At 37.9% G+C, this 53,040-nt stretch overlaps 5 protein-coding genes across 12 annotated transcripts; 4 read left to right on the top strand and 1 right to left on the bottom strand.

The window, feature by feature from the left end:
* Window positions 1-1,938: 1,938 nt before the first annotated feature.
* Window positions 1,939-9,108, top strand: LOC121752517 (histone-lysine N-methyltransferase ATX4-like). 4 transcript variants are annotated; one of them, XM_042147637.1, is made up of 23 exons: window positions 1,939-3,163; window positions 3,297-3,352; window positions 3,466-3,679; window positions 3,909-4,028; window positions 4,128-4,196; window positions 4,282-4,350; window positions 4,432-4,517; window positions 4,623-4,715; window positions 4,814-4,949; window positions 5,155-5,251; window positions 5,357-5,456; window positions 5,561-5,685; window positions 6,244-6,389; window positions 6,605-6,709; window positions 6,828-6,892; window positions 7,002-7,206; window positions 7,322-7,408; window positions 7,496-7,552; window positions 7,635-7,724; window positions 8,066-8,152; window positions 8,270-8,344; window positions 8,444-8,544; window positions 8,642-9,108. In XM_042147637.1, the coding sequence occupies exons 1-23, from the start codon at window positions 2,372-2,374 to the stop codon at window positions 8,730-8,732; spliced, it is 3,066 nt and encodes a 1,021-aa protein (XP_042003571.1). In that variant the 5' UTR covers window positions 1,939-2,371; the 3' UTR covers window positions 8,733-9,108. The 4 variants fall into 4 exon arrangements, with proteins under 4 accessions (XP_042003571.1, XP_042003568.1, XP_042003569.1 ...); XM_042147634.1 differs by having other exon boundaries at window positions 1,942-3,163; window positions 5,146-5,251; XM_042147635.1 differs by having other exon boundaries at window positions 1,943-3,163; window positions 3,912-4,028; window positions 5,146-5,251.
* A 1,608-nt stretch (window positions 9,109-10,716) lies between these two features.
* LOC121751383 (probable plastid-lipid-associated protein 14, chloroplastic) lies at window positions 10,717-15,378 on the top strand. Of its 3 annotated transcripts, none has more exons than XM_042146117.1 (14): window positions 10,717-10,862; window positions 11,158-11,503; window positions 11,577-11,620; window positions 11,716-11,794; window positions 11,868-11,984; window positions 12,212-12,394; window positions 12,469-12,555; window positions 12,747-12,856; window positions 12,946-13,033; window positions 13,124-13,204; window positions 13,284-13,360; window positions 13,547-13,682; window positions 14,242-14,304; window positions 14,628-15,378. In XM_042146117.1, exons 2-14 carry the CDS (start codon window positions 11,189-11,191, stop codon window positions 15,270-15,272), a joined length of 2,025 nt encoding a protein of 674 aa, XP_042002051.1. In that variant the 5' UTR covers window positions 10,717-10,862; window positions 11,158-11,188; the 3' UTR covers window positions 15,273-15,378. The 3 variants fall into 3 exon arrangements, with proteins under 3 accessions (XP_042002051.1, XP_042002054.1, XP_042002052.1); XM_042146118.1 differs by lacking the exon at window positions 10,717-10,862 and adding an exon at window positions 10,913-11,023; XM_042146120.1 differs by lacking the exon at window positions 14,242-14,304.
* A 143-nt stretch (window positions 15,379-15,521) lies between these two features.
* On the bottom strand, window positions 15,522-20,624 carry LOC121751384 (splicing factor SF3a60 homolog). Its single transcript, XM_042146121.1, has 12 exons — window positions 20,365-20,624; window positions 20,140-20,259; window positions 19,957-20,061; window positions 19,551-19,693; window positions 19,173-19,269; window positions 18,774-18,938; window positions 18,065-18,136; window positions 17,667-17,825; window positions 17,443-17,520; window positions 16,902-17,030; window positions 16,172-16,318; window positions 15,522-15,962 (listed from the first exon to the last, which is right to left on the bottom strand). Exons 1-12 carry the CDS (start codon window positions 20,536-20,538, stop codon window positions 15,816-15,818), a joined length of 1,536 nt encoding a protein of 511 aa, XP_042002055.1. The 5' UTR covers window positions 20,539-20,624; the 3' UTR covers window positions 15,522-15,815.
* Window positions 20,625-21,112: 488 nt separating this feature from the next.
* LOC121751110 (vesicle transport protein SFT2B-like) lies at window positions 21,113-24,395 on the top strand. Its single transcript, XM_042145825.1, has 6 exons — window positions 21,113-21,239; window positions 21,351-21,404; window positions 21,571-21,644; window positions 22,162-22,279; window positions 22,923-22,981; window positions 24,018-24,395. The coding sequence occupies exons 1-6, from the start codon at window positions 21,153-21,155 to the stop codon at window positions 24,094-24,096; spliced, it is 471 nt and encodes a 156-aa protein (XP_042001759.1). The 5' UTR covers window positions 21,113-21,152; the 3' UTR covers window positions 24,097-24,395.
* A 12,963-nt stretch (window positions 24,396-37,358) lies between these two features.
* Window positions 37,359-39,967, top strand: LOC121750667. 3 transcript variants are annotated; one of them, XM_042145249.1, is made up of 5 exons: window positions 37,359-37,434; window positions 37,553-37,601; window positions 37,748-38,541; window positions 38,815-39,770; window positions 39,862-39,967. In XM_042145249.1, exons 4-5 carry the CDS (start codon window positions 38,818-38,820, stop codon window positions 39,932-39,934), a joined length of 1,026 nt encoding a protein of 341 aa, XP_042001183.1. In that variant the 5' UTR covers window positions 37,359-37,434; window positions 37,553-37,601; window positions 37,748-38,541; window positions 38,815-38,817; the 3' UTR covers window positions 39,935-39,967. The 3 variants fall into 3 exon arrangements, with proteins under 3 accessions (XP_042001183.1, XP_042001181.1, XP_042001182.1); XM_042145247.1 differs by lacking the exon at window positions 37,748-38,541; XM_042145248.1 differs by lacking the exon at window positions 37,748-38,541 and having other exon boundaries at window positions 38,812-39,770.
* Window positions 39,968-53,040: the final 13,073 nt, after the last annotated feature.

Below are 53,040 nucleotides of genomic sequence, written 5' to 3'. Positions count from 1 at the left end.
TATATAACTAATATACTATATCTTAATGAGATTTAACTATCGTCTTTAACCCGTGACCAAATAGATCGACCCAGAAGAAAAAGGTCAACGGATCTTTCTTTTTATTTCCTGTTTTAGCAAAATTTCAGCTCTGCTAACAATTTAACTACCACCATTGCTAACTCCTTCACTCCCCCTTTCTAAAGTCGTAACCTTAAAATCATCGAAGAAGAAACCAAATTTGATTCAAAACAAATTTTCAGTGAATTTAATATTCAACAGTAATTGCAAGAATGAAAATAATTTAATCGCGCTATTAGAGCACCCGCAACGCGGGCCGCGGGCATTCCGCGTTTCGTTCCTTCGGAACGAAACCGTAGCGGAACGCGTTGCGGCGCTGCGTTTTGTCGCGGTTCCGTTCCCATGCCGTCCCGGGTGCCGTCGGCACGAGACGCGCCACGGTCCGTGCCGCCACGCGCTTCGGCGACGTGGCTCGCCCTGAGTCGTGCGTGACGCCCACTCGCCGGCCCGCGAGTGGGCGTCGTCACGCTGACGCAATAAATTCATTTTTTTAAAAAAATAAATTTTTAAAAAAATATTTTTATTTATAAAAATTATTTTTTATATTTAAAAACAATTTTTACAAATAAATGAATACTAGAAATTCGTATTAGCCCATATATATTAGATGGGCTTGTGAATTTATGAAACTCATTCTTGGTTATCTCTATTTTATAGAGACATCTTTGAATGTTTTATGTTCCACTTTCGATGTGGGACAAACTCATTCTTGGTTATCTCTATTTTATAGAGACATCCTTGAATGTTTTATGTTCCACTTTCGATGTGGGACAAACTCATTCTTGGTTGTCTCTATAAAATTGTATTTTAAATTATATCATTTTTTATTTTTTTAGGATTTTAATTATGTCTTTTTCTATTTTTTTGAATTTTAAGTTGTAATGTTATTTTAATTTTAATGAAGTGTGTTTGTTTTAATTGAATTGGGTTGGAAATAAAAATAAAAAATGAAATTGAATGAATAGTAATTTAAGGAACGGTTAAGGAACGGATAAGAAATGGAGGGTTGCAGGTTTCGTTCCTTAGTTAAAGAATGGAGTAAAAAAGTACAGTGGGGCCTGCAAATAGTAGTTTAAGGAACGGAACGGTGGGGGAACAGCGTTGTGGATGGCCTTAAATGCCTTGTGTTGTAACGGCGGCCACCCACAAGCTCGGCGGCAGCCCAATAATAAGGTTACATCTCTCGTCAAATTAATTTTCGATTTCAGATGTACAATACCAAAATCCCAAAAAATAGTACCAATCGAAGAAATGTTCAACGATGGCAAAACTACCAAATGGAACTCATCAGTTATTGCTCTCTAAAATTACTATTAACTCGAACCCCGACCATAAAAATAAAACACAATTCCTTCTTCTAGTACACATGCATTCTTCGCTTTCACAATTACAACAAACACTACAACACACGCACAATGGCGGATGCTGCGGATCGGTGGTTGGGACCTAGCGCATCACCGATTATTGAGCTGAAAAACTTCATTAAATTCGATTTTTAAAATTAACGGTGACCCAACCATGGAAGGTAGGACGGAGGCTTTCTTCGACCCTTTCCTTTATTGGAAAAACTCAACCAACTTTGGATTTGGTGGTTTTCAAATAATCTCTTTAGCCCCGTTGGCGGCAGACCAATTGAATCTACTCGATCAACTTTGTGTACTCTACAAAAAAAATATTTTAAAAGAAAACTTATTTCTTTCTCCAATACACTACTTGTTTTGTTTCTCTTCTTCACCATGTCATTGCAGAGAACCAGAAAATTTAATAAAAACATACGTAAAATAAACTAAAATCGAGACAACCTTCTATTATACGAGGTTGTCACCATCACAATCACAACGCGGAATCTTCACTTCACAATTCACATACCAACACTTCTTCCTTTCTCTAACTAGACGTACAATTGTTGTATCTATACACTCCAATCTAAATAGAATTCCAAATTCTGCCGCTCCACCAAAATTTATCTTCAATCGATTACAATGCAAAAATAAAAATAATAAAACGTGCTGAATTACACATCCGTGTATATATATGCGTATAAAATTAGCGCACCTATATCGCTTTCTCTCTCATCGAATTGCAGTTAGAGAGAGAAAAGGTCTCGCTTGCTTCAGACAGAGATCCCTATTCCGATACTGCTCCCTCAACGCCGGGAATTTGCTGCTTTCCTCGAGTTTCCGTCCAATTGAGGCGGGAAATTTATCCGGTTCGACTTCCGGCCGAGCTTCCTTACGCCGGTGGGAGTTTGAAGTCGCAATTAGGGTTTTCAACTGAGTGAATTTGCGTGAATTGGGAGTTTTAGAGGAGGATGATAGTGAAGAAGAGCTTGAAAACGGTAATGCCGAATATGAAACGGTGCCGAGTCGGTGACTCGGGCGGTGATGACGACGAGTTATCGGTCAATCGGAAGAAACGCAAAACTTCCAATGATTACTTTCCTCTGCTTCTCCTTGGAGAGGCCGCCGCCGGTATAATTCCGTTCAATGGTTATGGAGTTCAAAAAATTGCCGCGGAGGCCCCAGTTGGAGGCGGCGGCGCGGCTTCGGAATCGAGGTCTGAGCAGCCATCAAAGTCGAAGGAGGTATCGCGGCCGCCGCTGGTGAGAACCTCGCGAGGGAGGGTCCAGGTATTGCCTTCACGATTCAATGATTCGATTCTCGATAATTGGAAGAAAGAGAGTAAGAATGCTGTTAGAGAGGATACAGAATATGTTCCGGTTAAACAGAAGGACAATAAATCGAGCTCCAAACCCCTCAGGATTCGCGACGATGTGAACGTTCCTAGGAAGCAGAGTGAATGGCGCAAGTTTTCGCCTCTGTCTGTGGATGAGATTGCGGAATTGAGGAATGAAGATGGTTATGATGATGATGATGATGACTATGATGAGTGTATAGATATATCTAGCATTGATAGATTGTATAGTACCAAAGATTTTGGTGAAGGTGATATAGTTTGGGCGATACCTGGGAAGCATTGTCCTGCTTGGCCTGCAATCGTGCTCAATCATGAGTTGCAGGTGCCAACGCAAGTGTTCAACTATCGGGTTGCTGGTGCAGTTTGCGTAATGTTCTTTGGTTATTCTGGCAACGGAACACAAAGGGTAAACTGTGTGTTCGTATTTTATGTTCTTTTTTGGCTTTCCAACTGTAATACCTAACATATGTTTGCTTGTGACAAAGAACATGGTTGATGGGATTGCATGCACTTATTTTGGCACGCCTTTTTTTGAGCAGGACTATGCATGGATTAAAAGCGGGAGGATATTTCCATTCGTTGACTACGTGGACAGGTAGTTAATTTTGTTTTTTTCTTCTTCTCCCCTTTACCCCCGATTTGTTTCTCCCCTCTCAATCTGTGGTGGGTGGGTGTGGAGTTGGAAGCGATTTAAATTTGTTGCCTTAGGTTCCAGGGGCAGACTGAACTCAATGATAACAAGCCTGGTGATCTTCGTTCTGCAATAGAGGAGGCTTTTCTAGCAGAAAATGGCTTCAACGAGATGTTGATGGTTGAAATCAGTGCCGCAGCTGCAAAGTCGCATTATCCTCACTCTCTTAGGAGACGGGTGTTTGAGGCTACTGGTTTAAATCAGGATCAGCAGTGCAGCTCTGCAGAACCGGTGTGTTGATAGCATTCATCATATAATGATTTGGTTTGCTTGTTAGTGTTTCCATGCATCCTGTACTACTTTTATTTTTTGTGGAAATTGGACGTTAGGCCCAGCTTCGATCATTCCTTAAATATTGTTCAATTTCATTTTGTGTTTCAATTTGGTCATTATATTTGTAGAAAATACTAAAATTGCCTGCTTTAAAATCACAAAGTTAAGAAGATTTCATCTTTCCTAGCAGGATGCCCATTTAAAGAAAGAATCAGAATGTTGTGAAGCATGTGGAACGAGCATTGCTCCTTACTTGTCAAAGAAAATATTTCCTGGTACCAATCGTCTGTGTACTTCTTGTACCAGGGTTTGTTGCTCGCTATACTCGGCTGTATTCTTAAGTCATCTTCCAGTATCATCTACAGGTCTTTTTAGTTAACTGATGATTGCTTCTTTCGTGTTTCAGTTGAAAAAAATGAAACACTATTGTGGCATATGCAAAAAGATTCGGAACCAATCAGATAATGGAACATGGGTAATATTATGTTTAAGCTTTGGTAGCTTCTCTGTATTGTGGTTGCTATTTTCTCCTAATCATCGTTTCTCATAAAAAAAATCAGGTGCGATGTAATGGTTGTAAAGTCTGGGTCCATGCAGAGTGTGACAAATTTTCGAAAAGAAATTTCAAGGTATCCTTCCATGGGCTGCATTCACAATTTCAAGGATCTAAAATTTATTGATGTTAAACAACTCATTTTCTCTGATTCCAGGATCTGGCAGCAAGTGATTATTACTGCCCTGAATGCAAAGCTAGGTTCAATTTTGAGCTATCTGATTCCGAAACTTTGCAGTCTAAGTAAGTTATGCTTGCTCTGTTTTTTCTACTGTATTAGTTTTGTATTGTCTGCAGTTCAAAATCCTTTTGTCGCCCCAATTCTGAGAATAATGATCTCTGGTGCAGAAACAAGAAAAAGAATGGCAATTTTGCATTGCCTGACAAGGTTGCTGTCGTTTGCTGTGGTGTTGAGGGAATTTACTATCCAAGTCTCCATTTGTAAGTTTTAGTTATGTTTCCACTTTCGTCTACTCTGGATACTTTACACATCCTATGATTTTCTGAAAGCAACAATTCCATCTTTTCACCCTTTGCAGAGTTGTTTGCAAGTGTGGGTGTTGTGGAATGGAGAAGCAGGCACTTAGTGAATGGGAACGGCACACGGGATCGAAAACAAAGAACTGGAAATCAAGTGTCAGGGTGAAAGGCTCCTTGCTACCTCTTGAGCAATGGGTGTGTTCTCAAAGCTAGTCTGTCTTTCAAATTCTGTCTATTTTCCTGGAGCATGTTTAAAAGGGTTGTAGCTGTATGTATAAGCTATCCAGTTTAGGGGATTGCTGATTGAAGATTTGCATATTTAATTGTTATTGAAATTGCCATGACATACTGTGTCAAACACATCCATTTTTAAGGTCATTTCCTTTAATAGATGTTACAGATGGCCGAATGTCATGAACGTAGCCTCGTTCCTGCTAAAACTGTCAAGCGTCCTTCTATCAAAGTGCGGAAGCAGAAGTTGCTGAATTTCCTACAAGGTTTGCTCCTAAGCTCTGAGTTAATGCTCATGTTCTGTTGAAATATATCTGCTGCTCTATCCACTGATGCACGAATTATAACTTAGCTGTTTTTTGACATGATAGAGCACTATGAACCTGTTTGTGCGAAGTGGACAACAGAAAGGTGTGCAGTATGTCGTTGGGTTGAAGATTGGGACTTCAACAAAATTATTATTTGTATTAGGTATATGCCCAACTTGGCTCCATTTGTTGCTGTTAAATGTGGTATGTTCTGCGAACATACTCCTTGTGATGAATGCGAGGTTGATTTTTCATTGATACTCTCAGATGTCAAATAGCCGTTCATCAAGAATGCTATGGAGCAAGACATGTTAGTGATTTTACTTCATGGGTCTGTAGAGCCTGCGAAACACCTGATATTGAGAGGGAATGTTGCCTCTGTCCTGTGAAAGGTGTGGATCTTCTCACATGCTTTCCCTTATTTAGGAATAAAATCGTTAAATCATAAGCGCTTGCTGGTTTTTTGTCTGTTGATACCATGGTCTAACTTAAATTTGTTGGAAATAAGTATGCTTTGCTTGTTTTGGCCTTCTTTATGTGGAATTCAACTCCAGCGTAACCGCTGACTGGAAAATTTTATGCATAAGTGTTTGGTTAGTGGGAGTCATTAGTTGGTGAGTTGTTAAGATTTAGAAACAAAAGTTTATAGAATGAAAGAGGAAATCATTAGGATACATCTGATGTTCTTTTGAAAAGTTTGCCAAGCAATTGATATTCTGTCCCCTCCCCTGGAAATGTCCAGTCAGGGAACTTACTACAAACAGGAGAAATAACCAATGAAGTAAATTATATCTCAAGTACCTAGATTCATTTCCTAGTAATATATGTAACTCAATAAATATCTTGTGCATGGAAATATAATCTCCATTGTAAAGTACAAAAAAGCTTACTAACCTAGTAACCTTCAGTTTTCTACCATGATAATTTTTATAATGTATTTTCCAAAATAGGGGGTGCTTTGAAGCCTATGGACATTGCTCCTTTGTGGGTTCACATCACGTGTGCTTGGTTTCAACCTGAAGTTTCTTTTGCAAGTGATGAAAAGATGGAGCCTGCCCTTGGAATATTGAGAATTCCTTCAAGCTCTTTTGTGAAGGTAATGTTTCTACAACTCATGAACCTAATTATTCTTGGGCATCTTTCAAGTTTTCCCATGGTAATATAATATCTTCTGTTGTTCTGTTTGGTTGGTTATTTATACATTGCCCTTACCTGAAACCTGATGGTGATGTTGTTGACAGATTTGTTAATATACTTCACCAAGTCTTATACTATTTCCTTACTAAATGAGGATGTTTATATATGTTGCAGATCTGTGTGGTTTGCAAACAAATCCACGGTTCTTGTACGCAATGTTGCAAGTGTTCCACCTATTACCATGCAATGTGCGCGTCAAGAGCAGGGTATCGCATGGAGGTAGAAGCGACTAATTTTTATGTCTTTTGAGTGTTTGAGCTAGTTCATGCAGTAAATTAATTGGATTCCGGGTGAATATATTTATTCAATTCTTCACTGAGTGTATTGCAAAATGCAGTTGCATTGCCTGGAGAAGAATGGAAAACAATTTACGAAAATGGTTTCATACTGTGCCTATCACAGGTATTACTATTTGTGTATTTCTTTTAATATAGTAATATCTTTGGTGGTTATTATGCTGAATCCTTCCTTGTATAGATGCATCATTGCGCTTTCCACCTTTGTTGTGTAGGGCTCCCAATCCAGATACAGTTTTGATTGTAGAAACCCCCAAGGGGACTTTCTCTACCAAAAGCTTGCTTCAAAATAAAAGACACATGGGAGCAAGGTTAATTTCAACTAGCAGATTGAAACTTGAGGAACCTTCTCCAGAAGATACTAAGGAGGTCGATCCATTTTCTGCCGCCAGATGTCGCGTCTACAAAAGAACAAAAAAGGTTCGTGCAACAATAGTTTTTCATTATGCATATTTGGCAAAAGAGATACTAATAACAATTCTATATTACTTCATGTATCCTATTTTGATCTTTCTTTCATATTCTTGCTTGCTAGCAGACAAGAAAGGAGGCCATTCCCCACCAAATTATGGGGCCTCGTCATCATCCTATGAGTGCAATACTGAATTTAAATGCAAACAGAGTAAATCTCATTAACCTGGCAATTTTATTTCTTTTATCTATTTCTTAACTGAAAGTTGTGCACTTAACTCCTTTCCATGTGAAACAGAAAATGGAGAAGCCTAGGGACTTCTCCACTTTCAGAGAACGGCTTCATCATTTACAGGTAATATAAAGTTGTTGATGTGTTTCTAGTGATGGTCTGGAGCTCGACATGTGACATCATTTATACTTGTTTATGAATCCAGAAAACGGAAAAAGATAAAGTGTGCTTTGGTCAATCAGCAATACATGGATGGGGCCTGTTTGCACGTAGGAACATCCTAGAAGGAGAAATGGTAATTCCTCTTAACTAAGTACTCTATTTATCAACAGTTAGTCAGGACTGTAGAGGAGATATAGGAAGAATACATCGTCTACTAGTCGTCTTCCAGTAGCACAGATCACGGTTATACCTTTTAACAGGGCATTTTACTTTGTGTGATAGGATGGATTGATAAAAATTATCCAAGCAAATCCACTGTTTACTTTGATGGACTGATTAATTGAGCTTTTTAGGACCATCTTATCATTCAAATACGCAAGTCATATTTTATCAATCTATCGTATCACTCAAAGCAAATCCCCCTTAGTAATTATATGAAGGATTTGGCTCTAAATTTCATCTGGTTGTGGTCAGGTTGTTGAATATCGTGGTGAGCAGGTCAGACGCAGCGTTGCGGATCTTAGAGAGGCTCGATATCGAGCACAGGGAAAAGACTGCTATGTGAGATGATATTCTTTCTAGATTTGATTGTTTTTTTGGACATAATATGTTCCCTTCCCACCCACACCCCACAGTTACACTTCCAGATGTGTACTAATTAAATTTAAATCTGCTCAGTTATTCAAAATAAGTGAAGAAGTTGTGGTAGATGCCACAGATGCAGGAAACATCGCTCGCTTAATAAATCACTCGGTAAGTTTTCTCAAAAAAGAGCTACTGTGCCAGGTTTAATAGCAAGTTTGTCCTGTTTTTGTTGCATTTATTTGATTTTTAACGATCGCATCATTCCAGTGTATGCCCAACTGCTATGCGAGGATAATGAGTGTGGGTGATGACGAAAGCAGAATCGTACTCATTGCTAAGATGAATGTGCCTGCTGGGGATGAATTAACGTATCTCTCTCGCTCTCCCTCTCCCTCTCCCTCTCTTTTTCTCTCTCATAAGACACAGCTAGAGTTTTAACTGTTACTTTTTCGCGCATCTTGGCAGATATGACTATTTATTTGATCCCGATGAACCTGAAGAATTCAAAGTTCCCTGCATGTGTAATGCTCCAAGTTGTCGAAAATTCATGAACTAGGTTACGCCGACATAGCCATTGTTTCCTCTGACGGAACTCTAACTTGTTTCCTCTTGCAGAAGACCTCACCAATCACTCTATTAATTTGTAAAGTTTGTTTTTTTTTGCTTCAAAGAAAAATATAAATTTTCCCCCTATTTTGAGATTCTTACAGTTTAGAGGGGTACAAATAATAGTCATCGCTGAATAGAGGGTAGAGCTTGTCGCTTGATGCAGTTCTGAGTAAATCACAAGTAAGAAGCATGTAGTTCAAGAAAGATATGGCATCATTTTTTGTTATTCTTTGGCACTAGTTATAATAGTGTTTCTTATTGAAAAAAATGTTTGTGATGGACATTATTATCTTTTCTATTTATATTGTATTATTAGTATTGAATTATGAGATGAAATCAGCTAAATAACCCAAGTCCAATTGAATAGGTGTAAGCGTAAACTGTAACGTAACTTGGATGAGCGAATAATTTTGCGTTTACCAATTTACAGCAGAAATAGAGCATGCACATCAGTCTCATTTGCTCAATCTCTGCGAACATGTGTACAAAACCACGCGGAAGTAAGCTAATCGTGGCTTGCCACGTGGATTATCTCAATTTATATATATTTTTAAAAATTTTGTTTATTCTTTACCATATAAAAAAATTCCCTAAAGGTCATAAACGATTGTTTTAAAATTACCTATGAATATACCACTCCACACATTCAATTATTTAAACTTCATTAATCATTTCTTCTATGTTTTCATTAAATTGCTCTTAAATGGAATTTTGCAAATATAAAAAACAATTCTAAACATATCTTCAAAGTCATGGAGTTGACCTGCATAAGCTCAACGTCGATCCGCTCAACCCACCATTAGGTCGTTCTTCTCATCTAATCGATTCTCAGACCGAGCAAAACCACTCGCTTGGAATTGGTTCGTTGCCAACTCCCCAAAGCATCGAGTCTGCCGATAAAGCGGAGGCTTCCAAAACTAAGAGCATCCACAACCGTGCTCTTGCCAGCGGCACGGTTGTGGGCCCGGGCGGTACTATTCATGCCTGCTCTCTGGCAAGAGCACAACACCCACAACTGTGCTCTTCCGCAAGGACGAGTACAATTAATTTAAAATTCAATTAAACAATAATATTTCCATAATACTAAAATTAATTAAAAAACCACAATAAATATTACAAATTACAAATAAAATAAAAAAGACATAATTAAAATCCTAAAAATTAAAAATTACATAATTAAAATACTAAAAATTAAAAATTACATAATTAAACTCCTAAAAATTAAAAATTACATAATTAAAATCCTAAAAACTGAGATTGAGAGAGTTGTTTAGTATAGTGTCATTTTTTGTGTTTGAAATGAGAGTATTTATAGATGAAAGTATGAATTTTGGGGTAAAAATAATGAAAAAAATAAATTAAAAGTGTGGAAAAAATGGATATATTTTATTAGGAAGTGAGACAATATTTTTTTAATTAATTTTGAATTTTTCAGATTTTTTCGATTTTTTTAAAAAAATAAATAAAAAAATGATAAATCAACGGGCCAATCGGAATCTGCCACGTCGACGCGCTGTGCTCTTGCCGCTGGCACGGACGTGCTCTATGCATAGAGCAGCGCCATGCCAGCGGCAAGAGCGCAATGGTGGCGGAGCGCGTCCTTGCCAGCGGCAAGGACGGACGGTGAGCTGCTGCTCACCGTTGGGAATGCTCTAAAGCTTAACATAGTGTATTCGGTCGGAAGCACATAAAGGGTTTTCTAGTGCTACGTCCCATACTGAAATTAAAATTAGTAGACGTAATGTTGAGGTCGGACATAAAAATTGATATGATATGTGAATAATATAAAGATGTAAATAGACCTAATACGACAAAAAGTTCAACCAAAATGAGAAGGTTCATCTACAGTGAGCCCCCATGCGGTTCCTACAGTGAGATATTTATTAAATGTGAAAAATAAGGCAGGCCGACGTAGACTCGCGATAGGCTCATGTCGCAACACTGCAAACGCACGCATCTCTCACATGCCTCTCTCATTCTCATTCTCTTTATTTATTTATTCTTTTTTCTTTCATTTCTCACCTCGCGCTTCTAACAATCCTTGATCGCGGCTTGATGAATTGACCGCCATAAACCGGTAAGCGATGCGGAAATTAACCATTGCTGAACCTGCCTACAATATCGGCACTATACACAATCTATATTACTTTTATTTTACGGTCTATTATGCGAGTGCGCGTATATTATTATATTAACGCATATGCAGTGGCGTGATCGGTTAATTTTGGCGGTTACATGGTGGTAGAATTTGAATTAGCTCGTTTTTTATTTAATTTTTTCTTCGGTTTGTGGAATTATGCATTGAGCTATTGAATTGATTGTGTTTTGAGCTGAGAATTTACTGATTCAGCTCAATATGTGGTTTTATGCAGTTGACGAGCGTTTGCGTTTGAATTGATTTTGATGGCGTTGTGTGCGGGAGTATGTTCGAGGTCGTCTTTCGATTTTGCTGATGTGCCATTTTTTAGAAGCGGTAATTTGTCGAAAAGACGAGTGTTTTTGCCTGTGGTTTTGAGAGATAATAAGAGTCTCCAGAAGCAGAGGTTGAAAATTGGATGCTTTGCTTCGAGAGGAAATGTGACGCCTGAATTAGAATCTGAAGAGAATGCTAGTGTGAGCAGCTCCAAGGACGATGATGGTGATTTTAGCCATGTGATAAAGTTCAAGATGTCGGATTTCAAGATTCACGATCGAGTTAGTATTGGCCTTGGAAATAGGGTATGTGAAATTCTTACTGCAAATGTATCTCTGTCTCATTCAATTGATGCTGAATTATACATTTGTGCTTCAGGGTGATGAAGTAGTTTATGAAGCCACAGTGAAGGAACCTAGCAGGTGTGTTTTCATGGTTGGAGTTCGTTCTAGATAATTATTGGTGGAATGCTGTGAAGGTTTAAAAGTTCTGATGCTATTTCTTTTTGGCAATGCAGTCCCCTTTTTAACACAAGAGTGGTACTTAGGCGGCTGGTTAGTACTGGTGCTAAGCGTAGGGGAAAACGTGCAATTCAGGTATGCTCTGTGAATCTTTGATATTAATTATCTTTATCTGGTTTATAATCTTCCTCTTATAACTTTGTTCTAGGTGTTGAAGAAACTAGTCCGCCGAAGACTAATGTACCATTCTTACTCGATGCAAGTTCATGGCTATGTCTGCTCATCCACAACTGATGATAGGGATTCATTCGTTCTAGTTCATGGGGTAGGTGGCTCTTTACAATAGCTAAATTTATTCAGTCTTCTATAAATGTGTTACGTGCTAGTATTTGAATTGCATAATATAGGAAAACTGGTGTATGGCTATTACTGAATACAGAATTATTTCATTGGTGTAGCTGGTAATAGCAATTCATGTCTGAATGGAATAAATGACCAAGCCAAGGATCTTTTCCCCTACTTTTTTCTTATTTACTTTTTGTCAACGTACAGTATCACGGCAGTTTGTCTTTGAGACATTGGCTTGAACAATCAGATTGGCTGCCAACTTTGGAAGCTACTATTGCATGGGATGAGGAATCTGTCAGGAGAGTTGGTGACGTTACAGTGGGAGGGCCAGCAGTTTCTCGGCAGTTACGCCTTATTCGAATTTTAATGCGAGATCTATTGATTGGAGTATGAAATTTACCCTTGCCTTGAGTTCAAGTTATTAAAGGCTCATGGTTTTTGACATTTCAATAATGAACTAGGTGAATTATCTGCACAGCCATGGACTTGCACATACAGAGTTGAAACTTGAAAATTTGCATATCAGCCCTGTTGACGGACATATCAAAGTGAGTATAACAAATAATATGCATGAAAAGAATACTTTTATACAGATTTATGGTGTGAGTCCTTTGTTTGCTGCAGTAAATCAACATGACATTTTATCTTTTACTACTATACTATTCATGTAAAGAATATTTCTGTTTTTCTTGTTTGGGTAACCCCTGTATGTTCTTCTGATTACATCTGCTACCTTTAGGTTGGGCTTTTGGGAAATGCTGCTTATTTTCATGATTGCAGTCCAGCAGATGATAGCAAAGTCGACGGCTACACTGACAGGCGAAAAATGATGATTGCATTTGATATGAGGTATCGTATCAAGTATCTAATACGTCTGTCGTTGCTTTCATCTATCACTATCTATTTTTTAAATATGCTTTTTCAAATATATTTGCAAGATGTGTTGGATTTATCATGGCTAAAATGGTTCTGAGGGACCTCATGGATCCAAATATGTTTGCTAGGTTCAAAGCATTCCTTTCGAAAGTAATTCCTTCATCCATATCTTGTTTTTGCTTTGATTTTCTAATTTCTAACTGAAGTGCTTTATCCTTTTTCCGGATCTGGGGCTTTCAGGGAAATGATCCTTCCTGCTTGCGTGAATTTCTGATGCATACTGTCAGCAGGAATTCTTCTCTGGAAAATGATGGATTCCAAGTAAATGCAGTTTTTTTGTTTGGCACTTAATGAACCTTGACCCATAGGCAAGATGGGTGATGTAGAAAACTTATTGCAGATACTTGATAGGAACTGGGGTACTGGTTGGAATTTGTTGTCATTACTCCTTGCTACCAAACCGTCAAAGAGAATAAGGTAAGCTGGATATTTGTTACCGCGGTCTAGATATGACGTTATGAAAATATCTTCAATATTATATCAAATGAACATTTTAGATTTTGGGTGAACGTAGCTGAACTAGTCTTCTTGTTTGCTGAATATGATGAACACTGTCTTTTCTTTTCGGTTTCTCCTAATAGGTCTATTGTTGTGCTTCCGCAGTTGCTTAGATGCACTGAAACATCCTTTCTTGTGTGGACCAAGATGGCGTGTAGATCCAACAATGGACATGATTAGATGGAGCCTGGGTTCTACTGCCGTTCGAATTATTGAGGAATACATTTACGGCAGACAGCAGGTTTTCAGAAATTTCTGAATGTATTTGTGTGTGATCATATAATAACCTAAGCAATTAGATTGCTTATCATTAGTGTTTTCTAATATTATCTAGTTTTTAGAGATTCTGTTCATTACAGAGAATGTGGTCTTTCCTTTCCTCTCTGGCTGCATATTTGAACTCACAGATTTGGAACTCTCGCTATGTATTCCAGCCCTGACATGAACATCCTCTAGTATAGTGATAAACTTAAATTTGTTGGCCGTCACATAATATAGGATCAGGTGAAGTTATTCAGCTTCTAAAGAAGGCCCCGGAAAATTTAGTCCGTAGATCTTATCGCACCCTATGTTTCTTATGATGTTGAAATAGTCTGATGATCAATGGAGAATAGCTGGGAAGGAATGTGCAAATGTCTTTGTTTGGGAATCTCACTTACTACTAATGGACATGTTATCCGCTCATTTACATAAAAGAGGATTTGGGTCAATCAGTGTTTCACTACTTAAATGCATGAACCACACTGAAAATTGGTACTTCAGACAGTTTTTATTAACCTCGCATCGGTACTAACTTTCAGCGACAAAGAATTGCACATTTCATTGAGCTAGTGGAGATGTTAAACCCTCATTCAAAACCAAGGGTAAGAAGTTTCTTAGCTACTTATCCTTTTCTTACCGAAATTTCTAGTTTTCTTGTGAATCTGTTTTTTTTTGTTATCTGTTCCGATTTCCTCAAGGTAATACCAACTCACATGCCGCAACTAATTTCCGACCAAGTCCTCTAGTTATACAAGCCTATCAATATCATGCTTGAACAGTTTTCAATCTATACCCTATGCTGGTCAATCCTTTTAGCTGTGACTTGCTGATATTTTCTATTGGGTTTTGATGTTGCCAAAAATGTGGGACTTATACTCCTATTTCACAATTTACACTGTTTAATTTTTTTAATTATTGCATGCAGAATTGGTTGGATCTGTTGCCTGGAAAATGGCGTCTCCTCTACAGCACAGGCCGTCATATAGGACTCACCCTTCGACAAGCTCCAACCCGTCTTCTCATCGGTGATGTGCACTTGAATGTCTGTAAACTCGCCAAGCCACATGCAACTTTTTCCTTGGAATCAGACATATGCTTCACAGTCATGCCAGGTACTGGTAATGACTGGCCCCACGAAAAAACCGGAACAAGTGGAAGATTACAAGTGACTTCTCTCTCTAAGCTGAGGGCCGGGAAGCGATTGTACATAAAGGAGGAAATGTCCACCAAACTCCGTCCAACCACACCGGATATCAGCGACTCTGTTCTAGAAAAACTGTCGAGCAAGAAGTGGAGAAAGATTATGCCTATAAAGGAATTCCCTTCAAGTCTACCTGTTGCAAAACTTGTATCGTCTGATGTTGATATCACGATGAGTCTGGACGAACCATTGATGAGAGATATAAAAACCGCACAAGATGTGATTTGCGAGGTGAGAATGCAAGTTCCGCCTGAACTGTTTGATCCGTCGAAAATCGTATGTGGTACTTACGTAGATTCTAGGCTACTTGTCCTTCGAAGTGTGAATGGTTCTGCTGTGTTGTTCACGAGGGTGGTACAAAATTGTTGATCAAAAAGCACTAGTAATGTACAGACAGTTAGGCTGTTGTTAATAAGGCAGAAAATTTTTTCAGCCTCAGTTTGGTATTTGAAGGAAATTGTTCTGTAACGCCAAATGATAGAACTTTTTAGTGCTCTAATTAGAGTATATGATAATTATACACAATTGTAAATAAAAAGGCATTTCACCCAGATGCTCTAATATAGACTGCTTGGGAAAAATATTTCAAACCCAACGCAACAGATAGTAGATGGAAGCTTTGTGAAAACAAAATAACAAAATTTCATTAGCAAAATTATATGCTACATACATGACCTGCGTCTCTTAAGCGCTCACAGAGCCAGCTTAGGCAAGTCATTCTAATCCATGCTAAGAAAAAACAATGATACAGCAAGATGGCCTCTACACACAAGTAGTTAGGGTCGCTTCCCATCAATATAATAAAACTTTTATCCAAAAGAAGGGAAGCCAAAGAATTCTTGGACGGTTCTGCTGAGATGTAGTTGCGTGAGAACCATTGATAAGGTCCAAAAGCCACATTCGGTAGTTTGCTCATATCAAACCCTGGCGTTGGAGATCTGTATATGTCTTCTTGTTGTAAATGTTGCCCTCATGATCTTCGTATTCCTCTTCAAGATCCGGGCGCCATTTATTAAGGCCTTGCTTTTCTTGTATTCTTTCCCAAAGGTGTTTTGCTTCCTACATTATGATATATTACATCAAACCGAAACATATTCACAGAACAGGCATTGAAAAAAATGTTGAGTTCAACCTAGAATGATATTATTAAGTCATTGCTTATGTTCACAACAAAACCCTCTCCCTCCATTAGCAACATCCATCAGAAGACAATTATCAACGAGGAAACAGAAGCAGTACAAAATTACTAATATTTATGAAGTGTAGACCTCGATTGATGTTATCTCATTAAAGTTCTTGGTGTTCGGGATTCCTAGACATCGCATCCCGTGTTGGTGCCTCCATTCCTTGAAGTGGCGCTCATAGGCTCTGCGACCCCAGTAACTATGGTTCCCACATATCTCACATTTGAACTCCTGATTCACGAGTTCATGTGAGGATTATCGAATAGCATGAAATAAGCATGAAAGCAGAATTCTGGTGTAAGTATTATTATGAACATAAAAAGAAATAGTTGAATTATGAACAGCAAATTGATTAGACGTACACTTTATGATAGAATATCTTTTCTCATGGTATGACAAGTCTTCGCTATCAGAAATGTATAAAAAAGATCTATCATAAACAACGTTTCCCTCTCTCTTTTTCCTTTCTTGGGTCATGCAAGTACAAAGTACTACCTCATTAGCTCATTTTTTCAGACCCCTGCCCTCAGTTTCTCAATTCGCATTATTTGAGAGGAAATGTGTATTGCATTGCTTGAAAAGTAGTAGTAGAAATTGTACAACAAATATGCACAATATGATATATACTTCAATATTCAAAATTATTTGATAAGTATTATAGTCCATACTACTTATCAATAAACCACATGAACACCCTTACATACAAGTATTTATTAAAAATGATGACATGAAAATCAATCCATGTGCATGATAAAGTTTACTTCTAGGAGCTGTATATAATCAACACCAGACTGCAAGCATAAATTGGGCCTACCTGACCAAGCCCATGAAGCTTATACAACCAGTAGGGTATTGGCTTTCCGTCCCATCCCATGGGTAACTTCAGGGGATTGTAGATCTGCTGATCTTCATCGTCACTCTCAGACTCAGGTTGTACTTCGTCCTGATTATAGGATTTAAATAAAAGTCATATTATTATATGTGATCCGGATACTAGTGGAACCAATTTGTATAATAAAAGTTAAGAACTGCTTTATGTGTCAGCTGACTCCGAACTCCGAAGACCATTCATGCATTTACTTATTATAAGAAAATAAATGGTATGTGAATCAATCATATTAAGACAGAGAATTTTATATTTTTCTAAAATGTCAACATTCAGAATTAAAGCACCAAATGTTCATTAAAAATGTGTTCTAAAGATTAATCTTATTTAGGAATGAATAAAATCCTAATATCACTGTCCTTTGTAATTTTACCACTTATGATGTTTTCCCTGTGCACAGAGGCTTCTTTTCCTCCCCCTTCTCTCTTGCTCTTATAAGGGGCAAGTTTATAGAGTTTGAAAATAGTACCTCTTCACGTTCTTGTACGATTTCATCATAAGTCAATGCATGTTTCTTCTCAATATTTTCTTTAGTCCGTACAATCGTCTGCAAAAAGTCAACAAACAAGTATCAATCATGTGAATACTTTTTCATAGTCCAGAAAATGTAAGTGGAAGACATAGGAGAGCTTGCAAGTGACATGTACATGGGAAGGCTATGAGCAAAAGGAATGGAGACAAGCATCAGTATACCTCATGCAACAGGTCACACATTTTTTTCATCTTTGCTTCCATCAACGCAATCTCTTTCGCATCTTCACTTGGTTGTTGGGACATACCGCCACCATTTTGTTCATGTTTGCGTGAGCCTTTGATGAAATGTTTTCGGTCCAATTTGTCAAGTGGTGTATGCTGCAAACCAAAAAAAAATTGATAAAATCAGTGGCATGCACTCATTAATATATAAACAGAGGGTCGCTGTTGTTATAGATCAAAAGCATAAAACCAAAAACAAAAGCAAAAAGTAACTATAAGCAACAGCCTCAAGACAAAAAATCTACTAGTATAATCAGAAAAAGACATTTTTTAAGTCAGGAAAACATAGTGAACAACAAGATAATGCCAGTTCATAAAGATTGTTACACCCTAACCTTTATAAGAAAAAGCCTTTCTGCACGCTGCTGTAACGTACCACCTGTCTTCAGACCAAGAGCAGACAATGCCTAAAAAAGTTATCAGTCACCAACATCGTCATTAGTTGGAAATAAAATGATCATTATAATTCAATACTGGTGTAGAAAGAATTAAAAGGCACACATGCATTAGCAGATCCGGGATGGGGATTGAACCTCCCCCAACCACACCCGGAATTTGTTTACAATATTTAGATACATGCATATCTGTGTAAATGTATATACTGTCTGTCTGTATCAATATAATAGATGCATTGAAGTAGATGGTCAGTTAGAATTCAAATAAACATTAATAGTCAAGATGTGATTTTATTTATGCCACCCCCCCCCCCCCAACAAAATATCCGCAGTTCCATGTATCTGGGTTTAATCAAAGAAGCCTTATGCATAAAAACCAGATTATCGCACCCCCAATCATTTTTTAGCAGGCCAACCAGTTCATTTTATCGGCTTATGCAGAAGCCATTACTTTGATACATCTGTACTTTTTTTTACTGATACAGAGCTTTATACCAGCAACCACCTAATCTTTTCTTTTCACGTGAACAAACAGTGGAGCCCATCACAAATACACGCCAATTCATTTATTTTTCTTCAAAACAGCATAATAACAATATTGGCTAAAGAAGAATGCAACAAATCTAATGAAATGCAGTCACACTCACACCTCCTTTAACTTCTCAGGTCCTACTTCCATTAGTTGTTCAATTGTACTGTAATAATCAAGATCAATCAATGCCTCATGCTGTTTGACATTCCCATTTTCATGATTCTCACTCTGCCATCCTTGAATCAGTCCGCTAGTCCATAGCTCTTCAAATTCAGCAACAACCTGCCAGAGACAAGGTATTCAGATAATTAAAACAAAGCCAACTGAACTAACCAAAAGGTCAATCAATTATTAATCATGCATAGCCTCATGGCATCATCAAACATGGAAGGCATAACAAAGTTGGCATAGTTTATATTTTATGATTAAATCAGTTTCAAAGAAAACAGCATGGCATCTAAAGTGCAAAAGAGAACAATAGTCAAGGTATAGATAACAACGACTTTGGAAGCTAACCTTTGAAAATATTCTCCCAAGATCTTGCAAAGGTTCTGTCCGCTCAAAAAAGTATATAAGATATTCCAGAATTTTCTGCATATAATCCCGGTATTGTCTGTTCAAAACAAGGGAAAGGGGTGAACAGTGACCAAGATGGATGACAGAGAACATGGAACTTTTTCTCATTTTTTAATTGGGGGGAGGTCACAAAACAATACAAATCGAATGCTGTTTTAACAAATTTGTGTTTAATAAATCTGCAGAAGAACTGATGAAGAAGGATGCAAGGCAGTCGTGGAGGTCCAAAGACATACCAGCCAGCCGCAACTAAAAGAGTAGATGCAACATTATATTGTACATTAGTATTCATTTCCAGAAAAATTAATCAATATATACCTTGTCAACTTCAATTTGCTTGATATCTTCTCTGTATCTGAAAATACATCAAGATAAGCAGAGTACTCAATTTGCTGCCCAAACTTGGAGTTGATGTACTCATTATATAGTTCATGTAAATCAAGGTACCGTCCAAAGGCTTCCTGAAATAAAATCATGAAAAAAATATAATTCTTAAACTGCCAAGTCTGCTAGCTTACAGAATCCCAAATGAGGTTTTTAAAGAAAACATCCAATGTAAAGATGAAATATGCTCTTTCAAGAAACATAGTTTAAAACTGGGATAATCAGAGAACATTTGCATCAACCATTGCCCCTTTCAACTTCTATATACTAGTTAAATTCCAAAGTTTCTAGTTTTAAGTATATCTGTTTAGTGTATTTGCTAAAAATTAAAAGAACAAACCTCCCCAGTGAACTCAATGACCGGCTCCTCCTTGAGAAGATGTTCATACTCATCAGTAGTGTCCACATATCGCGCAGCTGGATGTCGTCTATGGTACTCCCTAATCTGAGTACAAACAATTCATACCATGAAAAATCATCCAGGAAATAGCAGAAAACACCATACAACCCTAGAATCACAAACCTCTTTTAATCTATCGTAAAATGCACTAAACACGTTAACATTTGCCGACGTCGAACTCTGTCCACCAAGCGCTGCAATCTCATCCTTCCTAGCATTGTCCTTGTCCTCATAAATCTCGACCTAGGAACAAAAATAACCGCAACAAACAAACACAAAAATATCATTTCAAAACGAATCAATCGCGAAAAATTACTGAAACATTGCATAAGCGCGTTAAGACTTTACGAGTTTGTTAGAGGTGTCCATAATTTGCTCAATCATGTTGCGAACTCGGTGGCTCTGGTAGAGCCGGTCCCTGTTGGTCGGTGGGTCGGTCTGAAGATCCTTGACGACGAGCCGTTCGAGACGCTCCACCTCCTCGTGCGAGGCACGCGTCACCTCCAGCAGCGTCGACGACATGATTTCTTCTGCGCAGAGCTACTTTGCGACGGAGGGCTTTTTCTATTCAGTGGGTTTTTGTGGTGAAGACGATGAATTTAAAATGCGAGTCCCTAAATCTCCTTTTTATTATTGCATTCAAATATGTAAAATTAAAAGTTATTTTTAGTTTTAGTACACTAATATAAATAAAAATTCAAACTTTATTTTATTCGATACAGGATGATTCAATTAATAATACGATAAGTAGTAGTAGTATCTTGGTTATTAATATGTGATATATATATATAGTGATGGAACTATAAACAATTTTATTTAATAGTATAATCAAACAATTTTGCATTATTTGAAACATTTATTTATATTTTAAAAATTTATTCACAGTATTTATCAAGTATTTAAAGCAACAAAAATATTAACCATCAAAATAAAATAGCATTCGTTGAACTGAAGTTGCAAACAAAAGAAAATGGTTTATTACAAAATGAAAATAAATTTATGGTATTTGCAAATCCATCCCCATACTCTTTGCTTATTCTAATTTTTACCCCTTAAAAACTAAGCTTGAATAAGCATCCATAAAACTAGACTTGAATAAGCTGTTGATTAAACAAAAAATTGTGAAATTCTGGACAATGTGGAGTTCTAGCCAAGATGATGAAGAACAGCAAGATTACTTTGTTGAAGGGACTGAAGGTCTCTGCTCTCTATCTCCTATGCAGGTAATACCATCAAATAACTCATGATTCGAATCGATGTATTAGTTCAATCTTTACCAAAAACCTACTTTGATTTCACTTTTGTTGTTGGTTATTTTCTTCTTAATTGAGCAGAGGATGTATGGGTTCGGTGCTTGTTTACTAGCTGGAGTTGTTTGTATGTTCTTGGTATGAAGATCCCTCTTGAATTGTTCAATCTTCTCAAAATATTACTATGGGCTGTAATATCGTCCAATTTTTAATTGAAATCCAGCTTAAATTTCTGAAAGTATCGACTTATTTCATAAGTGAGGATGATTTTAACGACCTTTACTTTGATTAATGTCCATCGCAGTCGTTGATTGTTTTTGCGAAACCCATCAAATTCGCGGTATTATTTACCTTTGGCAATGTGCTGGCAGTTGGGAGGTACATTGTGGTTGATGCATTATTTTAACGTTGTTTGTTTTGGTTTTTGGGTTTGCATTGTTCCTTTTTGAAGTTGACATGGGTGAAAAGAAGATTGCCTTTCTAGGATCATGGTAGCAAAATTTAAGATCATTCAGTTAAATTAATTTTGTTCTAGTGGACATGGTTCTATATGTTTAATTTTTTAGTATCTGCTTGAAGATTGGTCTTTTATGATCAAAGTATGTCTGCGGACGCAGTAAGGTAGGGTGGACATTCATTATAGTGGTCTCTACGTACAAGTTGGAAACATTTTAGCATGAGATGGATTGTAATGAGTATCTCCTTCTTGACAAAAGATAATGGTTTGTCTATCGCCAACTTGTTGGTGGCAGAACGAAAAACAAGAACTTTTGTATGTGAAGATCAATGGGAATAGTACAATTTTGTGATTATATATATACTAATCAGTGAAGTTTTGTGTTTTGTTTTGCTTGGATATATTCACTGAGGTTCTGATCAGGACTCTAATTGGCAGCACAGCTTTTGTCATTGGACCTAAGCAACAGCTCCGCATGATGCTTGATGATGCCCGCATATATGCAACAGCAATCTACGGCGGATGTGTGATCGTGGCTCTTATTTGTGCTCTTTTGGTAAGCCTACTGGATTAAATTGGATAATTAAAATGTAAAACTATAAAAAAAATATGCCCTGATAAAAGGAGATAATTGTTTTTTAGAAACACAATACCCTGATGATGTGCATGCATTTAGGTCGCTGATATCGGGAAGTGACTTCATTGTGCTTGTTTCCGGCAAACAGAATGTATCGATGACTTTTGGCGTTTATGAAAAGAATTAAACTAAGTCTATTGAAAATTTGATAATCTAGTATGCATATGCATAAAAAGGTATTTTCTGGCTGTATTCAGTGGAAGGAACAAGGGAAGAAGAGACTGGTTTAGCTGAACTTAACCAAACATAACCTAATGTTTTGGTAGCTGGGTAAGAAATGTACTAACAATTCATTAGCCAGTGCAAACACACTTACACCCTCCTTTTTATGCATATCAGCATAGGCAATTCTGCTAATGAGTGTAAGTTTGCTATCTGAAAATTAGTTAACTTATTCAGTTATTCCCAATCATACTAGCTAAACTCGATACTGAATAAAATGTCATATCTTTCCTATCCCATATGAATGCACCTCATAATTTCTTGTCAACTTGTTGATTAGCACAGTCATGTACTATAAGTTAGTATATCTTTATCTAGTGCTTCTTTTTCTGTATTGCAGATCCACAGTAAGATTCTTACCTTAATTGCCGTGATATGTGAAATTTGTGCTCTATTTTGGTAAGTGTTGTATTGTGCATCTATCTAGTCTTACGTTCTATCGTTTACATCCTCTTTGCTGTTTAACATACACAGATACGCTTCATCTAATTTTGCTAGCCTGGTATGTTTTTTGGAAGCCTGTTTGGTTCTACACCACGAAGTTGATATTATGTTATAACTTTAACAGATTGATATTTCATATTGTAACTTCCTTAAGCTCATTATATTTTAGTGACAATTACAAGTTTATGAATGGATTATGATTGTCATTCTTTCTAACTTCCCACACATCATTGCCCTTGAAATAGAATTTATGCTTTTTGGATATACATCATCTTTAAATTCTTTACTGTGTCAGATAAAAAACTTGTGAATTCACTATCTATCTCTGTAATTATTCGGATGAAACTTTCTCATCCCCAGCATAGAAATCTAAGACAGGAATCCTGAATTTATGCTACTGATGGTAACTGCAGATTGCCAAGTCATAGAATTTCCAATCAGAAGCCATTGGTTACATAACTTATCGAACATGTGGTGTCTTGATATTCGGGACAGTCCAAAAAGTAAAAGAAGAAAGAAGGATATACAATTAGATCCATAACTATATCTAAAACATTCTTTTAACATTTTATCCCATAAGATAAGACATTTTGCAATATCCCAATTTTGCTAGTAAAACCTTTGTCTTAAAAAATGTACCCATGCCATGAGTAAATATTTGTGCCTAAGTAAAGAATAAAAAAAAGACTTGTATGTCGTCTTTCACCAAGTAAGACTTGTAAGTTGTAACTACTTGTGTCTAAAATACCTTTCAACGTGAAATTGCTTCTGGAGAAAAAGTATCAAATAGCTAAAACCATTGTAAATGTTGCCCATGAGTAAGGATGATACTTTAATGTTTTGACATCAGGGAAGTAGTCACATAATCTGCTGAATAAAATATGCCGAGTTGAGTGAATATGCATCGACACATTATGAAGTTTGCAGAGAGCCCTCCCTTTCTGTTTTTTTGCTTGGTGTACTAATTATTTCACAATCTGGGTCATTGCAGGTACAGCTTGAGTTATATTCCATTTGCCCGTAGAATGGTATCTGATCTGACAATTCGTCTCTGTGACACCGAAATCTAGATGACTTAATGTGGCTATCTTTTTCCTTATTGCCTTCACAAAATTGAAGCATCCTCGTTTGGCTGGCTCTTGACCCTCTTGATATGGCAATATTCCATTTGTTTCTTTTTCCAGCGTATGATATAAGCTGTTTCACTCCAAGTTTGTTGTGGGAGACTAAAATTTCTTTTATGATTTTATAGATCCCCCTGGCTTCATATGGTTTGATTGAGAGCATGTCAAGTGCTACTATCTTCTTAAGGCTTGTTTCTTGGATATGGATCTTTTGGTTTGATTAACGATTTGTGTGAGCTTTTGTATGTTGGTTGAAACCACACTAACTTCTCCATTCACTATAATGCCTTCAGTTTTAGCTTGGATGTAATCAAATTCTTTATGGAGACTTCATAGAGAAACAAATAGTGGTATCCTGTGCTCGTTGCGAGACTAATGTTGTGAGTGGCTGCGGTGCTCCAATATCGAGCTACCAAACCTGTATATTGTTTGTCTGCAGATCAAGATTTTCTTGGATGATAATTTCTTTATTGACATTGTTGTTGAGTTGGGTTTTTCTATGGTGGTTGTTGTTGGTGCACTATGATAAGTTAGCATCACACACGAAAATGAATTTGATAGATTAGTACGTTATGTACTCTTGCTCCAGTCTCAATCTCAACTACGACCACCAAATAATTTATACTCTTTCCTTTTAGCTGATAAAAAAAAATGGATACTCGTTGAGTTATTAGATGCGCCAATAATTTTATTGTTTGCCTACTTAAACGAAAATTAGATGTGTTGACTTATTAAAAGTATATAAAATATTTTGACTCTCCTAAGATGCGATAAATTTAATTAAAAGTTTGATAGTTCAAGTATTATCGGGATAATATGTATAGTACCCTATTTTTAAGGGTGTTTGATTAGGTGGATTAGTAGGAGTATGATTTAGTCTTATCAGTGTTGTTCGATTAGGTGGGAATTTGGGATTTAACCCATATTTGATCTCGATGTAGTAGTATTGTGTAGAATTATCGTGTGACATTAATTAACATTGATGGGATACGAACTAAACAACTAAACAATAATTGCGAGCCCAATAGCAGTGACGGCCCATCAGCCCAAAACCCAAGAAAGAGTATCAGTTCGGCACAACCAAAGAGTTCGGTCACAGCCTATAGCTCGGTAAAAGCCGACCAATCGAGCTCAACTCTCAGATCGGCACAACCAAAGACTTCGGTCACAGCCCATAGCTCGGTAAAAGCCGACCAATCGAGCTCAACTCTCAGATCGGCAAAAGCTGATCGGCAAAGTTCAGCAGTTCGGTCTCAGCAGTTCGGTCTCAGTATTCGACCGAACAAGGAGATAGTGGACCCATGCAGGATCTCCACGACCTCCACTACACCCACGATCTATTTAGTGGTATTAAGCAGTTATCAACCCCACTACCAGGGCTGCAAACCACGATCTTAGTTCGAATGTATAAATAGAACATAGATCAGATAGACGAGGGTTAAGCTCTCCAGATCCTGAATCTTATAGCAAATCAGTATTGTAATCTGTAATCGAGAACCAAGCAATACAAATTTGCCCTCTCTTCTTCCCGTGGACGTAGATTTACCTCAGTAAATCGAACCACGTAATTTTCCGTGTTGTGATCATTTATTACTTGCATTTATTCCCATCAAAAATTCGCCACATCATCACTGGCGCCGTCTGTGGGAAACAGAGAACCAAAACTGTGATAAAGGCGAGTTTTTGATCCCCTTCCACCAAAAAATGCATACCAGATCACGTAATACCCATACTTCCGTCCGTGATGAACGTGAGGAAGCTAGTCCAGCCCGTAGGCCTGGAAAACAGCCTCGGGAGAAATCTGCCTCCAGTTCTCACGGTGAAGGAACAAACCGCTCAAAAAGTCATCGCACCGAGTCTTCCCAGCAGCTCGATTTGAATGAGGCTGTCAAGTTGTTTTTGGCTGAGAAGCAGGATGAGTTCTTAACATTCCTGCAAAAGAGCCAAAAGCCGGAGAAGAAAACGGCGGATTCTCCCTCCCCCTCCAAACATGAAAGTCACTACCGCAGTAGTGCCGTATCTTCCAGGAGAGAGAATCCTCACCACCGACATGTTCCTTTTCCTCCTTGTTACCGAAATCACAGGAGAACTCCATCTCCACCATACCGTAGAGATGTCGGATTCGCTATGTATGGAGCGCTGAAGACTCCATTTTCGGATGATATCACCAGAACTCCATTGCCACAGAATTACCGAACTCCGTCAATGACTTATGACGGGTTAGTGGATCCTCATGATTTCCTGGGACGCTATCAGTATAATATGGCGAACCAAGGTCTCAATGAGGTTCATGTGTAAGCTGTTTCCCGAGCTGCTCATCGGGAACGCAAGAAGGTGGTTTGATAGCCTCCCTCAAGGCAGCATTAGATCTTACAGAGATCTAATGGATGCTTTTCATAGGAGGTTCTTCCAGAAAGCGGAAGCCCGAATCACTTCGGCTCAGCTGCTTTCTATACGTCAAGGTCGCGATGAAAAGATTAGCGACTTCATGACAAGATTCCACAAGGAATGCCTACAAGTAGATGATCTCAATGATCTACTTGTCATTTCGGCATTCCAAAATGGAATTCTGCCCGGAGCTCTCTACAGAAAGCTCGTTGAGTGCAGTCCGCAAACAGCTCAAGAGATGTGGGACATTGCGGACCAGTTTTCTCGTGCCGATGAGGCAGACCGTCGAAAACGGTCTTTAGACAGCTCATCCAGAGGAGACAAAAAGAAGCCCGATCATAGCGATCAGGGGCTTCCTCGCCGAACTCCTTTTGAAAGAATTCAAAGGGCACCGGTACAAGGCAGATTGGGACCACGTCTCGATCTTGAGAAACCGCCCGCTCAGTTCGTACCATTGAACAAGTCGAGAGCGGAAATTTTCGAACTGCATTCTGATATGTTCGAAAAACCAAAGCGGATGACGAAATCAGCCACGCGCCGAAGTCAGGATACGTACTGCTCCTACCATCAAGACCACGGTCACGATACCGAGGAGTGCCGAAATTTGGCAGCAGGTATTGATGTTCTTGTGAAAGCAGGGACGTTAAAAAAATACCAAAGCAAGCTGCCGAAGAAGAATAAGAAACAGAGAGGTGCGAACTGCGCTCCTCAGGATCCTAAAAGGCAACAGGATCCCGAAGACGATGACGAGCCGCAGTATGACGGAGTAATCCAGACTATTGACGCTCTCCCAGCCGGGAAGACTAAGTCGTCTCTAAAAGCAGAACGCAGAGGCGTCAATCGAGAGGAGCCTATGCATAAAAGGCTGAAGAAGGAGGAAGTAATCACGTTTTCAGATGCAGATCCCGTCCCGGCCATTTCTCCTCATCAAGACGCTATTGTCATTCAAGCTGGAGTGGCAAACAAACTGATCCACAGAGTGTTTGTGGATACAGGAGCGTCGGTTAGCATTCTTTTTAAAAAATGTTTTGATAAACTGGAAGTGGATCCAGCTCGGCTCAGTCCGGCCCCACTTCCTCTGAAAAGTTTCGCCCAGGAAGACACCCGCCCTGAAGGTACTATCAGCCTTCCGATTACGGTGGGAAGAGCGCCTACTAGCTCCAGTACGATGATCGAGTTTTTTGTGGTAAAAGCTCGGTCCCCGTATAACATCATCCTGGGAAGAGACTGGCTCAACACAGTTCGGGCCATTTGCTCTACTTATCACCTCACAATCAAGATCCCCACTAAAGGAGGGATTGCAGTCATCCGAGGTGATCAAAAGAGAGCAAAAGAATGTTTGCAGATTGCGCTTAAAAGTGCCGAGCAATCAGATCGGCACCATCAAGCATAGCAATCACAGCAGCCGGAGTCAGAGGCAGGCGAAATGACCGAAGTCACACCGGAGCCGAACTCGATGACAGTTCAGTTATACGAAGATGATCCATCCAGAATGGTCAAGATCGGTTTCGCGGGAACACCTCTGCTCCGGGAAAAGACCATCCAGCTCCTCAAAGAGTACAAAGATGTCTTTGCGTGGTCTCCGTTGGACATGACCGGAGTGTCTTCCGAGGTAATCACACATCGGTTAAATATTGATCCTTCAGTCCGGCCTATAAAACAGAAGCAAAGACTCTTTGCGGCAGAAAGAAATCAAGTCATCCATGACGAAGTCCGCCAATTACTGAAAGCGGATGTATTATTCGAAGTAAAATATCCTTCTTGGGTGGCCAATCCTGTGATGATCAAGAAAAAAGGAGGAGGATGGCGGATGTGCATAGATTTTACCGATCTAAATAAGCACTGTCCTAAAGATTGCTACCCCCTTCCGAACATAGATAAAAAAGTAGAAGCTTTGATAGGCTTCGAAATTTTCTGTTTTCTTGATTTGTATAAAGGATACCACCAAGTTTTAATGGATGAGAATGATGCTTCAAAAACGGCTTTCATTACTGACTTCGGCATTTTTGCTTATAAAAAGATGCCTTTCGGTTTAAAGAATGCCGGAGCCACATATCAAAGGATGGTAGACAAGCTATTTCGGCACCTGATCGGAAAAGAGGTTGAAGTCTATGTTGACGACATAGTTGTTAAAAGTAGAAGCACTTCGGATTACGAAGACAATCTCAAATCAACTCTCGACGTGCTCAAAAAAGTCAACCTCAAACTCAATCCCCAAAAATGTACCTTTTTGGTAGATTCGGGAAAGTTTCTGGGTTGTTGGGTTTCAAAGGACGGACTCAAGGCAAATCCCCTAAAGGTTCAAGTTGTTCAGAACATGGCAATGCCGAAGTCCATACATGATGTGCAAAGGCTAACTGGATGTCTAGCCGCACTGAATAGATTCCTTTCCCAAGCCGAGAAGCAACTGCCGTTCTTCAATGTTTTGAAGAAGGCACCAAAGTTTGAGTGGGGAGCCGAACAGAAAAAGGCTTTTGACGAACTCAAAAGTTATTTAGCCGAACTCCTTATTCTCTCTGCTCCAACAGATGCCGAAGTGATATTCTTATATTTAGCGGCATCAGATCAAACCATTAGCGCGGTACTTGTACGAGAAGAAGGCCTAAAGCAGCGTCCTATCTACTTTACAAGCCGAGCATTAAGAGGTCCCGAAACAAGGTATCAACCTCTGGAAAAAATTGCTCTGGCATTAGTAAATGCAGCAAGGAGACTGCGGCCATAATTCTATGCTCACAAGGTATGCGTCTTAACCGATCTTCCACTTCGGCAAGTTTTGACTAAGCCTGAAGCATCAGGCAGAATTGCCAAGTGGGCCATAGAGTTGGGAGAACATTCAATAGAATATCTACCTCGGAAAGCCTTCAAGGGACAAGCCTTGGCAGATTTTCTGGTAGAGGCAAAGTTCGATCAAGCAATCCCTATTATTGCCGAACAGAAAAGCCCTACCAATGATGAACCAACACAGCCCCAGGAACCCGAAGTAGAGCCGCCGGACTGTTGGATTGGATTCGTAGATGGAGCTTCGAATAAGACGGGAAGTGGAGCTGGTATTCTACTTATCGCTTCCGACGGACACGAGGTAACTTATTCACTTCGGTTCTTATTCCCAACCACTAATAACGAAGCCGAATACGAAGCCCTTCTTGCCGGACTTCGGTTAGCGCAAAGTCTATTTATCAAATCTCTCAAAATCCATTGTGATTCACAAGTCATAGTGAATCACATGTTGGGTACAAGTGAAGCCCGAGATGAAAGGATGAAAAAATACTTGGACAAAGCGCAAAGCATTAGCCGAAGCTTCTCTTATTTTCGGATAATCCGCATTCCCGGAGCGGAAAATGGCCGAGCAGATACTTTAAGCAAGTTGGCCTCATATCCGAGCTCAAAAGTGGAGGAATTACCGCACAGAAGCATTGATGATGCTGAGGTACTTTCAGTAACCAGCTCGCCGAACTGGATGACGCCAATATCAAAGTATCTAGATCAAGGACAACTGCCCGAGGATAAGAGAGAAGCTCGGAAAATCACATGCCGAGCACTTCGGTATGAACTTCATGGAGGAGTCCTATATAGAAAGTCCTACCTTCAACCGTTATTGCGATGTGTAGGACCAGAAGAGACGGACTACATCCTTAGAGAAGTTCATGAAGGATCGTGCGGCAGTCACATCGGAGCTAGAGCTTTAGCTAAAAAAGTTCTGAGATGGGGATATTATTGGCCAACTTTGGTACAAGAAGCAGTACAGCTCGTTAAGAAATGTACGAAGTGCCAAATCCATGCAAATATCCCAAGGATGCCGCAGACCGATCTATGTGCTATGCAAAGCCCTTGGCCTTTTATGCAATGGGGCATAGACATAGTAGGACCACTACCACAAGCTCCTCGGCAAATGAAATTCTTGATCGTTGCCGTGGACTACTTCACAAAGTGGGTGGAGGCTGAACCATTAGCTACGATAACGAGCTCGAAGGCATTGGATTTTGTTTGGAAGAACATAGTTTGCCGATTTGGCATACCCCATATCCTCATTTCGGATAATGGGACTCAGTTCACCGACAAGACATTCAAAAATTGGTGCCAAGAGTTGAATATTCAACAGCGGTTCACTTCGGTCTCTCACCCACAAGCAAACGGACAAACGGAAGTAACAAACTGTATTTTGGTGAAAGGATTAAAAGCTCGGTTAGAACAAGTCAAAGGACAATGGGTAGAAAATCTTCCTCAAGTCCTATGGTCTTACCGAACTACACCAAAAACCTCCAACGGTGAAACTCCGTACAGTCTAGTGTACGGCACTGAAGCCGTAATTCCGGTTGAGATCGGCATACCCAGCCCCCGAACTCTTCATTTCTCAACCGAACTGAATGACGACGGACTGAGAGCCGAACTAGATCTTGCCGAAGAAAGAAGAGAATTGGCCTGCATAAAAGCAGCCAAGTACAAGGAGCAAGTAACCCGGTATTATAACCAAAGGGTGAAAAAGCTGCAGTTTCAAGTGGGAGATTTCGTATTAAGAAACAATGAAGTAAGCCGAGCAGAAAAGCTGGGCAAACTTGAACCCACATGGGAAGGTCCATATCGGGTGTCAGAAGTCCTGGGAAAAGGGTCTTATAAATTGACTCACATGTCCGGAGAACAAGTACCCCGAACATGGCACATTTCCAACCTCAAGAAGTTCTATTTGTAAGAGACAAAGTCCGGTTAGTCTCGTGTCTAGTTCGGTCCTAGGGGTATGTGCTTTCTTATTTGTCTTGTTCTTTATACTTGTCGTTTTTTAAAAGGTTAAAATCTTTTTCGTCCTTTTTATTTGTCTCTATGTGCGTTTTGTCTTTATGTGCGTTAAGTCTCTATGTGCGTTTTGTCTCTTATAAATATTACTGAGGTATATTGATCTTCAAAGGCTGATCCCCTTTTTAGATCAATTATTAAAGACAATTGTGAGTCCAAGCTTCTAAGGAAGATACAAGACCACAATTCAGCTTAAGAAACAAGCAGTTCGTCTGAAACGGACTGCAACAAGCCGAAAACCACTTCGGTCAACCAGGGAAAGTCCAATCCAAGCGATAAAACTCGCCAAATTAGGACACAAAAGGAAAGTCCAATCCAAGCGATAAAACTCGCCAAATTAGGACACAAAGGGAAAGTCCAATCCAAGCGATAAAACTCGCCAAATAAGGACACAAACTAAGTCCGGTCAAAGAAGAGTTTTCTTCATAAGACCGAAGACGAGTCCGGTCAAAGAAGAGTTTTCTTCATAAGACCGAAGACGAGTCCGGTCAAAGAAGAGTTTTATTCATAAGACCGCGGACGAGTACAATAAATGAAATAAAAAATCGATGAACTGTAAATACGCAGTGATAGAAGCGAAATGAAAAAATTTCATTTATTAAGTCTTGTTCGGCATACAATTTCGCTGCCCTACGAGAAGGCGTTACACCATTACAAAGGACTATTCTACTGTCCACGGTTGCTAAAGTTGAGCCACCTATCCAAAAAATCCTCATGATGCTGAGTTCGGGTGTTCCGAACAGTTGAAGAATAAGTAGGTCGACGAGATGCTCTGATCGACCTACCGCCCCTTCCCTGAGTCCGGGAAGTTCTAGCACCTCGGCGGCAAAGAGTCTCTTCACGAAGCATCCGCTGATCTTGCTCACTCATAATCACAACTCCTCTACGAACTTCAGGGCGTTCTCGTCTTGACATTTCCGGTTGCTTCGGAGTCCGTTGCTGACTTGGAGTACGTTCTCGTCTTGACGTTTCCGGTTCATCCTGAGTCCGTTGTTGGTTTGGAGTAGAATCTTGAGCAAGTGGATTAGAGGTTTGAGTTGGGGTGTGAGCATCTGTTGGCGGGAAACGCCTAAGGAATCTCTCGATTGAGGGACGCCGGGAAAGAATGATGTCGTACCGAGAAGCCAAGCGCCGCAATGACTTCACAACTTGTTGGCAAGCCGAGCTCTCCAGCGCATTGCTCTTCCGGAGTACATGAAGCTCCTCCCACAGTTCATCAACTTGATTCTGAACTTCAGATATGGTCATTCCCCCGCGCCCGCAGATGAAATCCTCATATGCAGTCCTCTCAGCGATGACAGTGTTCAGCTCGGCATCCAGATCTTTCTTTATGGACTTTAAGTCCTTATTGTTGGACTCCAGCTCCACTAACCGAGCCAAGAGTTCGTCATACTTCACCTGGTCATCTATGGCTTTTTTCTCAGCTTCGTTTAAAGCCGAAGAGTATAGCCGCTTCCAGTGAAGTACCTCCAGCTCCTTAGAGTTAAGAATACAAAGCAGCTATGTCAGTTCGGCATTTCAGTTTACCGAGCAGGTAGTAAACCACAACAGGAGTAAAAGAGATTACGAAAAGCTATAAAGAAGACACGAGTGTAGAAAGAAGAATTTTTTTCATTCACAAGAAAAAATTTTTACACAAGGAGGGCTTCAAGGCCATTTTACAAGGAGAGAAAGAAACTAAACTAAGAGAAGGGAGACGAAATCATACTCCGCCAGTTTCGTCTCCGGTTCCTCTGTGGGTTTCAGCCTCCTTCTCCTTGTCTACTTCGGCTTCAGCCTCGGCCTCCCTACTCCCTCCAGCCTGCTCGGTGTCCCCATCGCCGATCTGCTGCACCTCCTGCTCGGCAGGCCCGTCGCCGGCCTGCTGATCCGTCTGCTCGGTCTCCTTGCCGGCCTCGTTTTCCTGCCCACCCTCTTCGTTAAAGATTGAAGTGGGTGAAACAGGTCCCAAGGAGGCAAAGATGGCCTCCATGTTCTCGTCCCGGTCAGCACGGCAGTTACGGACTCTTTCAGCAGAGAGCAGGACTGAGGAAGAAGCAAGCTCCTCAAGGAGCGGCAGACTCTGGAGACGAGCTGAAATCTCTCGGCCATACAGCGGCAGGACGACTTCGGGTCCCTGCTCAGCGTTATCGGTCATCAATTTCAGCAGATCACCGATAAAGGCTGAAAATTGATGGCTCAAAAAGAGTTTCTCTGCGAAAACACGGAGAGCCTCCCCCTGAGCAACCACGGCGGCAGCCTCCCTCTGTTTAGATTGCTCTCTCTGGATGATGAGCTGGTTTTTGGCACGCTGAGCTTCATCCTGAGCCGAGATCCTAGCGGCCCTTGCCTTCTCAAAGTCTGCCCGAGCCTGTTCGGCCTGGTGACGAGCAGCATTCAACTTCCTCTGCATCTCAGCATAATCGTTGGACGCTTTGGAGAGTTCAACGGCGACGAGCTTGGAGAGCATATTGTTCCTCTGAAAATGGAAAAAGGAAAAAGTCAACAGAGGGGCCACAAAAAATATAGGAAAAAAGCAAGGCCAGAAAATCAAGAAGAGAATTCACCTCTACAAAGTCCGTTGGCCATGCAAAAGGCTCACAGACATGTTCCGAAGGGGCCGCCAAGACAATGTCTTTCTCCGGCGCTCTTGGGGGTTTCTGAATCTTCCCCTTCCCCTTTGCCGAAGTCGACTCCGGCTTTTTCGGATCCGAAGACTGACTCGAAGAGGTCTTCTGCCTCTTCGGATTCTTCTCGGCATCAGACGCCGAGCTGGTGGCTCTCTGTTTCTCCGGCTCCTTGGATTCGGAGGATTTGCGACCTAGCCTGCTTAGCATGTTCACTGCCAAAAAGCGAGAAAACAAAGTTAGTTTTCGCCGCTAAAGCAGTAAAGCATAAAAAAGAAATCCTCACCCTCAGTCTCTTCGTCCGAAGACGAGGAATCGAACACGAAGTCACCCTTGACGAGCTCAGATTCCGAATACTGTTTCCTAATCATGGGAATCTTATTGAGCTCGCCCTCGAGCTCGTCCAACGGTTCTACCCGAGGATGAGGAATTACGGACTTCGGCCCTCTCCAGGAAAAGTCCGGAGCCGCTGTCCTATTGTAAAAAAAGAAACGATTTTGCCACTTCGGCCATTTGGTTTTACAGAATGCTCGGAAGGGCTGTAAAGGGATCAAGTAAAACCAGGATCCCTTCCTCTTAAACTGGAAGAAATTAAGGATTGCCCTCAGAGACAGATCCTTTCCCAATCTACGCAGTTCGGCAGCAAAGGCCGATAAGTTCCTCCAAGAATTCGGAGTCACTTGACCTAAAGGGAGTTGAAAAAAATCAAGAAGCTCTACAAAGGCAGGGGGAAGAGGGAAACGAAGCCCGCATTCCAAGCAGGCTTCGTAAACGGTGGCATAACCCTCCGGCGGCGAGTTAGCCCTATGAATGTCGTCGGGAATCACTACTAACCCCCCAGGAAGAAAATATTTTCTGTGTAAGGATATCACAGTATCCTTACTCAAAATGCTCGGAAAATATTCTACCGTCTTCTCCCCGGACTTCTTCCGGCCAGAAGACCCCTTACCCCCCTTCCTACCGCTACCTGATTCAGAAACAGATTCAGAAGAAGAAGACATGATTCTTACTCTCTGATGGTCGAAAGTCTGAAGAAAGTCTTGAAGAAGCGGAAGAAAATTTTTCGAAAAAGGGAGAGATACAGAAGAAATAATCGCAAAAGTGTTTCCAATGATGAAAGGAAATATTTATCGGATTCGCAAAGGCATTTCAAATTCGTCGCACCGTTTCAAATCCCACTTTTTCTGGATTCTCTGGCCGGATTTGCTGTCACATTTAATGCAGACACGTGCGGAGCACGTCCCCTGACGCCAGCCTCCCCCTTACACTTATCCGAAATGCCGAAGTGATTCACTTCGCTTTTCGGGGGGGGTGGTGATGGGATACGAACTAAACAACTAAACAATAATTGCGAGCCCAATAGCAGTGACGGCCCATCAGCCCAAAACCCAAGAAAGAGTATCAGTTCGGCACAACCAAAGAGTTCGGTCACAGCCTATAGCTCGGTAAAAGCCGACCAATCGAGCTCAACTCTCAGATCGGCACAACCAAAGAGTTCGGTCACAGCCCATAGCTCGGTAAAAGCCGACCAATCGAGCTCAACTCTCAGATCGGCAAAAGCTGATCGGCAAAGTTCAGCAGTTCGGTCTCAGCAGTTCGGTCTCAGTATTCGACCGAACAAGGAGATAGTGGACCCATGCAGGATCTCCACGACCTCCACTACACCCACGATCTATTTAGTGGTATTAAGCAGTTATCAACCCCACTACCAGGGCTGCAAACCACGATCTTAGTTCGAATGTATAAATAGAACATAGATCAGATAGACGAGGGTTAAGCTCTCCAGATCCTGAATCTTATAGCAAATCAGTATTGTAATCTGTAATCGAGAACCAAGCAATACAAATTTGCCCTCTCTTCTTCCCGTGGACGTAGATTTACCTCAGTAAATCGAACCACGTAATTTTCCGTGTTGTGATCATTTATTACTTGCATTTATTCCCATCAAAATTCGCCACATCATCAAACATATATGTAGGCGTATTGTGTATGTGGCTATGTGCAGTGTGATAGTATGGGTGTTTATAAATTTTCATGACATGCAAAAGCATGTATGAGTAGAGGTAAAGCAAAAGTCTTCTCCTGCAACTAGCTTGTGGGCTTTAATTAATTAACTGTTCAATCTTTAATTAATCAAAGCTTATATATCCAATATTTTACGTATGAGTATGAGTCAGTGCATGTGTTTGTGCTGTAGTGATGGGGTTTTTGAGTATGAATAGTAGCGTGACCCTTTGTGAACACAAAGGTAAAGTGTTATATTATCATTTAGCCACTCACTGTTGCAACGGGCAATCACCCTTTTTCTCAATTACTTCAAAGTTCTGTTTGTTTTTTTTGTTTTGCAAGTTGTCTAAAATAGCTTCGCCGCCGCACGTTTACTTTCTTAGAAATGCCAAGAAATGAACTCAATTCTTCACATTTCCCATGTTCGATATGCAAGAATTATTTCGGTTCAGCCCGCATAAATGGGCAAGGGCCCGCGGACAGTCACTGGTGGACAGTCACTTCTCAACCAATGTTGAAGGTGTCTTTGCGGCTGGGGATTGCCGACGCGGACAGTCACTGGTGGTCTGGGCAATATCTGAAGGCAGGCAAGCAGCTGCACGGGTTGACCAATATCTCCTTGGAGATGAGAATGACGGCACTGATGGACAGGAAGGACTCACAAAGCAGCAGCAAGACAACAGGAGGCAAACTGTGAAGACATAGTCTGCTTGTGATATCCGATAAGCTGAACTGTGTTGTCAGAAAGCTACTAGTTGGAGTGGTCGCTCTATGAATTCAGAACTGCAGATGATCCAAACTAACCAGAACAGATGCTGAGGGATGGGGGTTTTGAAGGGAAGGAGGAGGAATGCTTATGCAGTGGTGTTTATAAGTTGGAAATATTATTGTAACAGAGTGGAAGGAACTTTTTTATTATTGAAGCATATGAAAGGTTTAAGGTTGACTGATCATGGTTCAGGTTTAAGTGCTAGTGATTTGCCGCAAAGCAAACATGAAAGGGCACCTGTCCCAGAAGATTTACCCAATAAACTGGTTCACACAACAAAGAGTAACCCAATATGTTCACTTTTGGAAGGCGTGTATGGAGCAACTATGTTGTCTGAAGGAGACTTTTGAAGTGCAAAAAATTAAAAACAAGAAGATATGGTGCAAAGCAGAGCACAATGAAATACACAAAAAATTTCTCTGAATTCGGAATTTAGAATACACACCACTTCTACAAGAACAATTTTTTGTTCAGTTTTACGACTTATTTGAAGTAGCCAGTGGCACAGTAATCTCTCAAGAGACAGGTGTCCAATTGAGTCAACTATCCTCAGAAATAGACCAATCACAACTCGACACGTGCACAGTAAAAGACGTCTGAAATTTACCCGTATTTATACCCATTGTTACCAAGCCAAGCACAAAACAGAGCGGGAAAGGCGTGACGAATCCAACAGCAGCTCAGCGAGGAAGCTTTGCCTTTACTCGGCTCCCTACTCTCTCTAGGGTTTTTTTTTATCTCTCTAAAACTCTTACCTCGTGCATAAATAACTAACGCTTGCCTTCATTTTCACGCTTGAGTATCATTTCCGCGGAGATCTGAGTATTTTGTCCTTCCATTGCAGGCGCATTTCTCCCTCCCGTGCTCTGTCTCGCCTCTCATCGCCGTTACAGGTGAAAATGCGTTTCGTTATATGCAGATCCTGGTTTCTTACTTTGTTTTCGGATTATTCTTATTCCTTTTGGTTTTTTATGCAATCGATTGTGTTGATTGTACGCATTTGAGCTTGTTCAATTGATTTAATCCGTGTATGTTGTAGATCGGTCGGTATAGATCGTCGATTGCTTGAGTTAGCTAGCGGCGCGAACATTGTGTGTTGTGTTTTATGATTTTTTATGTGAACGAGTGTGTTCTCGCCGTTGCATTTTGGTCGGTGGTGCGTTAGATGGAACAGCACTTACTCTTTGTAAATCGCTCTGTTGATGGATTTTTATGCTTTGTGATGCAACTCTAATCATAAAAAGGCTGGAAAAGTAACGGTGTGGACTGTGGAAAGCTCATATGCTTTTAGTTGTCAGTAAACTGATTGTAATTTGTAGTTATACTGTATTGTTTTGTTATTTGTCATCATATCAGTGTTCACTAGTTTGTGAATGGTCTCGCTGCATGTGTTAAAGCAAGTGTATGGAGTATTTTTTTTATGTTTGAGATTTCTTTTTTTATTGATAGTATTGCTAAGGTATGAGCATATTGCATTGTTTTTGGTAAAGTTGTCGATATGTCACGAACATTTGACCATTCACTCCATCCCCTAAACCAGCATGAAGCTAGTTTGTGTTCATGTTGTTCTGGCCGGTTCTGTTTGGGAGATTGCACAAGAAAAGCATTTATTTTATGAATCCATGCACTAATAGATAAATTTATTATATTCCATTAAAGGGAAAAAAATCATTATTGGGCCCTTCATAGAAAACAGAACAACTACGCATTCACCATTCAGCTTATACCCAAATCTCGAACACTATAACCCTACGCATTCAGCTTAAACCCTACGCATTCAGCTTATACCCAAATCTCCATTCACACTCTCAGTCGACCATTCTAGCTTAGAAGGTTAAGTTTTCAATCCTTCTCTTCCCCTTTTGCTGCATTATTGTGGAAATTGTTGTTGAAGATGGAACTGTGATTTGAGTTGAAAGTAATTGATGATTGGTAGTGGTAAATAGAAAGGAAATGGTGTGGTTAGTGAATGGAAATTGGTGTGTATTTTAATTTTGTCTGCTTAATTATTGAATTTGTGTGGTGTTTTATCAGTGAATTGATTAAGATTTATGACCCAATTTCACTCATATTTCATCTTCATATGTGTTGATTTCCATTCAGCAGCTTATGGGGCCTGGTGTGCGCTTCACGGTGTTTAAGTTTAACATGCCGTGTTTCCAGATCTTTAGTTTCGAGGAGGTGGATTTAAAGGATGATACTGATCTTGTAAAATCTGGAATTCCTGTTGTTTGTTGTGATAAAGGAATTGTGAGTAACTACTTTCCGATTATGCCTCAATTATGCCGTGTCGGTGGTGCCTTGTTCATGATGCAGACCCCAAAGTCGGGTAGGTCCAAATTGTTGTGGTCTGCACCGTCACCACCAGTGCCCGTTGGTTCTACCTGGACTTGTTGCGCTGCTTTGGATTCAAGGCGATTATTCCCCACGATAGTCCCGTTACGTGATGGCAGGATATTCATCTTCGGGGGCACTCCTCGTCTAAGAGGTTGGATCGAGATCTACGACCCGCAGAAAGGCGAGTTTGACCGGAGGAACATTCCTGAGCTGTTCTTTGACTTTATTGCCTTCTCATCGGCTGGCTTTGAGTGGGACAACAATTTGGTTATGGTGCTGTTGTTACCTGATACCTTGACATCTTACTTTCCATCACAATTCAGCGGACCAATTCTCCTCTCGTACAACGTGGAAACAGACATCTGGGAATACTTCGAAATGGAATTCCCCAAATCTGAACTAGAGCAGAGGAAGATCATATATGTGGGGGGAAATATCCTATTCCTTATCGACCAAGCATCTGGTTGGTTAGTCTACCATCTCATAGACAAAACAGTGGTGGCGAAGGTGGACGTGATGGTTGAGGATAAGGAAGGGAGAGTGATGCAAGCTTTGTACCTCGGCAACAATGATCAAAATACTAGTTGGATCTTCCACATATTCGTGGAAGAGGAGACTCGAACTAGAATTCGTTATGCCAAGGTCGAAGTTTCCCAAGCGGATTACACTGCTACAGTTCAGTTGAGCTGTAATCTGGGATTTGGTTTCTATTACGACATTTATGTGTGAGCCCCTTGTTCGTTATGATCTATATGGTTTGAATTGAATCTGGAATTTCTTTATAACTAGAATTGAAATGCTCATTTTTGTATGCAGCATTGCCGATGAAGGGAGCTGCGAAGAAGGACCCGTTGAAAGAGAAAGAGGAGGATCAGAAGTGAAAGCATGAAAAAGAGGAGGATCAGTAGTGAATGAAAGCATGGCTTCTTGCACATTGAAGATGATGAACTAACCTACCGTATGTGCTTGTGTAGTTCAATTTAGTTTTGTTTTGTTTGGATTGACTAATGGTGTAATTGTTGTTTAGTAAGATGGTTGTGATTGAATTCGAGGCATCATGCTGAATGTCGCTTGTGTTTGTGCATTTGTTCTTTAATGCATTGCTTGCAGTCTTCTTATCTGTTCCTCAACTCTTCCATCCCTTCCTTCCTTCAACTCTTCTGATCTTGGATTTTAGCAAAATATATATATATATATATATAGGTCCATGATCAATTGAGATTTTTTAGGCTAATTGAGAAATGAGATGCAATCTCAGCCACTCATTTTTATTAAATGAGTAGTCCAGAATTTGCCACACAAAAAATATTTTTAGATTAATTAATTATAAAAGGACAGAATGGTAATTTCATATTTTAATTAGGGATTGTGAGGGTGCTGGTGTGTGTGCTTCGAGATGTTGGCTTCAACAATGGTGGCTTCCAGCGCTTTCAGAGAGCTCCCGATCTCCGCGAAGAGCTCCGGCCGATCGTTGCAACAGATCGACAACTTGATCTGCTCCGATCCGTCTTCAATCTGATCGACGATTACCTCGTCGATCTCGCTCGGCACACCGCTGCTGATTTTGCTCGCCTCCTTCGCCCTCTGCCGCTGCTCCTTCACGTGATCCACCACGTGCCCCAATGGCGCCGCCTTGTCCATCTATATTGATCGGAATCGGTCAATTCAGTGAGAATTTTGATTCGATTCGAGAGAGACAGAGAAAGAAGGGAAAATACCTTTTCAGATTTAGGGATGAGTTTGCGGAGAGTTGAGCGATTTAGGGATGAGTTTGCGGAGAGTTGAGCGTTGATTCTGTCTCTGCGGCGTTTCTCGGATGTTGTTTATTTGTTGAAAATCTGCGGCATTGGCTGTTGGTTTTTGGGTGAACAAATTTGCTGTTGACATTATATTGAAACTTCAGTTGTAGACATTTGCTGTTGACATGTTGAAATGTAGGAGATGCTGGTTTGTTGACATTGTGAATTGATGATGAAAATTTAGGATGACATTTTGTAGGTACCTTTGGAGGTCTGTTGACATATTGACATTTGCGTTGCTAGTGACATTTCTTTGAAATTTATGAATACATTATGTGATGTTTTTTGCTGACATTTGTGGAATTAGCATGAGAACATACCTTGAGCTTCGTAAGACAACTCCATAAAATACCAATTTGGTAGATGAGATTGTATAGAATATTGACATGTCATGTCAACTACGGTACATATCGTGTCAACTACACGTACAAGCTATGTCAACTGTGTTACAAGCCATGTCAACTACACGTACAACCATGTCAACTACACATAGAAACCATGTCAACAACAATTATAAGTCATGTCAACTAGACATACAAGCTATGTCAACAATCCGACACATTAAAACATGAAATGACACTTATACCCCCGTGTTGACATAATGTGATAGCTGTTGACATTTCGTTAATCTTGTGGATTAGTGGCTGAGATTGCATCTCATTTCTCAATTTAGCTAAATAATCTCAACCTAACAGGACCATATATATATATATATATATATATATATATATATATATATATATATAGAGTTGTGATCATATGATAACCCATAATTTGTGTGATAACCCTATAACCAAATCTGGACCACATATATTTTCTAATCTTGTGGATGAGATTCAAACTTAGATTTACTTCATAAAAAAAGCGCAGAGGGTAAATATGTTATTTCCCTTATTTAATTTCTGAATTTTGCTCCATTCTTTCATTCTCTCTCAGTTCGATTCTCTCCTCTTTCTCAGAGATTTTATTTTCATATTCCTCTTCTTAGCGATTTTGTTTCCAGATTTTCTTCCAGGAAGATGTTTTCAATTTTGCATTCAACATAGCATCGAAATGGAAGTTCAATCGGGTGGCCGAAATTCATCATCAGCTCCGTCGAATAACGGAGATCGTCGGAATCCGATTCGGTATTCTCACTGCAGCTGTTTCAGGCGGTGTTCGTCGCTGTTTTTTGCTGCTTCTAAATCTGCTGCTGCATGATTGACTTTGATCTGAACATGAATCTTTTATGATGAATGTTGTTGGATCCTTTCTTTGCATTTATTTTTAATTTTGGAAAGATTTTGAGATTGTACTGGTTTCTTTCAATTGAATGAGCCGCAGCATATTATCCAACCAAAGAAAAACGAGGCAAGGATAAATAAATTGAAGTAATCATACCTTTCTAGCGTGAAACTTGTTCGATCGAGGGAGAGGGAGAGGGAGAGAAAGAGCAGCAGCGGCAGCAAAGACGGACATGGCAGAAAATGGGTCGGGTCGGAAAATTGGAAGAAAACCGGCCCAGTAGAGAGAGATAAAAGAAAACTCAAAACAGAGAGTTTTAGTCAGAGAGAATAACTGATGGATAAGAGTTTTAAACCTATCATTTTGAATAATAAAATAATACTTTTGCATCATAAAATGATAGTTTGAGGGGCTAAAATAATTGTTTCAGATGGTAAAAGGATATTTTTGTTTAATAATGATAGTTTTAGATTTTTTGGATGATAAAATAATACTTTTGCATCATAAAATGATACTTTGAGGGGATAAAATGATAGTTTCAAATGATAAAATGATACTTTTGTTTAATAATGATAGTTTTAGATTTTTGGATGATAAAATGATACTTTTGCATCATAAAATGATAGTTTAAGGGGATAAAATGATAGTTTCAAATGATAAAATGATACTTTTGTTTAATAATGATAGTTTTAGATTTTTTGGATGATAAAATGATACTTTTGCATCATAAAATGATAGTTTGGGGGGATAAAATGATAGTTTCAAATGATAAAATGATACTTTTGTTTAATAATGATAGTTTTAGATTTTTTTAATAAATATGCGTTCAATTAACAAAATATTTATTATAGGTTCGTGTATTTTTTTAGAAAAAAATACGAGTTGTTAAAGTCAATTTTTTGGTATACTTCATGTAGTACATATGTGAAAAAACAGAATTTTCGACATTTGTAGGGAAATAAAATATTTAGTATGGTGTTTGATTTGAAGAAAAATTTTACTACATAAGTTAAGAAATGTTCTTTTGGGTTGTCAGGAATAGAATAATCAATAATTGTTGCGACATATAGGTTTTGGTGGTTACGTGATAATTTTGTGTTGTTTATGTTATGGTTTGGCAAAATACAAATGTACAATAGTTGGGATGAATTGTTGTTTTCGACATGGTTGCGACGAATTTTTAATTCCAAATGTTTTTTTAGATTTTTGGATGATAAAATGATACTTTTGCATCATAAAATGATAGTTTGAGGGGATAAAATAATAGTTTCAAATGATAAAATGATACTTTTGTTTAATAATGATAGTTTTAGATTTTTTTCGATGATAAAATGATACTTTTGGATTATAAAATGATAGGTTGAGGGGATAAAATGATAGTTTCAAATGATAAAATGATACTTTTGTTTAATAATTATAGTTTTAGATTTTTGGATGATTAAATGATACTTTTGCATCATAAAATGATAGTTTGATGGGATAAAATGATAGTTTCAAATGATAAAATAATACTTTTGTTTAATAATGATAGTTTTAGATTTTTTGGATAATAAAATGATTCTTTTGCATCATAAAATGATAGTTTGAGGGGATAAAATGATAGTTTAAAATGATAAAATGATACTTTTGTTTTAAAATGGTAGTTTTAGATTTTTGGATGATAAAATGATACTTTTGCATAATAAAATGATAGTTAGAGGGGATAAAATGATAGTTTCAAATGATAAAATGATACTTTTGTTTAATAATGATAGTTTTAGATTTTTTGGATGATAAAATGATATTTTTGCATCATAAAATGATAGTTTGAGAGGATAAAATGATAGTTTCAAATGATAAAATGATACTTTTATTTTAAAATAATAGTTTTAGATTTTTAGATGATAAAATGATACTTTTGCATAATAAAATGATAGTTTGAGGGGATAAAATGATACTTTCAAGTGATAAAATGATACTTTTGTTTTAAAATGATAGTTTTAGATTTTTAGATGATAAAATGATACTTTTGTATCACAAAATGATACTTTTGCATCATAAAATGATAGTTTCAAATGATAAAATGATACTTTTGTTTAAAATGATAGTTTTAGTAAATATGCGTTCAATTAACAAAATATTATAGGTTCGTGTATTTTTTTTAGAAAAAAAAATTAGAGTTGTTAAAGTCAATTTTTTGGTATACTTCATGTAGTACATATGTGAAAAAACAAAATTTTCGACATTTGTAGGGAAATAAAATATTTAGTATGGTGTTTGATTTGAAGAAAAATTTTACTACATAAGTTAAGAAATGTTCTTTTGGGTTGTCAGGAATAGAATAATCAATAATTGCTGCCGCGGATAGGTTTTGGTGGTTATGTGATAATTTTGTGTTGTTTATATTATGGTTTGGCAAAATACAAATGTACAATAGTTGGGATGAATTGTTGTTTTCGACATGGTTGCGACGAATTTTTAATTCCAACTGTTACTTTAGATTTTTTGGATGATAAAATGATACTTTTACATCATAAAATGATAGTTTCAAATGATAAAATGATACTTTGTTTAATAATGATAGTTTTATATTTTTTGGATGATAAAATGATACTTTTGGATGATAAAATGATAGTTTGAGGGGATAAAATGATACTTTTGTTTAATAATGATAGTTTTAGATTTTTTGGATGATAAAATGATACTTTTGCATCATAAAATGATAGTTTGAGGGAATAAAATGATACGTTTGCATCAAAAAATGATAGTTTCAAATGATAAAATGATACTTTTGTTTAATAGTGATAGTTTTAGATTTTTTGGATGATAAAATGATACTTTTGCATCATAAAATGATAGTTTGAGGAGATAAAATGATAGTTTTAAATGATAAAATGATACTTTTGTTTAATAATGATAGTTTTAGATTTTTTGGATGATAAAATGATACTTTTGTATAATAAAATGATAGTTTGAGGGGATAAAATGATAGTTTCAAATTATAAAATGATACTTTTGTTTAATAATGATAGTTTTATATTTTTTGGATGATAAAATGATACTTTTGCATAGTAAAATGATAATTTGAGAGGATAAAATGATAGTTTCAAATGATAAAATGATACTTTTGTTTAATAATGATAGTTTTATATTTTTTGGATGATAAAATGATACTTTTACATCATAAAATGATAGTTTGAGGGGATAAAATGATAGTTTCAAATGATAAAATGCTACTTTCGTTTTAAAATGATAATTTCAAATGATAAAAATATAGTTTCAAATGATAAAATGATAGTTTCAAATGATAAAATGATAGTTTCAAATGATAAAATGATACTTTTGTTTAATAATGATAGTTTTAGATTTTTTGGATGATAAAATGATACTTTAGCATCATAAAATGATAGTTTGAGGGGATAAATGATACGTTTGCATCAAAAAATGATAGTTTCAAATGATAAAATGATACTTTTGTTTAATAATGATAGTTTTAGATTTTTTGGATGATAAAATGATACTTTTGCATCATAAAATGATAGTTTGAGGAGATAAAATGACAGTTTCAAATGATAAAATGATACTTTTGTTTAATAATGATAGTTTTAGATTTTTTGGATGATAAAATGATACTTTTGCATCATAAAATGATAGTTTGATGGGATAAAATGATAGTTTCAAATTATAAAATGATACTTTTGTTTAATAATGATAGTTTTATATTTTTTGGATGATAAAATGATACTTTTGCATCGTAAAATGATAGTTTGATGGGATAAAATGATAGTTTCAAATGATAAAATGATACTTTTGCATCATAAAATGATAGTTGGAGGGGATAAAATGATAGTTTCAAATGATAAAATGATACTTTTGTTTAATAATGATAGTTTTAGATTTTTTGGATGATAAAATTATACTTTTGCATCATAAAATGATAGTTTGAGGGGATAAATTTGATAATGCAGTGGAAAATCGGAATATAATTGACATTTAGCGACTGATTTATTAATGTTCGATAAACTTGGTGTGTAAACAAACACAAAACGCCAAAAATGCCATTTTAATCCTGTTTCATTACTAGATTTTTTTGCTATATTGTATTCTTAATAATATTGTATTCTCATATTCATAAGCTTTACCAAGATCTGAAGTAATTTAAATAGCCCGTGTGCTAATATACGGTCCACAAATTTCCAATTCACGGTTTCAAATTCAATTACACGAGAATAATGTCTTACAAGAAGAGAGAATAATTACTATTTCCGTCAGTATATATGTCTTTGATTTGCATGCGAATTACTATTCACGGTATCATTTTATCATTTTATCCACAGAAACTATCATTTTAATAAGTGCAACTATCATTTTAATAAGTGCAACTACCATTTTATCCCCTGAAACTATCATTTTATCAAGTGCAACTATCATTTTACCTTCTGAAACTATCATTTTATCCACTGAAACTATCATTTTATCCCCTGAAACTATCATTTTATCAAGTGCAACTATCATTTTACCTTCTGAAACTATCATATTATCCCCTGAAACTATCATTTTATCCACTGAAACTATCATTTTATCCCCTGAAAAATTACCCCACCATAATTAAATAAATAGTAAATGATTCGTAAATAGTAATTGTTTCATTATTTGCCATGAAGGATGCTTATTATAATTTGTACCGTAGATATAAACAGATGAGAAAATTTTAGTGAATGATTCGTGTAAAATACTAAGTTAGTACTTCGATTAGGTAGACGTACAGAGAGAGTAGTGAGGACAACCAACCAATCATACAATGTGTGTGTTTTTACGTATGCAATAATTACCAAGTTAATCCAAAAGTTATGATAAAAATGACAATTTTTCTTAAGATAATTTTACCTATAAAAATCGTTTTACATTCTTCTCCGTTGATATCTTATTACAATTAGTGCAGAGCTATACAATATAAACTTACTGAGTCTGAACATTCACAAATTGATGGCCATGGTATCATATCATCGCTTCTAGAAAATAGTGATGGGATGCCGGCAACGGCGCTGAAGCCGCCGTGAATTTGGCAGAGGAGAAGGCGGCAGCGCGGATGTGGAGAGAGAAAGGAGGCAGAGATGAGGAGGAGAACTGGCAGCGGAGACCGACAGCGCTAGACATCGGGGACGGCTAGCTGCGAAATCAAAGACGACGGAGAGATGGGGAGGAAGAGGAAGAAGAAGAAGAGAGGAGTTGGAGTGCTTTGAATCGCTCTCTGCGTTGATTAGGTTATAGTCGAAATGACAATTTTACCCTTAATATATCTGAAATATGATAGTTTTGTTAGATTAAATCTAGACCACATATTTTAAAAATGTGTGGGGAGATTTAGTTATAGGGTTATCACACAAATTGGGTTATAATTATAATGCACCCTTATATATATATATATATATATATATATATATATAATATAGGGATGTATTCATTTCCTTTTCCTATATTTTCTCATATTTCCTTTTTAATATCAGCCATTAGATTAGAGAAATGGACGGTCAAGATCAACATTGGGTAATTAATCTCGTGTTGCATTATTTGTCCTATTTTGTGCATTATGAGGGTACAATAGTAATCTAATAATGGCTGGAACATTAATAATGAATTGTAAACCGCTACGAATAATGCACCACATGGTAACGAGTAATGCATATAATTGACTATATAATGCACAGTTTGTGAACTGCAATGCATACGAACAAGATGTGTTGTGTTATGATGTTTGACACACGTTTCTTGTTTCCCCTAAGGGTTTAATAAGCTTAGGGGCTAGGGTATAGTACGTAGACATTACTAAATGCACGTATGTAATCTTCAATGCGTTGATTAACCCATATACACAATACCTCTAATAATGCATAATATTAACTGCCACATTTTGGTATATGCGAATAATGCACCACATGGTCACGAGTAATGCATATAATTGTCTATATAATGCACAATATGTGAACTGCAATGCATACGAACAATATGTGCTGTGTTATGATATTTGACACACGTTTCTTGTTTCCCCTAAGGGTTTAATAAGCTTAGGGCTAGGGTATAGTACGTAGACATGTATGTAATCTTCACATGGTAACGAGTAATGGATATAATTTACTATATAATGCACAATTTGTGAACTGCAATGCATACGAACAAGATGTGCTGTGTTATGATGTTTGACACACGTTTCTTGTTTCCCCCTAAGGGTTTAATAAGCTTAGGGGCTAGGGTATAGTACGTACGCATTAATAACAATTTATAAAACGATACGCATAATTCACCAAATTGTCACGAGTAATGGATGTTATTAACTATATAATGCACAATATGTGAACTGCAATGCATACGAATAAGATGTACCATGTTATGAAGCTTGACACACGTTTCTTGTTTCCCCTAAGGGTTTAATAAGCTTAGGGGCTAGGGTATAGTACGTAGACATTACTAACATTTTGGTATCTGCGAATAATGCACCATATGGTCACGAGTAATGCATATAATTGACTATATAATGCACAATATGTGAACTGCAATGCATACGAATAAGATGTACCATGTTATGATGTTTGACACACGTTTCTTGTTTCCCCTAAGGGTTTAATAAGCTTAGGGGCTAGGGTATAGTACGTAGACATGTATGTAATCTTCACATGATAACGAGTAATGGATATAATTTACTATATAATGCACAATTTGTGAACTGCAATGCATACGAACAAGATGTGATGTTTTATGATGTTTGACACACGTTTCTTGTTTCCCCTAAGGGTTTAATAAGCTTAGAGACTAGGGTATAGTACGTATGCATTAATAACAAATTATAAAACGATACGAATAATTCACCAAATTGTCACGAGTAGTGGATGTTATTAACTATATAATGCACAATATGTGAACTGCAATGCATACGAATAAGATGTACCATGTTATGATGTTTGACACACGTTTCTTGTTTCCCCTAAGGGTTTAATAAGCTTAGGGGCTAGGGTATAGTACGTAGACATTACTAAATGCACGTATGTAATCTTCAATCCGTTGATTAACCCATATACACAATACCTCTAATAATGCATAATATTCTGAGATAATGACAATTAACAGCTACATAATGCACTACCTAAACCAAATAATGCACATACGTATATTCCAATAACAACAATTTGTTAGTAATGTCTACGTACTATACCCTAGCCCCTAAGCTTATTAAACCCTTAGGGGAAACAAGAAACGTGTGTCAAACATCATAACATGGTACATCTTATTCGTATGCATTGCAGTTCACATATTGTGCATTATATAGTTAATAACATCCATTACTCGTGACAATTTGGTAAATTATTCGTATCGTTTTATAATTTTTATTAATGCGTACGTACTATACCCTAGCCCCTAAGCTTATTAAACCCTTAGGGGAAACAAGAAACGTGTGTCAAACATCATAACACAGCACATCTTGTTCGTATGCATTGCAGTTCACAAATTGTGCATTATATAGTCAATTATATCCATTACTCGTTACCATATGAAGATTACATACGTGTCTACGTACTATACCCTAGCCCTAAGCTTATTAAACCCTTAGGGGAAACAAGAAACGTGTGTCAAACATCATAACATGGTACATCTTATTCGTATGCATTGCAGTTCACATATTGTGCATTATATAGTCAATTATATGCATTACTCGTGACCATGTGGTGCATTATTCGCAGATACCAAAATGTGGCAGTTACTTTTCCGTCAAATGTCAATAATAACCCTGTAATGCATACAACCACCTTCTATAATGCAACACGGAACCAGTTTTATAGAATCAATCTGATCCGTTGATGCCTTAGATCTAACGCGTAATATTAAGAAGGAAAAAGGATCTAAGATGTGAAAAGGAGAATAACGCTCCCCTATATATATATATATATATATATATATATATATCCCTATAGAGTTGTGATCAATGTCGAACCAATTTTAAAGACCGAACTAGAGACCAAATTTGGGCCATTAGATCTAGTTTTTTTGATGAGATGTGCTGCTGTGTAAAATTTTCGGTCTTCATTACAAGCCCATTTTACTTCATTGTATAGGTTTATTACTTCATTCCGTACGTAATACCTTGAAACTACAACATGTTTTTACTTTCTTCCAGTAGGTTTTGAAATGATTCAACATATGTTTCATTTGAATTCATTGACCTGAGTTTTTACTTTATTTACATTAAAAAATGCAATTTATTCAAGTGCGTTTATTACTTCATTCAGAAACGTTATTACTTCATTGGATAAGGTTTTTACTTCATTCCAGTAGGACTTCAAATGCTTCTACACATACTTTATTCCAATAATTTATTACGCCATTCCATGTGTTTATTACACCATATCAACGTTGTGGCGGTGGTGATAGATATTGTAGAGAGAAAGAACGGCACGCGACGACGAAACTGCATTTACGTACTGGAATGAAGTAATAATCATACTGGAATGAAGTAAAAACACACTGGAATGAAGTAAAAACCTACTGGAATGAAATTAAATCTTCGTAACATGTTAGTATGACTTATTTACCTTCGGATGAATTAAAATAGACTCGTGATGAAGGCGAAAATAATTGATAAATTTGTGTCTCTCATCCATAAAAAACTAGATCTAAAAACCCTAATTTGGTATGATTCGATGGTTCGGTCTTTAAGAGTGGATTTGTGAATAATGAGACTCTATCCCTATATATATATATATATAAAATAAATTCTAGCACATATTATTCAACGTAATTAGCATTCTAAAGTTATTATATACTGTGAATTTAATGAATTATTGTTGGGCCGGACCTAAGTAAAATAAGATAAAATGAGAGCAAAATAAGAAAAGCCCTAAAAACCATATTTATGCACGTATTTTTGTACTTCTATTTTTTACAATTGACAGCCTCCCTCTTATTTTGCTTCTCCCTATTTTCTCACTACTCATCCTCTGAAACTTTTCCGTCACTTTAGCTCCTCCTCTAGTAGCCGGCACATTCTCTAAAGTTGCTCTTCGACTCTCGCCATCTTGTACAGTCACACGACTCTCAGTCTACTTCAGCCTCCACCTAGAGTTTAGGTCGATGTGTACTGTATCCAGTTGTCAATAGCCACGCTGTACTAAATGCTCGAGAATCACCGCCGACGACAACACTCTTTTTTTTATTAATAGAATTGGAATTTATTGAAAGATCTTGTTAGCATTCTTCTCCTTTCATATTCTTCCCTATTGACTCGTAGTGAGCCCAATTTAATTTATTAGGTTAACTTAAATCAATAATATCTAAAATATTTGACGTGAAAAACGGTTAGAATTGGATCCAAAAGCCAGTATGGTATGGATGCTAAGAATATGGAACGCCCCATATTGAAAGTTCATAGGTTGGTTTTCTTAATAGTAAATGGTTGATGCTCTATATGCTCCGTTTTATCGTATTAAATTCCTATGATCATTTCATTGAAATTAATGGATGGAGAAATTGGTTAAGCTCTCCTCACTATTCCGAGATCAATTGATTATTCATTTGATTTATAATCTATCTATATTGGGTAGCGTTATTCTCCTTTTCACATCTTAGATCATTTTTCCTTTTTAATATTACGCGTTAGATCTAAGGCATCAACGGATCAGATTGATTCTATAAAACTGGTTCCGTGTTGCATTATAGAAGGTGGTTGTATGCATTACAGGGTTATTATTGACATTTGACGGAAAAGTAACTGCCACATTTTGGTATCTGCGAATAATGCACCACATGGTCACGAGTAATGCATATAATTGACTATATAATGCACAATATGTGAACTGCAATGCATACGAATAAGATGTACCATGTTATGATGTTTGGACACACGTTTCTTGTTTCCCCTAAGGGTTTAATAAGCTTAGGGGATAGGGTATAGTACGTAGACACGTATGTAATCTTCACATGGCAACGAGTAATGGATATAATTGACTATATAATGCACAATTTGTGAACTGCAATGCATACGAACAAGATGTGTTGTGTTATGATGTTTGACACACGTTTCTTGTTTCCCCTAAGGGTTTAATAAGCTTAGGGGCTAGGGTATAGTACGTACGCATTAATAACAAATTATAAAACGATACGAATAATTCACCAAATTGTCACGAGTAATGGATGTTATTAACTATATAATGCACAATATGTGAACTGCAATGCATACGAATAAGATGTACCATGTTATGATGTTTGACACACGTTTCTTGTTTCCCCTAAAGGTTTAATAAGCTTAGGGGCTAGGGTATAGTACGTAGACATTACTAATTAATGATGTTTAATCGTTTTTTGAGCTGGTGATAGTTTATTTCGTGCATTTTCGGTGTCCTGGTATTTGGGATTATTCGATTCATTTTCAATTATTTGGTATGAGGAGATTGTGTTGTTTATAGTATAATTTATTTAAAAAAGATGAGCGATTATGTTATCTTTTGTGTTGCTTAATTGATGTAGATCTAGTTATTATTGAAAAAATAAAGGTTAATTTTGGTCTAAAATATGGATTTTTTGAAAAACATATTCATAGCAAATGAAAATGTCAACAAAGTAGTTCATTTTTGACGATTCCGTAAATAAATTAATGGTCAAAGCTAATTGCACAATTGCATGACCATTAATTTTTAGACCAAATTCATATTTTGGTTATATATTTAAGACCAAAATTGACATTTACTCTTTGATTTAAACCATAGCCATTTTTAGTAGACTTTAATAATTTTTAATTATTTTTATAAAAAATTTCGGAATGTACAATATAAATTTTACCAAACACGTATTTTTAAGTTTTGATACCGGTCTGTTTTACATTCGACCAACTATTATTTATTAAGAACATCTCCAATGGAGGCTAGCGGATAGGCTAGCCGATCGCGTTGCGGCCGGCGAGAACAATTTAGGCTAGCCGATCGGCGAGCTCTAGCCGATTCGCGGGCGC

This window comes from Salvia splendens, chromosome 10 (genome assembly GCF_004379255.2).
Source record: "Salvia splendens isolate huo1 chromosome 10, SspV2, whole genome shotgun sequence".
Taxonomy (NCBI): Eukaryota; Viridiplantae; Streptophyta; class Magnoliopsida; order Lamiales; family Lamiaceae; genus Salvia; species Salvia splendens.
The sequence above is the reverse complement of the archived record's forward strand: the minus strand, read 5'-3'. Positions and strand labels throughout refer to the sequence as shown.

What these genes read in the sequence shown, in the direction of transcription:
- LOC121752517 (XM_042147634.1), top strand. Translation starts at nt 2,372, where the DNA reads ATGATAGTGAAGAAGAGCTTGAAAACGGTAATGCCGAATATGAAACGG. An exon ending in TGTGTACTTCTTGTACCAGG is followed by an intron (nt 4,029 to 4,127) that starts GTTTGTTGCTCG and finishes TTCGTGTTTCAG; the next exon opens with TTGAAAAAAATGAAACACTA. An exon ending in AATCAGATAATGGAACATGG is followed by an intron (nt 4,197 to 4,281) that starts GTAATATTATGT and finishes AAAAAAAATCAG; the next exon opens with GTGCGATGTAATGGTTGTAA.
- LOC121751383 (XM_042146117.1), top strand. Translation starts at nt 11,189, where the DNA reads ATGGCGTTGTGTGCGGGAGTATGTTCGAGGTCGTCTTTCGATTTTGCT. An exon ending in GGGGAAAACGTGCAATTCAG is followed by an intron (nt 11,795 to 11,867) that starts GTATGCTCTGTG and finishes ACTTTGTTCTAG; the next exon opens with GTGTTGAAGAAACTAGTCCG. An exon ending in ATGATTGCATTTGATATGAG is followed by an intron (nt 12,857 to 12,945) that starts GTATCGTATCAA and finishes TATATTTGCAAG; the next exon opens with ATGTGTTGGATTTATCATGG.
- LOC121751384 (XM_042146121.1), bottom strand. Translation starts at nt 20,538, where the DNA reads ATGTCGTCGACGCTGCTGGAGGTGACGCGTGCCTCGCACGAGGAGGTG. An exon ending in TCATTGAGTTCACTGGGGAG is followed by an intron (nt 19,694 to 19,956) that starts GTTTGTTCTTTT and finishes ATTTTATTTCAG; the next exon opens with GAAGCCTTTGGACGGTACCT. An exon ending in AAAGGCTTTTTCTTATAAAG is followed by an intron (nt 17,826 to 18,064) that starts GTTAGGGTGTAA and finishes TTTGGTTTGCAG; the next exon opens with CATACACCACTTGACAAATT.
- LOC121751110 (XM_042145825.1), top strand. Translation starts at nt 21,153, where the DNA reads ATGTGGAGTTCTAGCCAAGATGATGAAGAACAGCAAGATTACTTTGTT. An exon ending in AATGTGCTGGCAGTTGGGAG is followed by an intron (nt 21,645 to 22,161) that starts GTACATTGTGGT and finishes TCTAATTGGCAG; the next exon opens with CACAGCTTTTGTCATTGGAC. An exon ending in CTCTTATTTGTGCTCTTTTG is followed by an intron (nt 22,280 to 22,922) that starts GTAAGCCTACTG and finishes TCTGTATTGCAG; the next exon opens with ATCCACAGTAAGATTCTTAC.
- LOC121750667 (XM_042145247.1), top strand. Translation starts at nt 38,818, where the DNA reads ATGGGGCCTGGTGTGCGCTTCACGGTGTTTAAGTTTAACATGCCGTGT. An exon ending in TTCTATTACGACATTTATGT is followed by an intron (nt 39,771 to 39,861) that starts GTGAGCCCCTTG and finishes TTTTGTATGCAG; the next exon opens with CATTGCCGATGAAGGGAGCT.